This window comes from Arachis ipaensis, chromosome B7, assembly GCF_059453495.1.
Source record: "Arachis ipaensis isolate K30076 ecotype BB chromosome B7, ASM5945349v1, whole genome shotgun sequence".
NCBI classification, from domain to species: domain Eukaryota; kingdom Viridiplantae; phylum Streptophyta; class Magnoliopsida; order Fabales; family Fabaceae; genus Arachis; species Arachis ipaensis.
The window spans coordinates 28,192,732-28,264,820 of record NC_142442.1 but is presented as its reverse complement, the minus strand read 5'-3'; the positions used below and the strand labels follow the sequence as shown (position 1 = coordinate 28,264,820).

Sequence of the window (72,089 nt, the reverse complement as noted above, 5' to 3'; positions counted from 1 at the left end):
CCAGAGATTGGAGGAATCAAAGAAGAACGCATCATACATCCACAATACATAATTTTAGGTTTTAGATGTAGTTTTTAGAGAGAGAGGTTCTCTCCTCTCTCTTAGGATTAGGATTAGGATTAGGATTTATATTAGGATTAGGATTTCATCTTCTTCAATCACAGGTTCAATGTTCCTTTTATTTATTTTATCAATTTAGTTTATGAACTCTTTTTGTTTAGATTGATTCTCCTTTATTAATGCAATTGAGGTATTTCAGATTTATGATTTTTATTTAGCTTTTTATATTCTTGGCTTTAATTGATTAATTGGAGACTCTTGAGTTATCAAACTCATCGTGATTAATAATTGTTATTTTTGCTAATTGATTTAAATTCTAATAACTCTAGTCCTTTCTTAGGAATTGGCTAGGACCTGAGGATCAAATTAATTAGTCCACTTGACTCTCCTTTGTTGAGCAAGGGTTAATTAAAGTGGGATTAAAATCCAATTCTCATCACAATTGATAAGGATAATTAGGATAGGACTTCTAATTTTCATACCTTGCCAAGAGTTTTTCTTAGTTACTGATTTATTAATTCCTGCAATTTAATTCCTTGTTCAAACCTTTTAAAAACCCCAAAATATACCTTTGCATAACCAATAATAAGAACACCTCCCTGCAATTCCTTGAGAAAATGACCCGAGGTTTAAATACTTCGATTATCAATTTTAAAGGGGTTTGTTACTTGTGACAACCAAAACTTTTGTATGAAAGGACTCTTGTTGGTTTAGAAACTATACTTACAACAAGGATTTATCTGTGAATTTCTAGACCACGCAAAAGTCTTCTCGTCAGGGTCCATTCGAACCTCTTTCCTTTCCTTAGTGTTGCGTAGAAAGAGAGAGATCTTAATGCCGATCCAGCTAGGAATTTAGACAGAGCCGCCAGTCTTCCGTTGAGCTGCTGGACCTCCTTAATACAGGTTGAGCTTTTCATGTTAAGTATGGCCTGGCATTTGTCCAGGTTTGCTTTGATCCCCCTTTGAGTGAGCATGAAGCCTAAGAATTTGCCATCTTCTACCGCAAAGGTGCATTTCACGGGATTAAGTCTCATCCCATGCTTTCTTATGATGTCGAACACTTTAGTGAGGTCGGATAACAACGTTTTCTCTCTTTGTGTCTTTACCAGCATGTCGTCTACGTAAACCTCCATCAGCTTTTCGATGTGATTGGCAAACACTTTGTTCATCAATCTTTAATATGTAGCCCCTACGTTTTTAAGTCCGAAGGGCATGACTACGTAGCAATAGTTTGCTCTTGGGGTTAAGAATGAGGTTTTCTCCTGATCGGGTTAATAAATCAGGATTTGATTATATCCTGAGTAAGCATCCATGAAGAAGAGGTATTAATATCCTGATGAAGCGTCGACTAGTGTGTCTATGTTCGGGAGTGGGTAGGGATCCTTTGGGCAGGCTTTGTTGAGGTCGGTGTAATCGGTGCACATCCGCCACTTCCCATTTGACTTCTTGACCAATACTACATTAGATAGCCATTGTGGGTACTTTACCTCCCTTATGAACCCTGCTTCCAACAAGGTCTGTACCTGTTCCTCTACAGCTTGCAATCTCTCTGCGCCAAGCTTTCTTCGTTTCTGTTGTACTGGCCGAGATCCAGAGTGTACTGCTAGTTTATGGCACATTAGTCTGGGATTGATGCCAAGCATGTCCACGGCCTTCCATGCAAAGAGGTCAGAATTATCTTTTAGGAGTTTTGTTAACAGCTCCTTCAGGTCTACTTTTAGATTTGTCCCTATATTTGTTGTTTTGTCTTGAGTTTCACTGATTTGAACTTCTTCGGTCTCACCTTCCGATTGAGGGCGGAGTTCTTCGCGAGCCCGGATTCCCCCAAGTTCTATAGCATTGGTTTCCTTTCCTCTGGGGTCCCCTTTAAGGTTCATACTTTTGTTATAACAGCGTCGCGCGAGTTTTTGGTCTCCCTTTATGGTAGCGATCCCTTCTGGAGTTGGGAACTTCATGCATACGTGCGGAGTGAAGACCACTGCGGCGAGCTGGTTCAATGTTGTCCGACCTATTAGGGCGTTGTAGGCTGAACTCACGTCGACTATAATGTAATCTATGCTTAATGTCCTAGACCGAGTTCCTTTTCCAAAGGTTGTGTGTAGTGGGATGTACCCTAGTGGCTGAATTGGGGCGTTTCCTAGCCCGAACAGGCTATTTAGATATGCTCTGAGTTCTTTTTCTTGTAGGCCGAGCTTATCGAAGGTGGATTTGAATAGTATATCCACAAAGCTTCCTTGGTCGACCAATGTTCGGTGAAGGTTGGCATTGGCTAGTCTGACAGTAATGACCACGGGGTCATCATGTCCCAGGATGATGCTCACGGCGTCTTCTTGAGTGAAGGTAATAGTGGGGAGATCGGCCGACCTGTCCCCTCCTCTGACATGGTGCACCTCTTTTGCGGGAGGACTTAGAGATCCATCCTCCTGCGAATCCTCCGTTTATCATGTGAACATGTCTCTCAGGGGTGTGAGGGGGACATTCAGCTCGTCCGACCTCTTCACCCCTTCTTCTCTTTTTTGGTTCATCCGTTCTATTGGCTAAGAACCGATCTAATCTCCCTTCTCGTGCCAATTTTTCTATGACATTCTTTAGGTCATAGCACTCGTTGGTAGAATGCCCGTATATTTGGTGATATTCGCAATACTCTGTCTGACTTCCACCTCTCTTCTGTTTAATCGGGCGAGGCGGTGGGATCTTCTCAGTGTTACATATCTCCCAGTAAACATCCACGAGAGACACCCGAAGAGGGGTGTAGTTGTGGTACTTTCTGGGTTTCTCAGTAGGTTGGTATTCCTTCTTCCTGGACTCTTTATCCTTGTCCCGAGGTGGGTAGGAGAATCCAGTCTTTGAGGTTTCCCCTAATCGGGAGTTCTCCTCTATATATATATATATATATATTAATGTATTTTTCCGCCCGTTCTTGAACCTCGTTGAGAGATGTTGGATGTTTTTTGGATATGGAGTGACTAACAGTCTTTCTCATAGGCCAATGATGAGACACATGATGGCTACTTCTGTTGGAAGATTTTGTATGTCCAGGCATGCTTTGTTGAATAACTGCAGAAGCTTTCCCAATCTCCTTGCTTAATCCCTAGCAGGCTTGGAGCATGCTTGGCTTTATCTTTCTGGATGGAGAATCTAGCTAAGAATTTCTTGGTGAGGTCATCGAAGCTTGTTATCGACCTTGGCGGCAAGCTGTCGAACCACTTTATTGCTATCTTGGTCAACGTGGTCGGGAAGGCTTTACAACGGATTACATCTGAGGCATCCGTAAGATACATCCGACTTCTAAAATTGCTGAGATGATGGCTTGGATCAGACGTACCGTCGTACAGGGTCATGTCGGGGGCTTTGAAGTCCTTTGGAACTTTAGTTTTCATGATCTCTTTTGTGAATGGGTCTTGGTCCTTGTGGGAGCTATTTTCGCAGCTAGATCGAGTCGTTTTAGTTTTGAGGTCGGCTTCGAGCTTTAGGAGCTTGTCCTCCAACTCTCGACGCCGTCTTGTTTCTCTTCGAAGGTCTCTCTTGGCCTCTCGCTGCCGTTCGGCTTCTTGTTCGAGCTGTTTAAGGCGATCCTACTATTCACAGATTGTATCTAAGATCTCTGTATTTGGGGTTGTCTTGTCTCCCTTGGATTGAGGTGTTTCCTTTGATGCAGCATCCGTGTTCTTAAGCCGCATTCTTTCTTCAAAACCAGAGTTATGATCGTTGTCAGAATTGTCTGCCATGATGGTGGGATGACTTCCAGGTTCCCTGACAATGGCGCCAATGTTCCGAGGGTTACCTGAAACTGAATGTCGATCTCAGATGAGATCTTCGGGTGTGATCGGAGCTGTTGGGTCCGACTTACTGAATCTGGAGATGCTGCCGATCTTTGGTCACTGGAGGGTGGTGGTACCTGCAAAAGACTTCGATGCTTAAGTTAGCACGGGTTTTAGGCAGGTTTTTTAGTAGAATTGGAATGAGGTATACCTGGGTGCTCCAGTATATTATAGTAGTGTGGAGTGACCTCCCTTGAGATAAGCTAGTTATCTTATCTTATCTTTTTGTGTGAGTCCACTTATCTTTTGGCCAGCCGCCTTCAGGTGGGCTGTGATCTTCTGCTTTGGGCCTGCTTAGGCCCTTATAGCGATTTGGCCGAGCTCTTTGAGAAGAGGTCGGTGACGACAAACCTTTATAAGAGGTCGGTCATTCTTGTCTTCGTCCAACCCGGATCGCATAGCTCGACCCAGGATATGAACAAGATGAAAATTAAAAAAGAGAATCACTTTACCTTAATTTGATTTTTTAATGCAATAGTTAAGGAAATTACTCTACCTCTCCTATTCATACTCAAATTTCTCAAAAAACTTAAAGAAATTTCATTCATAAATTAGAACAAAAATAAAGTGATTACACAGTTTAGAAATTTTTTTATACCTTTTAGTTTCAAAACACTAACTCATAAGTTCACTAAGACAAAGTATGATAATTGGGGCTAAAGCAGTAAGAAGTAAAAGTGAAATAAATATAAATAAGTCTTAAAAATAAATACTAATAAAATGATGCATATTTATTTTAAGTTACTAGTAAGAGTCTTCAACAGAACTTAAAAATAGTAAGACTTTTGATTTTCTATAATCATTAATCCTTATCTTGACAAATTCTTGATACATACCTTGAACAAATGATTTAGTCAAATTTATAAAACTTTCTTTTATTATTTTTGTTGTTACTTTTATACTTAGAGTAATTGACATATTTCAGTTCTCAATGTGTCCTACATAACTTATATTATTTTAGTTGTCATTGTAGATAATAGGTGCTACTAATTGGGTGATTCTCAATTCATTCAATAGCTGCTTTAGGAAGATGATTTCAGCTTGGACGGCAGTCATTGCTCTATATTGTACTAAGTAAATGGTCAAATTAGTTTCTAAAAGATCACTCGTTCTTTAAATTTTGGTCCATGAAAGATTTTTTTAATCAAATTCGCCCTTCAAAGATTTTAAGTTAGTCATGTTAGTCCTTCCATCACTTTTATTGCTAATAGCATCAGCATTTACTGATGTGGAACATTAAATGATATCATAACACATATCTAGTAGTCCTAATTGGCGACTAACATGATAAGTTTATAAAATTAGATCAAATCAACCTCAAATTGGAAGATTCTAATGTCTCAAGTTCTCTCCTTAATTAGGTTTTGATTTGATTTAATTTCATAAACTTATTATGTTAATAGTCAAATAAAAATCCTAGGTGTGTGTTGTGGTGTCTCTTAACGTGCCACATTAGCAAATTTGACACCACCAACAAATAAAGTAATGGAAGAACTAACGTGATTAACTTAAAATCTTTAAAGGATAAATTTGATTTAAAAAATCTTTTGGGATCAATTTGAAAAATAATTGATCTTTTATGAATGAATTTAATCACTTACTCATATTATGCCTCATTTATGCTCTTGCTCACTTTTGTTTACTTGTTGCTCTTCTAATAAATTAAATTGCTTCTTATATACATAAAGTAGCCATTGATAGATTTTTTTATCATCCAAGTCTTTCCAAATCATCATCTGTAAATGCAACGGAATCAATATATCTAGTAAATATAAGTCTTTATCCACTATACCATGTACATATCAAAGTATCCTTTTGACTGCTTTCCGAGTGAAATGCAACAGGATTGTAAATATATTTTGAGACTCGACTAATTGAATAGAATGAGTTTGACATGCTGATTATGAAGTATATTGAAAAACTCCCATAGTTGACCTGTATTGTTTCAGATTCTTATGGGATTCAAAATCAGTAGCTATTAATTTTGGTGAAGATATCCCTGTGTTGGGATGGAATTAGCAGTATCCATGCCAACTTTACTTAGTAATTCAAATGTATATAACACTAAGGTAGCATTTGTTTTGAGATACTGGAACGGAGACTGGAAAACTAGGACTCAATATCATGTTTGTTGGCCCAGAGATTGATACTAAAAGTTCAGTTTCCGTCTCTAAAATTTCAGTATTTCAGAACCTCCAAAAAGTAGGGATATTGGAGATTGAAATTTTTGAAGACGAGGACTGAAATTTAACTAATAATTTTTTTCCAAAAAACCCTCAATCCAAATTTATAATTCCAAATTCACCTTTAGTACAAATCTAATTAGGGCTCCTTCTCATATACTCCTCTTATCAAATGCTGGACCACCATCGAAGGGACCTTCGTAAAGCCTTTGCCATATCGCCGCCTTCAGGACCACTATTTCCTACTCCTTGTCGTAGCCACCGTGTTCGTATTTGTTTGTGTTCTCATCTTCCATCCTCTCTTTGCTTGTCTTCTCTTCTCTTCTCTTCTTTGTTCGCATTTCTATTGTTGTGAATGGGTTCTATTCTTTTCGGGTTTATGGGAGCACTTTCTTCTCATACTTTCTATGTATGAAGCTTGTCTTCTCTAGGTTTTGTTTTTGTTGTAAAATTCTTTTTACATGAGGTTGTAGAACGTACGTAATTTGTTGTAGAATTTGTTGTTGCTTTTGTTTTGAAGAATTTGTTTTACATGAAGCTTGTCTTCTCTGGGTTCAATTTTTTGTGATTAATTCTATATATTAGCGTGATTAATTATTTGTATGAAGCTTGTATTCTCTGTATTCAATTTTTTGTGATTAATTCTATTCATTGTGAATTTGTTATATCTTCAATTTGTTACTGATTTATTACTAAAGAGTGAGATGCAGTGATGAATTTGTTACTAAAATGAGAGTACTCGTGAAGAAGAAGTTATCTTGATGAATTTCTGTCTATTATAATTTGGTCAGTTTGGTGCATCTAGCTTGTTTGCAATAGTTTTAATTGAACCTTTTATTATATATGCTTGAATCTTTCTCTAATTTTACATGAATCTTCCTTTAGCTTGTTGTTTTTATTTTGAAGAATTTGTTTTACATGAAGCTTGTCTTCTCTAGGTTCAATTTTTTGTGATTAATTCTATATATCAGCGTGATTAATTATTTGTATGAAGCTTGTCTTCTCTGTATTCAATTTTTTGAGATTAATTCTATTCTTTCTAAATTTGTTATATCTTTAAATTGTTACCGATTTGTTAGTTGTTACTAAAGAGTGAGATGCATTGATGAATTTGTTATAAAATGAGGGTACTCATGAAGAACAAGTTATCCGGATGAATATCTACTTATTATAGCTTGGTCAGTTTCTTGCATCTAGCTTGTTTGTAATAGTTTTAATTGAACCTTTATTATATATGCATGAATCTTTCTCTAATTTTACATGAATCTTTCTTTAGCTTGTTATTTTTGTTTTGAAGAAATGAAGCTTGTCTTTTCTGGGTTCAATTTTTTTGTGATTAATGTTATATATCAACGTGATTAATTATTTGTATAAAGCTTGTCTTCTTTGTATTCAATTTTTTTAGATTAATTATATTCTTTCTAAATTTGTTATATTTTCTATTTGTTACCGATTTGTTAGTTGTTAGTAAAGAGTGAGATGCATTGATGAATTTGTTATTAAAATGAGAGTACTCATGAAGAACAAGTTACCTTTATGAATTTTTGCCTATTATATCTTTGTTAGTTTGGTGCATCTAGCTTGTTTGCAATAGTTTTAATTGAACTTTTTTATTATATATGCATGAATATTCCTCTAATTTTAGGTTTACTATAAGAAAAAGTAATATTTGTAACAAAAAAGTTACAAAAAATCAGAATTTTGAAACAAAAGGATTTTGTAACAAAAAAAGGGACTGTTGCAATATGTCCCGTTACAAAAAGTTTTTGTAACAAAAAATAAAATTGTTACAATTCAAAGTAATATTTTGTAATAAATTTTTTTAATACAAAAACCAAAATTTGTTACGAAAGTGGTAACACTTTTTTACCTTTAAAATATTTTTCGTAACAATTTAGATTTTTGTGTCATAATATTTTGTTACAAAATACTACTTACTTTTGTAATATTTTTTATTCTTTTAGTTACAAAAATAGAAAGTTAATTTTAAAACATTTAATTAAATAATATCAATTAATTTTCTAATCCTACTAACTCAACATTTATATGATATATAATCATATAGATAATTAAAATATCTTACATGTCATTAAGATTCTTTTACAATAAAATAAATTCTACAAATTCAACTAAACACAACTTTTTCCTAACATAAAATTGTATCATATCGAATTTATAATTCTTGACTCTTCTAGCATATTTCAGTGAATATAAACAATGAAAACCAAAATTAAAAAATAACACATAACACTATCTTAATCCGAGTAAAAATTTAGAACTTACAAGTTAAAATTAATTAATTCCTTAAGAATATATCTTCAGAGTTCAAAACTAGCCAATCAAGAATGTAAATTATCATGAATTAATAATTCAATATATAAACTTAGGCCAACTAATAACAATTCAATCACAACTTAGTGAACAAATTCATTAAATTTACATAAGTATCAATTGTCAAACCATCATTACAAGACACAATTTTGACCAAAATCTTCATAACAAATATACTTGACTTTTTTTTTATGCTTTTACACTCATAAAATTCCATAATGAGGTTTATGTCAAAACACAAGATAAGAACATAGAGAAACACCTGAACAGAGTTTCTGTTATTGCAGAAGCAATAGTGATGCAGAGAAAGTTTGGAAATAGAGAATGGCGGTTATAGAAAATCAAGCAAGGTTCAGAGCAATCAACAATTAGCAATGCATTCATAAAGAATGGCAGCTGCAGAAAATCAAGCAAGGTTTAGAGCAATTAGCAATTAGAAATGCATTCATAAATTGCCTTGTATTTTTTATTTTGCAGTAAATACAAGGCAATTAGCAATGCATTCATGAAAGATAACACAAGGCAATTAGCTGTCACAAGAAAGATAACACATTCTTTTCTTGATAGTTAAGACTTCTTAAGAAACTGTGAACTAATCTGTCATACAGATTAAAAATACTCTTTTTCCATAACATGAGCTAAACCTCATATCTAGCAAGAAAATTAGTGCAACCATAACATTACACTTAACAATATCAAATTTGATAATCATTTCTTGAATCAAAGATAGCTGGAAGTTTAGAACTCACATTCATGTCATAGAATCAGAACAAATAAGCTATTGCCACCCTTAGTGCTCTCTCAATTCCAGCAGTACAATGCACATAAACTCTTCCTTTTCCCTCTGAGATTGCCCATTCCAATGATAAGACTGCTTTAGGTAGAATATTTCGCAAGAAGTTTGGATCAAAGTCTATTTCCTAATAAAATAGACTTATAAAATATATCAAGCTATGAATTATAATCCAGTCTCAGAAAAGCAAGCAAAGCATTTAACAAACTCACAACTTTTTCAGAAAAAGGTTTTCTAACACATTTAAAGTGCAATACTGCAATGTCAATTGCACCAAAAGTATATGGATCCTTGACTTAGTCATACATTGTATTAACCAGATAGGAAAAATTAAAATTTCTATCTCATGACAATGCCATTAAGCAAGATAAGTTGGCATTGTTGTATATACTTTCATAAAATTCAGAGTGGGAGTTTATTTTCTCAACAAAATTGACTGAAATGCAGGCTTGCGGCTTTCTTACTTACCAGCCTCCTCATATGTCGAACATCGAGTTCGTGACACCTCCTTGTTATCGACTTCAAGTCTATTCCCCAATATTCTAGTGACCATTCAATCTAGTGACCAAAGTTATTGATAATATAACCAAAATTTACACAAATATAACCATTAAATCCTAATTCCACAATTAAATCAAGAAATCAACGTAACTAGGAATTCGAATAATTAGTCACTTTCAAACAATTAAATCATTATTCATAAATCACAGCCTCAAATCAAAATCAGTCTCAATACCACATCAATCACATTTTCACAACCTCAATACAAGCTTAATTCCACCAATTAATCTCTCATAACAATAAAACCAGTCACATTCACATCAATAATCAAAACTTATATATATATATATATATATATATATATATATATATATATATATATATATATATATATATTTGCAATTATCTACTATACTTTTTGGGGATTCTTAAATTAAAATCAATAACTTTATAATAATATCCCCAACCTCAAAGTGTCGAGACCCACATAATTCGAAACTGGAACAACCGCAACGGTGAATCTGGCCCGGTTTAGGTAGTGTTTCTCCAGCGACATGGTGCTCCGGTGAAGGCTGAATAGAGGACATGGACGAGCAGGTACCAGTGTGAGTTGCAACAGAACCAAAACAGCAGTTCCAACAAGCTCAAACGACCTTCTCCAGCAACCGCAGCGACAACGTTGAAGGCTTCCCACGACGGTGCGATGAGCGGCTCTGTGCGTCACGTCTCTTCCTCTCCCCTCTATCCAACGGCTATGGCGACGGTTGTGGCTACAGCGACAAGCCCTGGCAGCGGTGGTCGAAGCTCCAATAGCAGCGAACAGTCCTCCTCGTTCGCGTTCTGCTCTCTCCGTGAGCTCCTCTTCCTTTGAAGTTCAAAGGACGATGGTGATGGCTTCTCGGCAACGACGATGGTGAGACGCGGCAGGATAGCAGCAGCAGCGGCGACGCACGGACGGCGATGAAGGTGGCTGGCGCGAAGCTCCCTCTCTAACCCGCGAGCTCTCTCTTCCCTCTTAGTGACTCGACGGCAACTGCCAGGGCGCAGCGACGGTAAGGGCCACCAGTGGCGGCGCATATCCTTCCTCCCTTCTCTTCTCTTCTCCCGTTCTCTCCTTCCTTTCTTGCTTTGTGTGTGGGTATTTTGCTGGAAAAGGGGAATTAAGGGGTGCACTTAGGGTTTTTTTTTGTCGCTTCCCCTCTTTACTTCCCCTCTTTAATTTTAACATTCAGTAACTTGGTATCTTAGATTTTTTTTATATTTAATTATTGTTCTTTATAAATATAATTTAATTAAATTTTTTTATGTTTTCACAAATTAATTTTTAGTTAACATTAAAAATTTGATTATGAATAAAAATTATATATTAATTTTTTAAAAAAATATAAAATAATATTTATAATTTTTAAAAATTAATGAATACAAACAACATATAAAAAATTTTAATTTTTGAAACAAAATAAAATTATTCTAAAAAATTTATATAAACAAATTTTTTTTACTCTCAAAGTGTTTAACATTTTGAAAAAAAAAATTGTTATAAAATATACTTACATTTTGTGACCAACAAATAACTTATTATAAACAATGTTAAATTTTGTGATAAATTAATTTTTTGTTACAAAATAATTAGAGTTTTTGAAACAAAAAAATATGTTGTTACAAAACAGTTGGAGTTTTTGAAACAAAAAGATATTTTGTTACAAAATATTACGACTTTTCGCAATTTTTTTTGTTACAAAATATTATAATATTTCATAACAAAACAACAGGTCGTTACAAAAACTAACATAATTTGTAACAACAAAAGTTAGGTTGTTATAAAATATTAGCATGTTTTGTAACAACTTGTAATGTTGTTACAAAACATTATTCTTCTGTCACAATCACCAATTATTATTACAAAAAAATTATTTTTTGTAACAATTTTAAATTTGATACAAAATTTTTGTTACAAATGTTTTATTTTCTTGTAGTAATTTGTGTTATATGTTTCTATTTATTTTTGGTGGTGAGACTTGGATAGAATATTTTGGTCTTAATTAGATAGTAAAAATGGTATTACTTGTCTTTTGAATTGGCAATAGGAATCTATGATGAGATGTACTTTATTTCTAAAGTCATACTCCCCTGATTCTGTTTCTTAGCAACAAGAATTTATGATTATTTCTCAAGTCCGACTCCATTGATTTTATTTGTTAACAATAGAATTTAATGTGTTCTGGATGATAAATATTTGCAAGTCTTACTAGGAATAATAAGCTAAGAAATGGAAGTGTGCAGTTGCCGGAACGAAAAATTTCATTCATATATTAAGACATTTACAAGAGATTGACATATCAACGATTACATTAGGAGTAATTAAACATAGTTGTTCCTTACACGTCTCCTATGACTAATACAATACAATCCAAGTATTAGAATTTGAAAAATCACTAGAATTAGAAACATATAAATTACAAAGCATAAATAAACAAATATGCTAATGTTTTCAGCATCATAATATCATTCTCTTTTGTTTGGTCTCAAGCCTGGACAACAAAGCAGTTTAGAGCTTTAGTTCAAATCTGGAAATTTCTAATTACCTGAGCTGAGCCTAATCCAAAGACATATTTTTTCATTGAACGAAGTCTTTCAATAGAGAAATAACACAACAAAGCAGTTCAAAGCTTCAGTTCAAATCTTCTTATTATGGTTGATGGTCAAAGTTAACAAGAATAAGAATTTACACGAAATCTCACCTCCAGACCAATGTTGAATAAAAGGAAAACAACATCAAATGCAACAATTACCTTTGTCCTTAGTTATTTATTCTCTATTCTCATAAAAATACTTCAACCTTTCTATCTATTATTTTTTCACATAAGTTTTCTCTGGCATTTTATATATATATATATATATATATATATATATATATATATATATATATATATATATATATATATATATATATATATTAATGGTGATGTTTAAGTTTAGAGGTTCATACCTAATATATATTATGGAATTGAGATATGTTAAAGAAGAGATACCTTATATACAGAACCAAATCCACCTTGACCAAACTTGTTAGCAGGAGAAAAACTGTGAGTTACAGAAGTGATAGAGGTTAAATCAAATAGTAGTGGCAAATCTGAATGTTTTGTGTTGTCAAAATTTTGTAGATTCTCCTCAACGTGAATACGAAAGGAAGAATGCTTGTGATTCCTTCTTCTACCTATCATCAAATGTGCAAGAAAAATTGAAACAAAAACACGTTTACATATGAATTGTGTTTGCCCATATTACAAGAAATTTGATACGATAAGAATTGACTCACTAACTTGCTTCCTAACCTTGAAAAAGCAATACATGATGATTGTGGCGACCAAAAAAATGAATAATGAAATAGAAAACACTAAAATAAGTGCCATATTTTTCTTGCCAAGAAAAAATAATAACATATTTAGCTGCAAATGTAAATAATAACATAGCATGCTACTAAGATAGAATCAAATAATAACATAGCATGCTAATAAGAAAAAAAAAAGAAGGAGCTAGTATCTTCCAAACGTACGTACTGAATTCTACTTCATTGACATGTAGAAATAAAGTTTGTCCAACTTGGACGAACTTTCTAATATCTTCCATATCTCCATGCCAAGTAATACAACCGGTATTTGAGCTCTGATTAGCACTGGTATAGGCAGCACAAATAGAACTTCACAACTTAGTTACCTCTGGGATGTTTTTGAAATATTGGTACAAATATAACACTTGCAAGTAATATCCGTAGCACATGAAAGAGGGAGGCTTCTTCTTCATTCACCTGACAAAATATCATATAGAGCCATGAAATTTATAAAATTGAACAGTAATGAATGGAAAAGGTTGGAAAGCAAACCTCTTGCTGAGGTAACGATGCAATAATTTTCTTTATTTTCTTACGGAGTTTCTTAAGTTGCTTAACCAATGGGCAGTGGCTTTGCACTATTGGAAGCTTCTTCAACACTGGTCACAATAACTTCAGGCTGTTGAAGCAGCCAAGTAGTCCTTTCTCCTATATTGGCATAGAAGGCAACCCTGCAGTACAAAATCCACCACTTGTTTATTATAATTCATCTTCATACTAAATCTTGCATTTAAAATAACATAACAGGAAGGCACAAGATATTTTCCAATAAAAATACAGTACAACTCAAGCAAAGCTGCCATATACCAGGGCATATATCAAAGTAAAGCTGCCACATATCAGGGCATATATCTGTAACACCCTACCACATAGAACTTTATGCTTAAGTCATAAAGTTGAGGTGGTGAAATATTACGACCTCTAAAATAGAAAATATATATAATAGTAGTTAGAAGAATTTAATACTCGAGGAGCCTTGAAGGATGGTTTAAGCAAATTCGCAAAAAGAAAAATGCAACGCTCACGTAACAGAAACGTGCGTACGAAGAAAGTAAAGACATATACATATAATAAGATCGAAGTGTCAAAGATACAGAATATTGAGCTCTAGGCTCAACCTGCGAAGCCAAGGCCAGTCGGAGAATATTTACATACATATATACATATATACAACCCAAAGTCTCCCCAAAATACTCAAAATAAACACTTAGTTCTCCATAAAACCTCTAGGAGGATTAAACATAACATACAAGTGGAGAAAATTCTAAATATATATATATATATATATACATAGCAAAATATCAGAACTAGCATCCCAACTTCACTTGCAGAGTAAATCCATACACCTAGCAAGGTGCCTCTCGACCTGTATCTGAAAACCACAAATATATGTATGGTATGAGAACCGGAGGTTCTCAGCATGGTAATGGTGCCTACATACATATTATATAAGGTCTCGAAAAAGCTAAAGGCGATCCTAGAACTCCGACACTCAATTCTAAAACTTAGAATTATAATTTAAAACCCTAAGTGAGGTAATTTATATAAGGCTCCTAGATTCTAATTCAATTCTAACCTAATCCCTTGATTACTCACCTTCCTCCAATCCTCCAAAACTCCGGTGGAACTGCCCTCATCACTCCTCCGCTAGACAAGGGGCCTCTCAGTTGCACAGATATACAATACAGACAAGGAAAACATAGATAGAATACAGTTATAGTAGGTAGAACATATAGCAAATAAACATAGACATTCAAATAGACAATCCAAAGCAAAACAAACTCAAACAACACACACAAATGCATATGATGTATGCCTTTCCTACTGGCTGTGAGCTCACGTGTTAGTTACTTTGCCAGAACTCGACACATTTGGTAGCTAACCCGGATATCGACTCTCTGACATGTCTCCACACTCTTGGGATATAGTGCCCATCATACTCTCGGGATATAGTGCCGTCACACTCATGGGATATAGTGCCCATCGCATTTTTTGGGATAAAGTGTTCCCACACTCTCGGGATATAGTGTTCGTCACGCTCTTGGGATATGGTGTCCGCCACACTCATGGGATATAGCGCCCGCCACGCTCTTGGGATATAGTGCCCGTCACACTTTACAAACGAAGAGAAAGTGATGCAACAAGAATGGAACAGAACATAAGTCACAATTCACAGTCATAATCATAATCCTCATAATCACTTTGAATCATCACATAATCATTCACGTTCTCCTCATCATAACACCACCCTTCAACCTTCATTACTCAAGCACATAGTTCTCATCATCGTCATCATCACCATCATATCTCATCACATATTCAGGGTTTTAGCACTTCCCAAACTTAATTAACCACTTCACAATCTCTCTTTACTTCCAACTTACCACCCTCTCAAGGTTCAACCCCCGTACTATGATTAAAACTAAATTTTAGGATCTTAGAGAGTAAAATAGTAGTTTAGAGGTTTGAAATCAGGTTTAAATCACAAAAATGCAATGTTTTTTAAAAAAAAATCCAGCATACGCAAGCCATGTTGTGCGTACCCGGGGGAGTCATTTACCCCAATCGCATACGCGATTATTGTTCGCGTATGTGAGCTCCCATGGACAAAAGAGAAGTCCCGCGTCACATGCCACTCGCTCGCGTACGCAAGCTTGGAAAATCCCTTCTCGCGTGCACACACATATGCCTGTGTATGCGAGACGTCTAGATAGAACAAAACGTCCACGTCGCGTGCGTGTGTCGCGTACGCATGCCCCTTAGGAATGGTATAAAGCTGTTTAAGTTCTGCAAAAGTACCTTTACACACTGAATTTTTGACAAGCATAACTTTTTCGTTGAAAATTATTTTTAGTCTTTTCTGCAAACAACATAAGTTTCACGGACCCAATTTTCATTTAAAACAAGTTTGAAAAAGTTTGGGGGTCCAGAAGCCGAGTTATGACTCGTCGAAGTTCGGTAAAAGATCAAGTATATATAAAGAATTGCCAAACCTCTATTTTAGCAAACTTCTTATACCAAACCAACATTTTATACCTCAAAATAACTCTAAATGCATCCAACATAGCTCCATATCCTATCCATATCTTTCACAACCTACCATACCTTAATTTGGGCAACTTTATTCCAAAAATTCTCAATTTATACAAACACAATTTATCAACTATCAACATTCACAATTTCACACTCATTATCCTCATCTATCATCATCAAAATTATCATTCATCAACCCATTTCAAGATAACTCAATAGTTTCATTAAGATTACTAGCTCTCAACATATATACATGCTTCAACTTATCCTACGGTCGTCTAGTATATGTTTTCACATGACATTATATATTATCTATGAGAAATCAAAACCATACCTTGGCCGATTTCTCCCCAAACTCAAACTTCTCAATTCAAGCCTCCAAGGTTCCAAATCAAGTGCTACAAGGTCCAGCTACCAAAGCTTGATTTTAAGCGCTCCAATTCACTGATTAAATCTCCAATTTAACATAAACTCAATCTAATTCCATGAAATTCACCAAATTAATAACTAGGGCTCACATAATTGGATAAGCAGAAGGGTTTAGAGTTTCTTTACCTTATCCATGGATTATTTAGACAAAACTCATCAATTTTCTCAAGTTAATTCAATCCTAATACATCAAAATATCAAAATTCTCAATACCCATTAACCCAAAAACGAAATCTGAATAGAAGGGAAAGGCTGGGCATGAAAACAAAGTTTCTTACCAAATTGTTTGGTGGGTTTTGTAGAAAATTCCGAGACAAATGCGTGGCCACTAATGGCTCGTCAATCGGAACTCCGGATTGAAAGCTATGTGAGATTGAACTTTTTGGGTGAGGGTTTGAATTTTCTTCCCCCTTTCCGCCTTGTGTCCAGAATGAAATATGATGAATGCAGGTGAAAGGAGCTGAAGTTGACATTTATATGTTGGGCCATGGGCCCAATTTAGGTTCGGTCCAATCGGTTCGATTTGTTCGACTCAATTTTGGGCTAAAACCTCTAAAATTAGTGTCAAAATTTATATTTTAATTATTTCTACTTCATTAAACTATAAAATTTAATTTTTTAATTTCTTTGATTAATAACTTATTAGCTAATTATTCACTAATTACGTGGAATTTACAATATTCCTTTTCAAACACCAGTGTAAGCTTTAAAATCAATTTCAAACATAGATAATCTTAAGAAAAATTATCAACTTTGATCTTCAGAAAAATTATCTAACAAATAAGGAAAAATAACAAGGTTTTGTACCTACTTGAGTATAACGGCGACGATCGAGAGAGAATGAGAGGAGAGCAGAGGCACAGCTCCAAGGGAAAGCACAGAGCGGAACGGCGACGACGGTGGCAAGGCAGACGTAGAGGCGGGGAACGGCACAACAACCCAACTCTCACGAGTAACTGGCGGCGCGATTAACAAACGTCAGAGACACTGTGGCGCACCTTACTCCACGAGATTGTTGGCGTTGCTTCCAGCGGCGAGATTGACCGGATGATTCCTTCACTTTTCGGCTGGAGCTCAGGGAAATGATAAAGGGGCTGAAAATTGAAACAGGATTTGGGTTAGGGTTTTATTTTAAAATTAGGAGTATTTTTGTAATTTGAAACATTTTAGTCTCAATTTCTATATCAAACCAAACAGACATAACTCATTCCTGTATACTTTTACACCAAACAAAATAATGAGACTTATTTAAATTATTTCAATCTCTGTCTTTTAGTTTCTGTCTCTCAATCTCTGTCTCTCTTTCAAATACTATCTAATAGATTTCCTTAAAGCAAGTAATTAACTTCCAAATCTAAAAAGAGAAGTTAAATTTTCCCCAAGTCCTTCAAAAGAAAGATATTGCTCAAAAGTCTATTTTTTAAGTACCGACATATAATTAACGGTCTGATCTAGGTCAAGACGTGTACACGTTATTTGCCTTTTTTTAAGAAAAACTCAAATTTCCTCAAGCACCTTTTCCCCTAACCTAATCCAAGCACAACTCATTACTAAGTTATTTTTCGTCATTAGTTAATTATTAATATTTAAAAATATAAAATAAAATATATTATTAGATTATTACATTAAAAAATTAGACTAAAAAATTAAATTAATAATTAAATAATAACTAAAAACAATAATTTTGATACCCCTAATATTTCTCAACTTAAAAATGTATTTTCTGCAATTGGTTAAATTAAAAAAGATTATAATTTTAATAGATTTAAAAAAATATATATTTTATATTCATATATTTTGCTATTCCATAAATTTTGTTATTTTTATTTTTTTAAATTTAAAATTTAATCAGGTATTTAATTACTTGAACCAATTCAACTCGAAATTAGTCAAGTTTGATTGAATTGGGATCCATCTCAAAAAATTCTAACCAGATTCGAATTGATCTGCATTTAATCGATTCGGTTTTTGTTTTTACACTCGACTCAATCCGACCTGATGACATATCTATATTTTATGAGCGAACGCCTAGATTAATTCGTAAAGAATTTTGAATTAGACAATTTAGTCGATATATTTTTATTATCTAAAAATTCTTGAAATTTATTTTTATTAGACAGATTGGTTTTTTTGTCATTTTTTATCAATTTTTTAATATACATATTTTACAAATAAATCTCTAACAAATTTTATTATAGATCTATTATATCTTTAAAAAATACATTTTAAGACAAATTAGTTTCATTTAAAATAATGTAAAATTAATCTGCCCAACTATAATAACTCAAAAACTTTTAGAAAATAAAAAATTACTAAAAATTATAGTGTCTAATTTAAAATTTTTTAAAAATTAATTTAGATATTTATTCTATATTCAATGTGAAAGATCCAGAAGTATTGATTGGAGACAGGTAAACTCAGCTCGGCGTTGGGGTAACCAGTTAAACACTTGATGAAACGGATCAACAAGTTACTTCTATGGTTACATACTTACATGATCATTCTTTAATTTGTCTTGATTTTTCTCATTTTATTTTTATCTTTTAAAATTTAAGCAATATTTGAAGCAGCTAGAACTTGGATTTAATATGAAAAAACAGTCATCTAATATATAATTAAAGAAAAATATCAAATTGAAACTTGAAAAATTCAGATGCTAATAAAAAAATTTTAAAAAATATTAACGACAAAATAATTTTTAAAAAATTTTAAAATTTAACAAAAGTAATCGAACGTCAATTTTTCTTATTTCCATTAACATAAAATGCTAAAGTGACAAATAAAAAAGTGACATGATAAACTAAAAAATTCGTGACATCATTAATTATTTTAAAATTAAAAAATTCTAATTTTCAATAATTATGATCTCCTCTCTTTTATTTCTATCTCTCTTTAATCCAAATTTATTCCTTCACAATCTTTTTAGATTCAATTTTCTTTTTCAAATCAAAATTTTAAGAGATTTCAAAATTAGAGGAGTGCTACATATACAAGTCATTTTTGTTTACAAGTCTTACAAGTTGGGCCTAACACGCGCGTTACTGAACCATCTTCGTGTGTTTCATCTTCGTTTCCTTTTTTACGAAGAAAAAGGCGTGAATATAAATGACTTGTATGATTTGTATGGAAAAGCGTTATCTCTTTGCCTTCGATCTCCTGTTTTTTTCGATTTTCATGGTTTATGAAATCAAGTTTTGAAATTATTTTGAAGATGATGGAACTTCAGAAATACACCCGAACGATTACAAAAATACACCCAAACGATTACAGAAATACATCCAAAGGATTACAGAAATACACCCAAACAGTTATAGAAATAAACCAAACGATTACAGAAATACACCAAAAGGATTTAAGAAATACACCCAAAGGATTTAAGAAATACACCAAATATAAGGAGAGACAGTATATTTCTTCTTGAAATCAATACACCCAAAGGATTACAGAAATACACCCAAAGGATTACAAAAATACACCCAAAGGATTTAAGAAATACACCCAAAATTCATTGAAGTATACCTTATGCATAATTCAGAACTCTTTCTCTTTTTCCTCCTCATCTTCTGTTGCTTCTTCTTCTTCAAAAACAATTTCAGAGCTTCACGTCAAAAAATAATGGAAATCGAGAATAACAAAGAAAGAAAACAAAGAGAAAAGCACGTAAATGAAGAAGAAGAACAGGAAGAGGAAGAAGAACATGCAGCAAGAAGAAGAAGAAGGAGAAAGAGAAGGCAAGAAACGTACCTTGAATAATGTTTCTTCGTTTTTTCTGGTGATTTTGATGAAGGAGAAAGAGAAAACGAAAAGAGGAGAAGAAATTTCAATAAAAAAAGAAGGATGAAGAGAAGAAGAAGAGACACGGAGAAAGAAGAAGAAGAAGAAGAAGAAGAAGAGGTACAAAAAAAACGTGAAACGGCGTGAATATAAATGACTTGTATGACTTGTATGAAAAATCACTTGTATGTGGAGAATTACTCTCAAAATTAATATGTTTTATGTGATTATCTCGATGCATCCCAACAATTTCCTCTTTTTTTGCATTATCTGCGTCACATATCCCTCTTTTCAGTAACCTCCTCCAACGACATCAACAACGACTAGCAAAAGGCATAAAGAAGAAGAAGTGTTTGCTGAGCGAACCGAGACGATAATAGCAGCATGAACAACGGCAGCAACAATGTTGTGATGGCAACCGAGGAGCTTCATCTTCTACCTCCTTTCACGACTCTCGTTCTCAGCGGCGATAACTACCTCCACCAGTGTTGGCATTATCTTCCAACTCCTTTGCTACTCTCTCTCTCTCTCTCTCATGCCCTTCTATTTTGTCTCCCTCCTTCTTTTTTGTTCCAGTAAGCCTGAGTCAGGAGCGGCAATACCATCCTTCTTTGTCATCGCCTCCTCCTTTTTTTTTATTTTTCTTTTCCTCCTTTGTTTTTGTTCTCTTTTATAATTTTTTTATAAGTTGTGGTTTATCTGTTTTTGTTCTATTTTTTAGATTTTTTTATTGTATCATGTAGTTTTAATGCTAAGATTTTAGGCATGATTAAATTTGAATTTGAATTTTGATATTTTTGTGTTCGTGTTTATTGATATAATTCTAAAAATTAAAAAATTGTTGTGTTTTTGAAATATTGCATTAGGTGTTAGAGAAACAAAGAGAGAAGGAGGAGAATGGAGGAGAAAGAGACACAAAAAAGAGAGAGAAAATTGTTGGTAGTAAAAAATAAGGAAGAATTTGTTATGTAACTTATTTTATTTGCCACCTCAGTAGTATTTTCCGTTAATAGAAATGAGAGAAATTAACGTTTGGTTATTTTCGTCAAATTTTATAATTTTTTTAAAGTTACTTTATCGTTAACATCTTTTAAGAGTCTTTTTTGTTAATGTTTAAATTTTTCGGATATCAATTTAGTAGTTATCTCTACATAATTATACAATACATTTAGAGAATTAAATCATAATCATATTTATGTGAAAGATCAAATGAAGTGTAGGACTTATTTAAATAAAATTTGTTCATGTAATAACATAATGTTCAAATTAATTACTGTGGAAACTTCTTAAATATAACAACCCACATAATAAGTTCTATTTTCACAGCAACCGTATAATAAGATTACCATATTAATTACTGTGGAAACTTCTTGTTTCGTATATCTATCTATTTATATAACATCACTCGTGTTATTTTATCAAAACACCTTTCCCTTCTCTTCCTCCTTTTTATTTTAATTAAATTTTTCATAATTTTAATATATTGACAAAAAAGCAAGATAGAGACAGATGAGAGAGGTTGCCTTGTGTTCAATCAGATTTTAATTACAGCCAAGTTTGGAACTTTGAGGTCAGGCTAGGAATTAGAATACTGAATATCTATCTTTGGATTATGTTTAGATTTTTCATTTTGTGATAGAAGATTTATGCTCTGCTTTTCTGATACAATGTTGTATGTTTCTACTAATATTTTTCACTATTGGTGTATGGGAATGGTATGTTTTATTGAATGTGTTATTATGCCTTAGCAATATTATAGCTGTTGTGATGTTTTTTTTTTTTTTTTTTGGATCATGGGAAATGGTTAATTATATGAATTTGAAATCATGCACAAATGTTGTTTGCTGCAATATCTGTCAATTGTGTTTTGATTGTTGCTACATCACATGGAGAATTAAGGATCTCTTCCATTGTGTTTTCTTTTTCAGTTATTATTGTTATTATAAACAAAATTAATTGGTCAACAGTGTATTGGACTTTTGTTTTGGTTCCTCCTCCTCCGTTGAGCGCTCAATTTATTTATTAACTAAAAAATAAGAGGAAAAAAAAAAAACAAGGGAATAGGTAATACCGTAATAGTGTACCTTTAAAAAAAATGAAAATTTTATTAAAGGATTTTTAGAATATAACTACTAGGCTATACTATGAATAAATAAAAGCTAGCAAGAATTAATTGTGGTGGCTAAAATAATTTAGGAAGCTTACGTATATTTAATGTTTTTATTTTTTTTTCTTTATTTTTCTTTTAAGAATCACATTTTTTTTATTGGATACGATTCTACTCAAATTAAGTATGATGATTTTAGTGGCAAGACTTACCAGTAGATAAAAATTAAGATAGCACTTATAATTATATACTTGTTGGTTACATATTTTTTCATTTTGAAACCAATATTATTATTATTATTATTATTATTATTATTATTATTATTATTATTATTATTATATGAGATTAATTATTTGCAAAAATAATTAGCAAATTCTGCATTCCGTTTGATTATTTTCAATAAAATCTTCTTAAGATTAAGAATTAATTTTATGCAAGAGTAATCAAGGACAACTTCATGCAAAGCAAAATTTTATACATAGATTTAGTCCATATAATTTTACTACCAAATTTTGCATGTCATCAAAACACATACTAAGAGAAAGTTCAAAATTTTAGTACAAATTTTAGTACTTAGTACTTTCGGTGGGAAAGTTCAACTTTCAAGCAACGGTGGTTTCCTTTTTTGAGTTTTCTGTCACTTATTTGGGCGTATTACTATTTAGTATTTACTATTTGGTTATATTTTTTTTTTCATTTATCTTTATTTATTTATTGCTGGAATGATATCTTCTTTTTTTCATATTTTTCTTTTCAGAAAAAGCTTTTTACCTCTCACAACTTTTTTATTTCTTTAAAAAATAATAAATAAAAAATTGAACCTATCTGCAGATTATCTTTCTAAAAATCTATTATGTTATACTTTTTTTTATTTAGATAAATTGGACAATTTCCAATTGTAAACATTACAACATCACAAACTTAACTATACTACACACTTGCTGGTATAATACTTAACGGTTCACAACCATTACATAATTTTGCCAAATTCTGAATTCAGGTGTAGCAAATTTAAGAGACACAGTAAATTTTTTTTATTAGATTGGATTAGACAACCCCCTTACACATCAGAATACTGAATAGTACACACAACATTAAAAATTTTTATTTGCTATGCCTTAGCCAAATTTTAAATACGGGTGCATCTATTACAAAGTAAGAAATTTCATCACTAAACTAAGGTCTTGTGTGCTATGATTTATCCTTTCAATAAAGCCTCGGTTGCTATTATGTTGTATTGTTTTTTTTTTTTTTTTTTGTCATTATACTAATCATGTACCCATTTACTCGCACTATGAAATTCTTTAACCTCATCCCAGATTTAGCTAAGATTTAAATCTGGTGCAACTTTTTAAGAAGTAGCCATATCTGTCATGTGATCTAAGCTTCGGCTGCTATCATGTTATATTTTTTGGTTTTTGGTAAAGAAACATGGATAAAATAATTTAGGCCCATAACAATATCCCATTGACCAAAATAGAGACAAAAATTGCATAAACTTTTCAGTTTTCTCGCAGCAGTTAATTGCATTGCTTTCGTGTACCGAAAAAAAAAAAATGTAGGAACCAACAATTTTATTAAAATTTAGTGTTAACCAGCAAAAAAAATCAATAATTTTACAATACAATGTCACACTATTAAAAATATTAATAATAACTAATTGATAATTATAAATTACAAAATTTGTGAATCCTAACACTCCTCAAAAGAAAATTGCATTGCTTTCTCAATTTCTCTAAGGTGTTTACTACGATACAATGATAAATTCATACGTATCGATACGTTTAAAATATAGACAAATAACAATAAGACATGTGAAATTTATTTTCCACGTCAGCATTTAATTTTTTCTTTTTTAGATATATAGTATATCACCACTTTTACTAAAACACTCTTTTAATTAAATAAAAATAAAAAACATTTATTTATTTAATTTTATAAAAAGACTTAAACATCCTTCCTTTATTTGATTAAACAAAAATACCCTTTTAAATTAATAAAATTTTAGAATTCAATTAATCCTAATTTTATAATTTCAAATAACTGAAACAACAAAACAAAAACACATTAAAAAAACAAAAAATTAAAATTATTCTTCATCTATGTTAAACATATTAAAAAAACAAAAAACTAAAATTGTTTTTCATCTGGGTTCAGAAGTCCCACTCAGTGAACTCGCTCCATGACTCGTCGCACGCGATCATCGTCTTCTTCCGCAGCTTCAAGCAGCAAATTCGATGTGTTCGAGTTCGGCAGAGATGACGAGCACATTGAGAATGCTTTTAGCCGCATCCTCAGCAAGTTCTCGAACCCTAGAGACACTCGTTCTCACGATCGTACTTCCCCCGTTACCAAATACAATTTCCTCCAAGCATGTGAGTCTCACTCACTCTTCCTCGTTTCACTGTCCAGTGTTATTCTTAACCTTCTTGTTCTGTGATTTCCGGTTCCATGCAGTTGCGCGTGGTTCCAAAGTTCCGCCATCTAGAGACGTCGCCGTTGATCCTATTGTGTTGTCTGAATCTGACGATGAAGCCAAATTCTCCACGGAGAAGCCTTGCCTCAAGCCGTTACAGGAGGTTGATGATGATCGACGCACGTGCGCTAATTCGTGTTCAAGCGACGTGGCGTTGCGAGACTCTGCAGATGATGAAGTTATCCTTGGCTTTGCTAGCGTTGTGAATTATTGCATGAGAAGGTTTTTGAACCCAGATAAAGAATAATTTTGATTTTTTGTTTTTTAATATGTTTAATACAGATGAAGAACAATTTTAATTTTTTGTTTTTTTAATGTGTTTTTGTTTTGTTGTTTCAATTATTTAAAACTATAAAATTAGGATTAATTGAATTCTAAAAGTTGATTAATTTAAAAGGGTATTTTTGTCTAATCAAATAAAGGAAGGATGTTTAAGTCTTTTTATAAAATTAAATAAATAAATATTTTTTATTTTTATTTAATTAAAAGGGTGTTTTAGTAAAAGTGGTGATATACTATATATTTAAAAAAGAAAAAATTAAATGCTGACGTAGAAAATAAATTCCACATGTCTTATTATTATTTGTCTATATTTTAAACATATCGGTACATATGAATTTATCATCGTACCGTAGCAAACACCTTTCTCTAATCTGTACTACATCTAGTCTACATGTCTACGTGTATATATCTTTGAACAATCCTTGAAAGCGCAAAACCGTTTTGACATTAATATTCTTTTAAATAATTAACAAACATTTCTTTTATATTTTGTTAATTAAAAATAATTCAAAAATAGTTTAACTATACTATAAACTAATAATAATAAATTTTTACTCAAGTGTTAAAAATATTTAGTATATTAATTAAATGTCAAACAATTAAATGCATAGATTTGCTTTAATAATTAATTGAATTTGATTTAGGGAGATTCTATGACTAATGGAAAAAATTTCAGCACCTACATAAGTTATGTGCCAATACTCAGATAATTAGGAGGAATGCGTGTTTTTTTTTTTAATTATCTTTTGCAGTACTATGAATTCCTTATTATGTCATTGATGACATATAATTTGTCTTCTTATTGGAATTAAACCCGTAAGCTATAATTAATTTGAAAAAAATAGTAAAAAGTGAACAATTTTTCTAACAATATTTAATAAAAGAAGAAAAAAAAAACAAAATTGATATTATCTATAAATTTGTTGTACAATATAATTGTTTATTTCATTTTTTCTCTTTTGAAAAATTTAGATAGTTGAAAAAATGAATCAAAATTTTAATTTGAAAAACTCAAATATTTTTCAAAAAAAATGTCAGTCAAAATATAAGTTTAAAAATATATAATTTAAAGCGCATAACAATTAATAAAAAATGCATAACAATTTACTTAAATCATTATAAGTTCTGTTTTATGATTGGTATTTTAAAATTAATTTTTAATATAATAATATAAGGTATTTATTTTATTTATTAGATTATGAAAATAATCCGCTACGTTACCAATAATATTTTTGTCAACTTCTATCAATTCTTGTTTATAACTATATTTAATGGAAGTGTCTTTGTGGATGTGTTTAATAAAAATGTCTTTTTTATGCCTGTGTCTAATAAAAATATTTTTACAAATATATTTTCTGGATGTGTCTCTTTATACATGTGTTTAAAATATAATAATTAATTATTATTAGCAATAAGTTGGTAGATAATCTATTAGTACTGTTACGATGGGTAACCGGAGAATATTGGACTGGACTCGTTAGGTTGGCCCAATCGTCTAAGGAGGGAAGCCTTAGAACGGGTTCGCGTCTTTGGGGCCTCCGTCCGACTTGTGAATACGAGCGAGTGGGGGTGGTACCTACAAAGACACTCCGATGCCTAAGTCAGCAAGGGTGTAAGCATGTCTAGAGAGTATTGGGACTTAGAGATACCTGAGGGGTGTCAGTGTATTTATAGTGGTGAACCAATAACCACCGTTGAAGTAGTTCTACCTTTTAAGGTGGATAACCATCCCTTTATCTTAGGGAAGTTGAGATATGGCTCCTGGAAGTGGGTTGAGAGATTTTAGGGCAGTTACTCATTTGAATGAGTGTTTATCTGCCAGTTAATCTTTGTTCCTGACTTCTTTAGAGCGAGTCGTGGTAAGAACCGAATTCTCAGGGGAAGGTCGGTGTGGGATGAGGCTAAATCTGTTGGATTGGGCCTTTCATTTGGACCGGGGCCCTAGCGTTGGGTCAGGGTATGAACAGTGCCCCTACTCGAGCCTAATTTCTTTTAAGAGTTGGGGTCGAGTATTTTAACTCGGGAACGTAGCCGACTTGATAAGGAACCGACGTGTTTTAAAAATTCTCAACAGTCGCGTCTAATCAAAGCGTCGTGTCCATTAGGAATTTGCGTATTCATACGCGGGGATCAGTTACCTTGGGAACGGTGCCTCTCTTTAAATGACAGTCTCCGTTTTTACCATTATGCCCCTAACGTTTTTATAAATACTTTCCCTCTCTTTCCTTGCTTCGTTTCTGAAAACTTTCGTACTTCCTCTCCTCTGTTCGAAAGAAGCTCTTGTTCGAAGGAATTTCTCTTTCTCTGAACTCTCTACTGCCCCTATCCTTTTTCAAGCAAAGGTTAGTTTTTCTCTACTCTCCTTTTACGAATTGCTTTTGTTTGCATGTTTTTATTTTAAAGAGGAGGGTTGGCTCGTAGGCTCCTAGTGACTCTATTTTGTTTGATTCTAGGCCCCTTAGAGATCCTGTATTTGATCTTTTTCTTTTTCCTTTGTAGGTTTCGCTATCCCTTTCTAGGAAAAAATGTCTTCTATAGAAACCCTTGCTCAATGGGTGGATGTCATGGTTCTGGGAAAAGAACCTTTTGTAGATACTGACTTCCTCACCAACCTTCGCACTCATCATAGAATTTGTGCTTCTGATGAGAGTGAGCTGAAGTATGAGTTGGTTGCCCCGGGTCCGGAAGACCGGGTTTGCTTCGGGAGGGCTTCTGATGAGGACCCTCCTTTCTTTTTTATGTATGAAAGTTTTTTCACTTGACTGGGGGTGCTTATGCCCTTTTCTGCTTTTGAGATTTCTGTTTTGCATCACTGCCGAGTTGCTCCTACTCAGCTTCACCCCAATTCTTGGGGTTTTTTGAAAGTTTATCAGTTTATCAGTCAGGCCTTAGAGTTTTCGACTTCTCTGAGAATTTTCTTTCATCTATTTCACATGACCAAGCCCTTTAGTGGGCAAAATAATAAACAACAGTGGGTGTCTTTCCGAGCTATTCAAGGTCAGAGAGTCTTCAATCTTTTTGACGAGTCCTTCCATGACTTCAAAAATTTCTTTTTCAAAGTTCAAGCTGTAGAGGGTCACCACCCCTTTTTCCTGGATGAGAATTCTTCCCCTCGCTTCCCTCAGTATTGGCTAGAGGCCTCCCCTTGTGAAAAATATGCTTTGGATGACTTGGATGAGGTGGAGACGGCCATTGTGGGGTTCCTCCGAGAAGTATAGGGGAGAGCCCCCTACCTGGATACCAAAAAGTTTCTCCAGGGGTCCCCAACCTTTGTCCAGGCTCAGCTAGGTAGCTTTTGTTTGTTTACCATATTCTCCGACTTGTTTCTTCCGACTTGTTTTACTGACTTTAGCTTCATAATTGCTTTTACAGAGATGGCGAAGAAGAATTCCAGGGAGTCTTACCAGAGAGTTCAGGAGGCCAAGGCGAGGTCCCGCGCCAGAGTCGGCGGCATCAGGGCAGCTGGTCCTTCTCTTCCTTCCGCCCTCCCCCTTCTCACAACTTGGGGACCCCCACCCAACCTATTGTCATCTCTTCCTCAGCTTTTTCTCTGTCGTCCCCTCCTCCCCGATCTTCCCCTGAGCCAGAAAAGAAGAAGCGCAAGACTTTAGAGTCTAGCTCTTCTTTTGAAGGTGAGGCCAAGGCGGATGCGCCTCAGTTTGTTCGGAAGCATATCTATCCCCATACTCGTATAAATATGGATGATGCTTCCGTTCAGAATCACCTTAATGTTCTGTTTCAGGGGAGTGTCAGGGCGGCGGGGGTATGCACAAAGCTTCTGGATATTTTTGAGAAGACTCCCCTTAGCTCTTTGGGTTCATCCCTGAGGGTTGAGGAGCTGGAGGGGAGGATTCTCTTATACCAGGAGGGGGAGAAGATGCTGAAGGAGGAGGTCGCCAAGTTGAAGGAGGAGAAGGATGGCCTCCAGGAGAGGGAGAAGAAGTTACAGGCCCAGTGCTCCATGGCGGAGGGCCTAAGGTTGAAGGCGGAGGAAAGTTATACGAGCTTGTTGAGGACCTCGTGAAAGTGAAGAAGGATTTGGTGAGATCTCGGGATGCCTATGCGGAGCTGGAGGACTCCATTGCTGACGGGGCCGAAGAAGCATGGAGGATCTTCAAAGAGCAGGTCGGGGTTCTTGCTCCCGACCTAGATCTCTCTCCTTTGGATCCGGATAAGATAGTGGTCGACGGGGCTATCGTTTCTCCTCCCCGACCTGTTTCTGAATCCGAGCTGAAGACTCAAGGGCAGAGGATCATGGAGTCCCCTCCCCGACCAGAAGATGCCCCGAGTTCTTCGAAGGCTCCTGGGACTCCCGCTCCATCTTCCATGAATATGGCTCTGACTTCTCTTCCTGGTCCTGATGGTACTCCGGCTACTCTCCCTGACTCTGGTGGTGCTCCGACTACTCTTCCTGGCTCTGGTGGTGACGTCCTTCCTAACTAAAAAATTATTGTGGCTATATGGGGGCCCGGCCTGTGGGTCTCCCCTTTTTTAAACTATTTATTTTTATGTTGTGGTGGTGGTATTTTGATGACATTTCCTTGGCCTTTTATGGCCGTTAACAAAATATTATAAATACCCTTTTTTGGATAAGGGTTTATATTACCTTTCTCTATCTGTTGTGTGCATGCTTTTCTGTTCCGAAAAAACTTTTTGATCTTTTGAAAAACCTTTTTCTTGGCTAACTTGTCCCTTCTTCTGAGTTTCTCTGAGATTTTCTCAAGGACTTGGGACAGTCTTTGGCGATTTCAATAGGTTTTCTTATTTCTTTTTTGGTATCCCTGGTGCTCAATTTTTGATTTATTGAGTTCTTATGACTTAGGTTATTTTTGTGATGCATTTTCTTGTTTCTCGGTTTTTCCAACTTATAGGTAAGATAATTCCCGAGTTTATCATGATCCACCTCTATAACCTCTTTACACCGACTTGTACCTCGTCGTTTCATCCTGACGACCATCTAGGTCGGTTCATGGGATTTTCACGTTTTGTCGAGCTTAAGTCGGCGCGTTTCGTAGAAAAGTGAGAAGGAATTTATAAGAGATATTGTAAAAAGATCTTTATTTATTTGCAAAGGTACTTGGCTGCTACTAAGAGTTTTTTGACTACTTATGGCCCCTTAGCCTCTACTATGATGCCTCGTTAAAAACCCCCTTCATGAAAAATCCTTTTCTTTTGGGAAAAAACAACGAAGTTGGAAAAAGAGTACATCAGGGAGTGGAGTTCGCTTTTAACTGTAGTACCTTTTCATATTACAAGCATGCCACGACCTAGGTAACTCGGTGCCGTTTAAGTCGGTCACCTTGTAATAACCTTTTCCTAAGACCTCACTGATCTTGTATGGTCCTTTCCAATTAGCAGTGAGCTTCCCGTCCCCAGATTTGTTGACTCCAATGTCGTTTCTGATTAAGACCAAGTCGTCTGGGGTAAAGCTCCTTCGAATGACTCTTTTGTTGTATCTGGTAGTCATCCTTTGCTTCAATGCCGCTTCCCTTATCTGGGCTCTCGGACTTCGGGGAGCAATTCAAGTTCCTCTTTGTGCCCCTGTATGTTCCCGACCTCATCATGGAAGATCACCCTTGGACTTTGCTCGTCAATTTCTATTGGTATCATGGCTTCCACGCTATAGACAAGTCAGAAGGGTGTTTCCCCTGTAGCAGATTGAGGTGTCGTCCGGTAAGCCTATAATACTTGGGGGAGCTCCTCAGCCCAAGCTCCTTTTACGTCTTGTAGCCTTTTCTTCAATCCTGCCAGTATGACCTTGTTAGCTGCCTCGACTTGTCCATTTGCTTGTGGATGCTCCACCGAGGTGAACTGATGTTTGATCTTCATACTGGCTACCAGGCTTCTGAAGGTAGAGTCGGTGAACTGAGTTCCATTATCCGTGGTGATGGAATGAGGTATCCCATACCTTGTGATAATATTTTTGTAGAGGAACCTCCGACTTCTTTGGGCCGTGATGGTGGCTAATGGTTCTGCTTCTATCCACTTTGTGAAGTAGTCTATTCCCACGATTAAGTATTTGACTTATCCTGGGGCTTGGGAAAAAAGTCCTAACAGATCCATCCCCCATTATGTAAAAGGCCATGGAGAAGTTATACTGATGAGCTCCTCGGGGGGAGCCACGTGAAAATTTGCGTGCATTTGGCATGGTTGGCACTTCTTCACAAATTCTGTGGCATCCTTCTGCAAGGTCGGCCAATAGAACCCAACTCGGATTATCTTTCTGGCTAGCGGCATTGCTCCGAGATGGTTTACACAAATTCTATTATGAACCTCCTCTAACACCTCAGTTGTCCTTGAGGTTGGGACACATTTTAGCAATGGTGTTGATATTCCTCTTTTATAGAGGATATTTTTCACCAGAGTGTAGTGTTGTGCTTCCCTCCAGATTTTCTTGGCCTCTTTTTCCTCTTTGGGGAGGATGTCGAATTTTAGGTATTCGACTAAGGGATCCATCCATCCAAGGTTTAACCCGGTTACTTTAAGGACATCTTGTTTGGCCTCTGTTTTAACTACAGAGGGTTCTTGTAGAGTTTCCTATATTAAGCTTCTATTGTTCCCTCCTGGTTTGGTACTTGCTAACTTGGAGAGGGCATCTGCTCTGTTGTTGAGATCTCGAGTTATGCCTGACCTCGGTTTCTGCAAAGCGCCCGAGATGTTCCAAGGTTTTGTCCAAGTATCTCCTCATATTTGGGTCTTTGGCTTGATACTCTCCATTCATTTGGGAGGTTACTACTTGAGAGTCGCTAAATATCACGATTTTTGTTGCACCGACTTCTTCTGCTAACTTCAGTCCCGCGATCAAAGCTTCATATTCCGCCTGATTATTGGAAGCTGGGAATTCAAATTTGAGGGAAACCTCTATTTGTGTTCCCCCTTTATTGGCCAGTATTATGCCTGCGCCGCTTCCTGTTTTGTTTGAGGATCCATCTACGTATAGTTCCCATGTAGTTGGCTTTTCCTCTTGACCTCCTGCATATTATGCTATGAAGTCGGTGAAGCATCGGGCTTTTATTGCCGTCCGGGTTTCGTACTTTAAGTCGAACTCGGAGAGCTCTATTGCCCACTGAACCATTCTCCCGGCAACATCCGTCTTTTGGAGAATTTGCTTCATGGGTTGGTTCGTTCAAACTCTTATTGTGTGAGTTTGGAAGTAAGGCCGTAACCTTCGTGAGGCTATTACTAGGGAGTAAGCGAACTTCTCTAGTTTGTGGTACCTTAGTTCAGGGCCTTGTAGAACTTTGCTGGTGAAGTACACGAGATGCTGCCCGACCTCATCTTCTCGTATCAGAGCTAATGCTACAACTTTGTTGGCTACAGACAAATGTAGAACGAGTTCTTCTCCAACTAGAGGTCGGGTCAGGATTGGAGGTTGGCTCAAGAACCTTTTGAACTCCTGGAATGCTTCTTCGCACTCTAGAGTCCATTCGAAATGGCATCCCTTTCTTAATAGAGAGAACAGTGGAAGGGATCTTAATGCTGATCCTGCCAAGAACCTGGAGAGGGCTGCAAGTCGACCATTCAATTGTTGAACCTCTCTTAAGCAAGTCGGGCTTGTCATCTCTAGGATGGCTTTGCACTTGTCGGGATTTGCTTCGATCTCCCTTTGTGTTAGCATAAATCCTAGAAACTTTTCAGCCTCCACCGCGAAGGTGCATTTTGCGGGATTTAGTCTCATTCCATGCGACCTTATGGTGTCGAAAACTTGCGAGAGGTCTGTCAAGAGATTGGTTTCTTCCCTGGTTTTCACCAGCATGTCATCTACGTAGACTTCCATTAAGTTCCTGAGGTGTGGAGTGAACACCTTATTCATCAGCCTTTGGTATGTGGCCCCTGCATTTTTTAATCCAAAAGGCATGACCACATAGCAGTAATTCGCCCTAGGCGTGATGAATGATGTTTTTTCTTGGTCTGGCTTGTACATCGGGATTTGGTTGTATCCCAAGTAGACATCCATGAACGACAAGTATTGATACCCCGAGCTAGAGTCTACTAGGGTATCAATGCTTGGGAGGGGATATGGGTTGATGCACGAAATTGTGATGTCCAGGCTCGAACAATCCCTGGTAATGGCTCCAAAGCTTGGTGCTTTGATCTTAATTCATAATTGTCACAACTTCGATACAACTAACCAGCAAGTGCACTGGGTCGTCCAAGTAATACCTTACGTGAGTAAGGGTCGAATCCCACGGAGATTGTTGGTATGAAGCAAGCTATGGTCACCTTGTAAATCTCAGTCAGGCAGATATAAAGTGATAATGGTGTTTTCGAATATTAATTAATAAAATAGGGATAGAGATACTTATGTAAATCATTGGTAGGAATTTCAGATAAGCGAATGGAGATGCTTTTCGTTCCTCTGAACCTCTGCTTTCCTGCTATCTTCATCCAATCAGTCTTACTCCTTTCCATGGCTGGCTTTATGCAAGGGCATCACCGTTGTCAGTGGCTACATCCCCTCCTCTCAGTGAATAATATGCTCACGCACCCTGTCATGGCACGGCTATTCATCTGTCGGTTTCCGATCATGCTGGAATAGGATTCACCCTCCTTTTGCGTCTGTCACTAACGCCCAACAATCGCGAGTTTGAAGCTCGTCACAGTCATTCAATCATTGAATCCTACTCGGAATACCACAGACAAGGTTTAGACTTTCCGGATTCTCTTGAATGCCGCCATCATTCTAGCTTACGCCACGAAGATTCTGGTTAGGAGATCTAAGAGATACTCATTCTAGCTTAATTCATATAGAACAGAAGTGTTTGTCAGGCACGCGTTCATAAGGGGGAAGGATGATGAGCGTCACACATAATCATCACCTTCATCACGTTCTTGGGTGCGAATGGATATCTTAGAAGCGAAATAAGATGAATTGAATAGAAAACAGTAGTACTTTGCATTAATCTTTGAGGAACAGCAGAGCTCCACACCTTAATCTATGGAGTGTAGAAACTCTACCGTTGAAAATACATAAGTGGAAGGTCCAGGCATGGCCGAGATGGCCAGCCCCCTAAACGAGATCACAGGATCAAAATACAATCCAGGATCCAAAGATGGTCAAAAAGACGTCTAATACAATAGTGAAAGGTCCTATTTATAATAAACTAGTCACTAGGGTTTACATGAGTAAGTAATTGATGCATAAATCCACTTCCTGGGCCCACTTGGTGTGTGTTTGGGCTGAGCCTGAGTGTTTCACGTGCAGAGGCCATTTGTGGAGTTGAACGCCAGTTTCTGTGCCAGTTTAGGCGTTCAACTCTGGTTTTGGATCCTTTTCTGGCGCTGGACGCCAGATTTGGGCAGAAGGCTGGCGTTGAATGCCAGTTTACGTCGTCTATTCTTGGCCAAAGTATGGACTATTATATATTGCTGGAAAGCCCTGGATGTCTACTTTCCAACGCAATTGGAAGCGCACCATTTCGAGTTCTGTAGCTCCAGAAAATCCACTTTGAGTGCAGGGAGGTCAGAATCCAACAACATCAGCAGTCCTTTTTCAACCTCTGAATCTGATTTCTGCTCAAGTCCCTCAATTTCAGCCAGAAAATACCTGAAATCACAGAAAAACACACAAACTCATAGTAAAGTCCAGAAATGTGAATTTAACATAAAAACTAAGGAAAACATCCCTAAAAGTAACTAGATCCTACTAAAAACATACTAAAAACAATGTCAAAAAGCGTATAAATTATCCGCTCATCACAACACCAAACTTAAATTGTTGCTTGTCCCCAAGCAAGTAAAAATCAAATAGGATAAAAAGAAGAGAATATACTATAAATTCCAAACTATCAATGAAACATAGCTCCAATCAAATGAGCGGGACTTATAGCTTTTTGCCTCTTGAATAGTTTTGGCATCTCACTTTATCCATTGAGGTTTAGAATGATTGGCATCTATACGAACTTCAGATTTCGAATAGTGTTATTGACTCTCCTAGTTCAGTATGATGATTCTTGAACACAGCTTCTTTATGAGTCTTGGCCGTGGCCCTAAGCACTTTGTTTTCCAGTATTACCACCGGATACATAAATGCCACAGACACATAATTGGGTGAACCTTTTCAGATTGTGACTCAGCTTTGCTAAAGTCCCCAATTAGAGGTGTCCAGGGTTCTTAAGCACACTCTTCTTTTGCTTTGGACCTTGACTTTAACCGCTCAGTCTCAAGTTTTCACTTGACACCTACACGCCACAAGCACATGGTTAGGGACAGCTTGGTTTAGCCGCTTAGACCAGGATTTTATTCCTTTAGGCCCTCCTATCCACTGATGCTCAAAGCCTTGGGATCCTTTTTATTTGCCCTTGCCTTTTGGTTTTAAGGGTTATTGGCTTTTTCTGCTTGCTTTTTCTTTTTCTTTCTATTTTTTTTTCGCCTTTTTTTTTCTGCAAGCTTTGTTCTTTGCTGCTTTTTCTTGCTTCAAGAATCATTTTTATGATTTTTCAGATTATCAAATAACATGTCTCCTAGTCATCATTCTTTCAAGAGCCAACATATTTAACATTCTTAAACAACAACTTCAAAAGACATATGCACTATTCAAGCATACATTCAGAAAACAAGAAGCATTGTCACCACATCAATATAATTAAGCTAAGTTCAAGGATAAATTCGAAACTTATGTACTTCTTGTTCTTTTGAATTAAAACATTTTTCATTTAAGAGAGGTGATGGATTCATAGGACATTCATATCTTTAAGACAAAGTTACTAACTACTAATGATCATGTAATGAAGACACAAACATAGATAGGCACATAACATAGAAAACGAAAAACAGAAGAAATAAGAACAAGGAATGAATCCACCTTAGTGATGGTGGCGTTTCCTTCTTGAGGAACCAATGATGTCCTTGAGCTCTTCTATGTCTCTTCCTTGTCTTTGTTGCTCCTCCCTCATTGCTTTTTGATCTTCTCTTATTTCATGAAGCATGATGGAGTGCTCTTGATGTTCCACCCTTAGTTGTCCCATATTGGAACTCAATTCTCCTAGGGAGGTGTTGATTTGCTCCCAATAGTTTTGTGGAGGAAAGTGCATTTGAGGCATCTCAGGGATCTCATGGAAGTGAGCTTCTTGCGCCTCTTGAGCTCCATGACTGGGCTCTCTTGCTTGCTCCATCTTTTTCTTAGTGATGGGCTTGTCCTCTTTAATGAGGATATCTCCCTCTATGTCAATCCCAGCCGAATTGCATAGGTGGCAAATGAGGTGAGGAAAGGCTAACCTTGCCATGGTGGAGGACTTGTCAGCCACCTTGTAGAGTTCTTGAGGTATAATCTCATGAACTTCCACCTCTTCTCCAATCATGATGCTATGGATCATGATGGCCCGGTCTATAGTAACTTCAGACCGGTTGCTAGTGGGAATGATTGAGCATTGAATAAACTCCAACCATCCTCTAGCTATAGGCTTGAGGTCCAATCTTCTTAGTTGAACCGGCTTGCCTTTGGAGTCAATCTTCCATTGAGCTCCTTCTACACATATGTCCATAAGGACTTGGTCCAACCTTTGATCAAAGTTGACTCTCCTTGTGTAGGGGCGTGCGTTCTCTTCCATGTATGGCAAGTTGAACGCCAACCTCACATTTTCCGGACTAAAATCTAAGTATTTCCCCCGAACCATTGTAACATAGTTCTTTGGATCCGGGTTCTTACTTTGATCATGGTTCTTGGTGATCCATGCATTGGCATAGAACTCTTGAACCATTAGGATGCCGACTTGTTGGATGGGATTTGTTAGAACTTCCCAACCTCTTCTTTGAATTTCATGTCGGATCTCCGGATACTCATTTCTTTTGAGTTTGAAGGGGACCTCAGGGATCACCTTCTTCTTGGCCACAACATCATAGAAGTGGTCTTGATGGGCTTTGGAGATGAATCTTTCCATCTCCCATGACTCGGATGTGGAAGCTTTTGTCTTCCCTTTCCCTCTTCTAGAGGATTCTCCGGTCTTAGATGCCATCAATGGTAATGGAAAAACAAAAAAGCTATGCTTTTACCACACCAAACTTAGAATATTGCTCGCCCTCGAGCAATAAACAAAAGAATAGAAGAAGAAGAAGAAGAAATATGGAGAGGGAGAGGGAGATGTGGTTTCGGCCAAGAGGGGTGTAGAGGGGTGTGTTGTGTGAATTTGATGGAGAATGGAGGTCTTTATATAGGGAAGGAAGGGGGGTTAAAGTTCGGCCATATGGGTGGGTTTGGGTGGGAAATTGGTTTTGAATTTTGAAGGTAGGTGGAGTTTATGAGGTAGGTTTATGGGGAAGAGTGGATGGATGTGAGTGGTGGAGAGATGATGGGGAAGAGAGATTGAGGTGATTGGTGAAGGGTTTTTGGAGAAGAGTGTTTATGGGGTTGTGTGAAAGAGAGTGGTGAGAATAAGTGAGTGGAAGTAGTTGGGGATCCTGTGGGGTCCACAGATCCTGAGGTGTTCAAGGATTTACATCCCTGCACCCATTAGGCATGTAAAAATGCCTTTGTACCCAACTCTGGGCGTTCAGCGCCAGGTTGGTGGCCATTTTGGGCGTTCAACGCCCATTTGTGTGCCATTTCTGGCGTTGAACGCCAGAACCATGCCTGTTCTGGCGTTCAGCGCCCAGAAGCTGCCCATTTTGGGCGTTCAGCGCCAAAACCATGCTCTGTTCTGGCGCTGAACGCCAGACAGATGCTCCTCCAGGGTGTGATTTTTCTTCTGCTGTTTTTGATTCCGTTTTCAATTTTTATATTTATTTTGTGACTCCACATGATCATGAACCTAAGAAAATATGAAAAACAATAAAAATAAGAATTAGATAAGCATTGGGTTGCCTCCCAACAAGCGCTTCTTTAATGTCAATAGCTTGACAGTGGGCTCTCATGGAGCCTCACAGATGTGCAGAGCTTTGTTGAGACTCTCCAACACCAAACTTAGAGTTTGGATATGGGAGTTCAACACCAAACTTAGAGTTTGGTTGTGGCCTCCCAACACCAAACTTAGAGTTTGACTGTGGGGGCTCTGGTTGACTCTGCTTTGAGAGAAGCTTTTCATGCTTCCTCTTCATGGTTGCAGAGGGGGATCCTTGAGTTTTAAACACAAGGGAGTCCTCATTCCATTGAAGGACTATTTCACCTCTGTCAACATCAATTACAGCTCTTGCAGTGGCCAGGAAAGGTCTTCCTAGGATGATGGATTCATCCTCTTCCTTTCCAGTATCCAGGACTATGAAATCAGTAGGTATGTAAAGGCCCTCAACCTTTACTAATACATCTTCTACTTGTCCATAAGCCTGTTTTCTTGAGCTGTCTGCCATCTCCAGTGAGATTTTAGCAGCTTGCACCCCATAGATTCCCAGTTTCTCTATTACAGAGAGGGGCATGAGGTTTATCCCTGAACCAAGGTCACACAGAGCCTTAAAGATCATGGTGCCTATGGTACAAGCGATTATGAACTTTCCAGGATCCTGTCTCTTCTGAGGCAATGTCAGTTGATCCAGATCACTTAGTTCATTGATGAACAAGGGAGGTTCAACTTCCCAAGTATCAATGCCAAACAATTTGGCATTCAGCTTCATGATTGCACCAAGAAACTTGGCAGTTTTCTCTTCAGTAACATCCTCATTCTCTTCAGAAGAGGAATACTCATCAGAGCTCATGAAGGGCATAAGGAGGTTCAATGGAATCTCTATGGTCTCTAGATGAGTCTCAGATTCCTTTGGTTCCTCAGAGGGAAGCTCCTTATTGACCACTGGACGTCCCAGGAGGTCTTCCTCCTTGGGATTCACGTCCTCTCCTCTCCTCACAGGTTCAGCCATGGCGCTTATGTCAATGGCCTTGCACTCTCCTTTTGGGTTCTCTTCTGTATTGCTTGGGAGAGTACTAGGAGGGATTTCAGTGATCCTTTTACTCAGCTGGCCCACTTGTGCTTCCAAATTTCTAATGGAAGACCTTGTTTCATTCATGAAACTTACAGTGGCTTTAGATAGATCAGAGACTAGATTTGCTAAATTAGAAGCATTTTGTTCAGAGTTCTCTGTCTGTTGCTGAGTTGATGATGGAAAAGGTTTATTATTGTTAAACCTGTTTCTTCCACCATTATTAAAGCCTTGTTGGGGCTTTTGATCCTTCCATGAGAAATTTGGATGATTTCTCCATGTTGAGTTATAGGTGTTTCCATAAGGTTCACCTAAGTAATTTACCTCTGCTATTGCAGGGTTCTCAGGATCATAAGCTTCTTCTTCAGAAGATGCCTCTTGAGTACTGTTGGATGCAGCTTGCATTCCATGCAGACTCTGAGAGATCATATTGACTTGCTGAGTCAATATTTTATTCTGAGCCAATATGGCATTCAGAGTATCAACTTCAAGAACTCCCTTCTTCATAGGCGTCCCATTATTCACAGGATTCCTTTTAGAAGTGTACATGAACTGGTTATTAGCAACCATGTCAATGAGTTCTTGAGCTTCTGCAGGCGTTTTCTTTAGGTGAATGGATCCACCTGCAGAAGTGTCCAGTGACATCTTTGATAGCTCAGATAAACCATCATAGAATATATCCAGGATGGTCCATTCTGAAAGCATGTCAGAGGGACACTTTTTGGTCAACTGTTTGTATCTTTCCCAAGCTTCATAGAGGGATTCACCTTCTTTCTGTCTGAAGGTTTGAACATCAGCTCTAAGCTTGCTCAGCTTTTGAGGAGGGAAGTACTTGGCTAAGAAAGCCGTGACCAGCTTATCCCAAGAGTTCAGGCTGTCTTTGGGTTGAGAATCCAACCATAATCTAGCTCTGTCTCTTACAGCAAAAGGGAAAAGCATGAGCCTGTAGACTTCAGGATCTACTCCATTAGTCTTAACAGTATCACATATCTGCAAGAATTCAGTTAAGAACTGAAAAGGATCTTCAGATGGAAGTCCATGAAACTTGCAGTTCTGCTGCATCAGAGAAACTAATTGAGGTTTCAGCTCAAAATTGTTTGCTCCAATGGCAGGAATGGAGATGCTTCTTCCATGTAAATTGGAATTAGGTGCAGTAAAGTCACCAAGCATTCTCCTTGCATTGTTGTTGGGTTCGGCTGCCATCTCCTTTACTTGTTCGAAATTTTCAATTAAGTTGTCTCTGGATTGTTGTAATTTAGCATCTCTTAATTTTCTCTTCAGAGTCCTTTCAGGTTCTGGATCAGCTTCAACAAGAATGCCTTTTTCTCTGTCCCTGCTCATAAGAAAGAGGAGAGAAAAAGAAAAGAAGAGGAATCCTCTATGTCACAGTAAAGAGGATCCTTATTGTTAGTAGAAGAAAAGAGGAAGAAATTCGAACACAGATAGAAGAGGGGGTTCGAATTTGGTGATGATGTGAGGAAGAGATGTTAGTTAATGAATGAATAAATAGAATAGGATGAGAGAGAAGGAGGGAATTTTCGAAAATTATTTTTGAAAAGGAGTTAGTGATTTTTGAAAATTGGTTTTTGAAAATTGTTAGTATTTTTTTTCGAAAAAATTTTTAAAATCAAAAATAAAAATAATTAGTTAATAAAAAAGAAATTTTTGAAAAAGATGGAAGATATTTTCGAAAATTAGAGAGAGAGAAAGTTAGTTAGGTAGTTTTGAAACAAAAAGTTAGTTAGTTAGTTGAAACAAATTTTGAAAAGATAAGAGGTTAGGAAGTTAGAGAAGATATTTTGAAAAGATATTTTTGAAAAAGATAAGATAAGAAGATATTTTAGAAAGTAGTTTTGAAAAAGATTTGATTTTTAAAATCACAATTAATGACTTGATTCACAAGAAATCACAAGATATGATTCTAGAACTTAAAGTTTGAATCTTTCTTAACAAGCAAGTAACAAACTTGAAATTTTTGAATCAAAACATTAATTAGTGATGTTATTTTCGAAAATTTGATGTAAAAATAAGAAAAAGATTTTTTGAAAAATATTTTTGGAATTTTCGAAAATAACTAAGTCTTTTGAAAAAGATTTGATTTTTGAAAAAGATTTTGAAAAAGATAAGATTTTCAAATTGAAAATTTGATTTGACTCACTGGTAACAACTTGATTTTTTAAAAATTTTTGAAAAAGTCAACTCAATTTTCGAATTTGATGAGAGAAAAAGGGAAAGATATTTTTTTTATTTTTGAATTTTTATGATGCAAGAGAGAAACACTAAAAAGATGCAATGCATGAAATTTTTGAATCAAAACAATGAATGCATGTATGAATGATATGAATGTCAAGATGAACACCAAGAACACTTTGAATGTCAAGATGAACATCAAAGACACAATTTTGAAAAATTTTTAATGCAAAGAAAACATGCAAGACACCAAACTTAGAATTCTTTAATGCTTACGCACTACGAATTCAAGAATGCACATGAAAAACATGAAAAGATACAAAACAAAAAATCATCAAGATCAAACAAGAAGACTTACCAAGAACAACTTGAAGATCATGAAGAACACTGTGAATGCATGATATTTTCGAAAAAAATTGCAAGATGCATATGCAAGTGACACCAAACTTATAATGTGACTCAAGACTCAAACAAGAAACAGAAAAATATTTTTGATTTTTATGATTTTCTAATTTTTTTGTATAATTTTTTTTTTCGAAAATTATATGAAAAAGAAAAATAAGGATTCCAAAATTTTTAATATGAATTCCAGGAATCTTGCATTCTTAGTCTGAAGCTTCAGTCCAGGAATTAGACATGGCTCACTAGCCAGCCAAGCTTTCAAAGAAAGCTCCAGTCCAAAACACTAGACATGGCCAATGGCCAGCCAAGCTTCAGCAGGTGATCATGGATCAGCAGCAGGTGGATGAGCAACAACTAAATTGCTCTTGATAACAAATTGCAAGCCTCAGTCCAAATGAATTTAGACATGGCTTTACAACCAGCCAGGCTTCAACATGCTTCATGAAACACTAAAATTCATTCTTAAAAATTCTGAAGCCATAGACTAATTTATTTTTGAAAACATTTTTATTTTTTTCGAAAACAGATGAGAGATTTTTGAAATTATTTTTGAAAAAGAAAAGAAAACAAAAAGAAAATTACCTAATCTGAGCAACAAGATGAACCGTCAGTTGTCCAAACTCGAACAATCCCCGGCAACGGCGCCAAAAACTTGGTGTTGTTGCCGGGATTGGGATCTCAGACGATTCTTGGCGCCAAACAGGAACAATTAAGTCCCCGGCAACGGCGCCAAAAACTTGGTGCACGAAATTGTGATGTCCAGGCTCGAACTATTCCTGGCACGTGAGCAACTTGGTATGCGTAATCATGATTACACATTCATAATTTGTCACAACTTCGATACAACTAACCAGCAAGTGCACTGGGTCGTCCAAGTAATACCTTACATGAGTAAGGGTCGAATCCCACGGAGATTGTTGGTATGAAGCAAGCTATGGTCACCTTGTAAATCTCAGTCAGGCAGATATAAAGTGATAATGGTGTTTTCGAATATTAATTAATAAAATAGGGATAGAGATACTTATGTAAATCATTGGTAGGAATTTCAGATAAGCGAATGGAGATGCTTTTCGTTCCTCTGAACCTCTGCTTTCCTGCTATCTTCATCCAATCAGTCTTACTCCTTTCCATGGCTGGCTTTATGCAAGGGCATCACCGTTGTCAGTGGCTACATCCCCTCCTCTCAGTGAATAATATGCTCACGCACCCTGTCATGGCACGGCTATTCATCTGTCGGTTTCCGATCATGCTGGAATAGGATTCACCCTCCTTTTGCGTCTGTCACTAACGCCCAACAATCGCGAGTTTGAAGCTCGTCACAGTCATTCAATCATTGAATCCTACTCGGAATACCACAGACAAGGTTTAGACTTTCCGGATTCTCTTGAATGCCGCCATCATTCTAGCTTACGCCACGAAGATTCTGGTTAGGAGATCTAAGAGATACTCATTCTAGCTTAATTCATGTAGAACAGAAGTGTTTGTCAGGCACGCGTTCATAAGGGGGAAGGATGATGAGCGTCACACATAATCATCACCTTCATCACGTTCTTGGGTGCGAATGGATATCTTAGAAGCGAAATAAGATGAATTGAATAGAAAACAGTAGTACTTTGCATTAATCTTTGAGGAACAGCAGAGCTCCACACCTTAATCTATGGAGTGTAGAAACTCTACCGTTGAAAATACATAAGTGGAAGGTCCAGGCATGGCCGAGATGGCCAGCCCCCTAAACGAGATCACAGGATCAAAATACAATCCAGGATCCAAAGATGGTCAAAAAGACGTCTAATACAATAGTGAAAGGTCCTATTTATAATAAACTAGTCACTAGGGTTTACATGAGTAAGTAATTGATGCATAAATCCACTTCCTGGGCCCACTTGGTGTGTTTTTGGGCTGAGACTGAGTGTTGCACGTGAAGAGGCCATTTGTGGAGTTGAACGCCAGTTTCTGTGCCAGTTTGGGCGTTCAACTCTGGTTTTGGATCCTTTTCTGGCGCTGGACGCCAGATTTGGGCAGAAGGCTGGAGTTGAACGCCAGTTTACGTCGTTTATTCTTGGCCAAAGTATGGACTATTATATATTGCTGGAAAGCCCTGGATGTCTACTTTCCAACCCAATTGGAAGCGCGCCATTTCGAGTTCTGTAGCTCCAGAAAATCCACTTTGAGTGCAGGGAGGTCAGAATCCAACAGCATCAGCAGTCCTTTTTCAACTTCTGAATCTGATTTCTACTCAAGTCCCTCAATTTCAGCCAGAAAATACCTGAAATCATAGAAAAACACACAAACTCATAGTAAAGTCCAGAAATGTGAATTTAACATAAAAACTAAGGAAAACATCCCTAAAAGTAACTAGATCCTACTAAAAACATACTAAAAACAATGTCAAAAAGCGTATAAATTATCCGCTCATCATGGGTCTTTGGGGAACGCCTTATTCAGGTCGGTATAGTCAACGCACATCCTCCACTTGCCATTTTACTTCTTGACTAGTACTATGTTTGCTAGCCACGTCGGATATTTGACTTCCCTGATGAAGCCGGCCTCTAGGAGTGCTTGTACTTGCTCTTCCACCGCTTGAGCCCTTTCTGGACTGAGTTTACGCCTTCATTGCTGTACAGGTCGTGACCCCGGATATACTGAGAGCCTGTGGGACATGAGCTCGGGGTCTATCCCTGGCATGTTGGAAGCTTTCCAGGCAAAGAGGTCAGAATTGTCTCTTAAGAGCTTTGTCAACCTTTGTTTTAAGTTTTCCTCTAGGTTGGCTCCTATGTTGGTATTTTTTCCTTCCTCTTCGCCGACCTGTACTTCTTCAGTTTTTCCTCCTGGTTGTGGCCGCAGCTCTTCTTTGGCTCTCGCGCCGCCGAGCTCTATGGTGTGGACTTCCTTGCTTTTTCCTCTCAGGTTCAGGCTTTCATTGTAGCATTTTCTTGCCAATCTCTGGTCTTCCCGTACCGTTGCTATCCCCGCATATGTTGGGAATTTCATGCAAAGGTGAGGGGTAGACACCACTACTCCGAGTCGATTTAGGGTAATTTTGCCAATCAAGACATTATATGCTGACCCTACGTCGATGACTATAAAGTCTATGCTCAGAGTTTTGGATTTTTCCCCTTTCCCAAAGGTCGTATGAAGGGGCAGGAATCCTAGTGGTTTTATTGGCGTATCGCCCAAACCGTACAGGGTATCAGGGTAAGCTCTTAACTCCTTTTCATCCAACCCTAGTTTTTCAAACGCGGGCTTGAAAAGGATGTCTGCTGAACTTCCCTGGTCTACTAGAGTTCTGTGGAGATGGGCATTTGCCAGGATCATGGTAATTACCACTGGATCATCATGTCCAGGGATTACTCCCTGCCCATCTTCTTTTGTAAATGAGATAGTTAGGAGGTCGGGAGCTTCACTCCCGACCTGATAAACTCGCTTAAGGTGTCTCTTGCGAGAGGACTTGGTGAGTTCCCCTCCCGCAAATCCGCCTGAGATCATATGAATATGTCTCTTCGGAGTTTGTGGTGGTGGGTCTCTTCTGTCCCCGTCATCTCGCTTTCTTTTCCCATGATTTTTCGACCTTTCCATGAGATATCTATCAAGTCGGCCCTCTTTGGCCAACCTTTCTATCACATTTTTGAGGTCGTAAAAATCATTTGTTGAGTGACCATACATCTTATGGTACTCACAGTAGTCGCCGCGGCTTCCTCCCTTTTTGTTTTTGATGGGCCTGGGAGGCGGTAGTCTTTCAGTATTGCAGATTTCTCTGTATACATCCACTATCGAGGCTTTTAGAGGAGTATAAGAGTGATATCTCCTCGGCCTGTCGGGACCGACCTCGTCTTTTTTCTTGGGCTCCCTTTCCCTCTCTTTTATCGAGGGGGTGCCCAGGTCGCCAACTTTGCTCTTGTAATCTGACATTCTCTTCCATGTTGATGTACTTTTCAACTCTCTCTTGTACATCGCTCAAGGAGGTGGGGTGCCTTTTTGATATGGACTGCGAAAAGGGACCTTCTCTAAGTCCATTTACTAGCCCCATGATGACTGCCTCTGTGGGCAGGTCTTAAATCTCCAAGCACGCTTTGTTGAACTTTTCCATATAATCTCGTAAAGGTTCTCCGACCTCCTGCTTTACTCCCAGGAGGCTTGGTGCATGCTTTACTTTATCCTTCTGAATGGAGAACCTCATTAAAAACTTTCGCGAGAGGTCCTCAAAACTGGTGACCGACCTTGGAGGGAGGCTGTCGAACCACTTCATTGCTGCTTTTGACAAGGTGGTTGGGAAGGCTTTGCAACGAGTAGCATCAGAAGCATCAGCCAAATACATCCGACTTTTAAAGTTGCTTAAGTGATGTTTCAGGTCGGTGGTTCCATCATAGAGGTTCATATCAGGGCTTTTGAAATTCCTTGGAACTTTTGCCCTCATTATGTCCTCGCTGAACGGATCTTCTCCTCCCAGGGGCGACTCTTCTCGGTCGCCTCGGGAGTTCTGACCTCTAAGGGAGGATTCCAATTTTAAGAGTTTTTCTTCTAACTCTTTTCGTCGCGCCATTTCCTCCCTTAGATTCCGCTCTGCTTCCCTTTGTCGTTCTAGCTCCTGTTCCAGTTGTTCCAAACGACCTTGGTGGCCATGGACTAGTCCTATTATTTCGGTCGCATGAGGCGGTCCTTCTTTTCCCGATTCGCGTCCCTCCGAGGAGTTCATCTTTGGGTTTTTTAACCCGGAGGTGCCTTCTCTGTGTTGGTCGTTGGCCCCCTGGTGAAGGGTCAGATCTGCGTCATTGTTTTCGGTGTCTAGATTTTCTTGTTCGAAATCTAACGCTGTATGACCATCCTCAGGTGATTTATCCGCCATTACTGGTTGATCTCTCGGGTCCCCGGCAACGGCGCCAGTGTTACGATGGGTAACCGGAGATTACTGGACTGGACTCGTTAGGTTGGCCCAATCGTCTGAGGAGGGAAGCCTTAGAATAGGTTCGCGTCTTTGGAGCCTCCGTCCGACTTGTGAATACGAGCGAGTGGGGGTGGTACCTGCAAAGACACTCCAATGCCTAAGTCAGCAAGGGTGTAAGCAGGTCTAGAGAGTATTAGGACTTAGAGATACCTGAGGGGTGTCAGTGTATTTATAGTGGTAAACCAATAACCACCGTTGAAGTAGTTCCACCTTTTAAGGTGGATAACCGTCCCTTTATGTTAGGGAAGTTGAGATATGGCTCCTGGAAGTGGGTTGAGAGATTTTATGGCAGTTACTCATTTGAATGAGTGTTTATCGGCCAGCTAATCTTCGTTCCTGACTTCTTTAGAGCGAGTCGTGGCAAGAACCGACTTCTTAGGAGAAGGTCGGTGTGGGATGAGGCTCAATCCTTTGGATTGAGCCTTTCATTTGGATCGGGGACTTAGCGTTGGGTCAGGGTACGAACAAGTACCCTATATTTTTTCATAATTTAATATAACAATTTAATTATTTTTAGTAAAAGAGAAAAAGATGACATTATTGAATTTATCATTAGTCGTATAATGTAAAAAACACAAACTGATAACATTATAGGCTTTATTAAAATAGTCTTGTGTCTCGTAAAATTCTGCCCTCTATAGAAATTTTCTTTGATTTATTGAACACTTTGTTTAAAACTTGGCATATATTATGACAGATCATTCTAGTTGGGGGAACTTTCCTTCGAATTTAACTTATCCCAATGAATGAACAGAAAAATAGATTCATAAAGTCACACACAATAAAAAGGAACATGCAAAGAATCCATCTCATTTTTAGAAAAGAGCAACCAGTAGAATCGCATTCCAGAAATATATATTCGCTCCTTTCCAAAGGGTACGGTTGATATAGAGTTACATTTTTTAACTTGGACCTCCCAAAAATATATATCTTTACGTGTTAATATGTCATGGTTACATTATAAATACTAAATAGAATAATCAACAAAGCTAACTGAAAACGTAATTGAAAAGGGAGAAACCACCTCTCTTTGAAGCCGCATAGGTATTAAAAATAAAGATTGATCGTTGAGGTTCCATTTATTTGTTGTCTTAGGAAGGAGTGAATATAGACATAAAGGCACAACACCATCTAAATATATGAAAAAAAAAACACACAAATTTTAGATTTTATTTGATAACAAAATAAACATTAAATTTATCCGTGTGAGTATTATTACTGTTCGGTTATTCGTTAAACCGAATGAGGAAAGATCGTTGTAGGGGAGGATCAGGACATGAATGAGAATGTAGCAGGAGGGATCAAGCCTGCAAATCGTCGTTTGGTCGGCGAGTGGAGTCATCTGGAAGGACACTCCGATGCCAAAGTAAGAGTCCGTATGATGAGACGGCTAATTAGGGTTGTAGCGACGTACCTAGGGAGAGGGGTAGGTCCCTCCCTTCTATTCCTTCTTATCGGGTGGGCCCTTTCATTTGGGCCTAGTTGTCTGGAAGCTTCTGCCAGTTGTCCAGACCTCTGCTGAGGAGGTTGTGTCATGTGAGGGACGCTTGTCGTTTAAGCGGGTCGGGGACCCGTCAGGTTGCGGGTTCGTTGGGTGGACCCCCAGTTCTTGATGAGTTGGGTCAGAATAGTGCCCCCAATGTGTCAAGTCGTAGAACTGACGGTTGGCGCATTAGCTTAGCTCGTGTCTTCGTGTAAAGTAGTCTTCCTCTAATCACAACTTCAACGGCAAGGCTTACGTTTGTAGTGCTCTCTTAGTGTACATGAGTTGCCCCCAACCATTGCTTTGAGATGTCGCTTGGTTTCCCATGCCCAGAGCATTAAATATTCTTTAAGGGTGATTTGAAAGCGCGTGGAAAGGTCTATTCTACCCTTGACCTTTCGCGCCTCTCCCTCTTCAATTACAGTTACCATCCCCATTCATTTCTTTTTCTTTCTTGTAACTGTTACCATCATCTCCTTCGTTGAAACCACCATTTCTTTTGTTGCTACCCTCTTCTCTGTTGTGAATCTGCTCCAACGATCGTTGTCCTCCTCTTGCAATCTTCTATACTCGTTTTTACTAGTAAGTGACCTTTCATTTGCATTATTTGCTTTACTTTTTTGCCATTTTCATGCTGGTTTTCTTGTTTTCTGTTACCTCTAGGATCCAAACTAGTTTTTCTTTTGCTAGATAACTTTCAGAGGGTGCCATAGGTGCCTTTTTCATGGTTTAGGCAAGAATGGTTTAGTATAGGATAAATTAGTTTTGGCCTAGGACCTACCCTCGGCCTCACGATTTAACTTAAGTGGCACCCCACTGTAGGTATGGCGTAGTAACCTTGTAACACCCTAATATTCAAATCCTTATGCTCGAGTCATAAGTTAATGATATTACGGTGGTACGACTCTCAGGTGGATCTTTAATACATAAATATAAGTATAATTGAAAGGAGTATTAATCGAGAAGCCTGAAAAGAGTAAAAATAAAATCGCGAAGTCGTAACACTCACGTATCGATAGATAAAAGATAAAGCGTGAAGCCGAAAGCGATATACAGATAAAGGCACGAAGAAGAATAAGAAAAAGACAATATATAGATGTATACGACATAAGTAAATAGCCACTAGTCGCGTCCCGCGAAGTTTAGGCTGGCTAGGGTACAGTATAACAGTAGTTGACAACAGTATCTCCTAATCTCTCCCAAAGAAACATAAGATCCTCTATAGGCAAGTTCAAAAGAGTTCAATACATATTATAAGCTTTTCAAAATAAAGGTGGAGAGATTCTAAGCAAAATATAAAGTAGAGAAAATAAGGATCTTCACCATCTCTCAGATGAACCACCGCTCACTTCTGAGCACTTGGACCTGTATCTGAAAAACAAGAGATATATACAGAATGAGAACCCCTGACCCATGGGTTCCCAGTACGGTAAAAGTGCCAAATAGATACAATGCATTGTAATAAAAACTCACTAAGCATCCTAGACTTCCTTTCACAAAATATTCATCCTATATTCTCGCTAATCCATAAATAGGCAACTGTTATAAGGGAATGCTAAATCTGATTCATCTTTCTCATGTTTCCTAACTTTCTAACTCTCCAACAAATCAGAATCAAGATCATAAGACAAACCATCACCAGTTATTTTATCTCAACAATTCTATATCAATACTTCATATCCTCACCTGGAGCAAGTGAAATCACTTCACTGCGTCTACCCAGGGAGCTCAAATTATCTCATTCAATAATCGTCATTTTAAATAGATCAGATCATTATTCCATTTCAATAAGAACAGCCCTCAGCGTCAACCGACACCAGCATGAGGGACCTCTCAGTTGTACAAACACAAACAATACAGACAAGTAATACACAATTAAGGTACAAGAAGAACAGGTAGCATATAGTCAGGTAACATAGCATATATGATATAGCAATCCAAAACAAATAGGCAAACCCAAATAATTCAAACATATGCAAATGATGTATGCCTGCCCTATGGCTGATGAGTCTCATCTGTCGGTTATAAAGCCAACCCGATAAGTCTTGGTAGCTAACCATTAGACTGTCCCTCTGTCGTGCATCCCCAACTCGAGTTATTCACAATCATAATCATAGTCACACAATACTCACACTGGTGTTTATTCACGGGGGCGAGCTCATCTGGAACTTTCACAGTGTCCGGCCACACTTACGACATAGGTCAACAGAATCTTAGATCTCAACCTGGAGCAAGTAGAGTCGACCCACTGCATCTACCCAAGGAAATCCGAGACTCAGATAGTTTCAATCTCAAATCATACTCGACTGGGAACAAGTGAAGGATAACCACTACATCTACCCAAGGAGTTGCAAACCAAACCCGGAGCAAGTGGATCAATGCCACTGCATCTATCCGGGCAGGTATATCTCACCACATCCTGGAGCAAGTGGACCAAAGCCACTGCATCTACCCAGGCAGGTGTTTAAAAGCTCAACCTGGAGCGAGTGGAGTAACCATTACTATCGCTACTACCCAAGCATCACAATCTCTGACCTGGAGCAAGTGGGACGAACCATAACCCTTGCATCTACCTGGGGAGCCTCTATACTAACCAACCTAGAGCAAGTGGGACGCAACCACAACCCTTGCATCTACCTAGGAGGTACGTTCTCATATTTCCAGGAGGAATCAAGGAGGGGATCCTAACCTCCCACCATCTCGCTGGGGGCAATTTTACAATACCAGGAAGAACAAGGAAGGGAATCCTCACCTTCCTTCATTTCCCTAGGGTCGCACTTTCGAGAAATGGAACTCAAGATAAAACAATCATTCAAAACTATATTTTCATTTTCAGCCATAAATCAATATTCATCATAGCCATCTGGCTCACAACATAACCCATAACCAGCCAATAATCATTATTAAATACAGCCCTTCGGCTCACGGCATACACCGCACTTCCATCATCACCCTCAGTAGCTCATACAATCATCAATACTCATCATTCATCATTGATTCTCACTTTACTTCGTCCATAAGTTATCACATATCCTAACTTCTTTTCATTACTAGGCATACTATAAAGATTTAAGACTTAGAGGATGAGAATGGAGGCTTAGAAGTCTAAAATTTGGCTTTAAAGACTCAAAAATCAACTTTTGCTGAAAAAAGGGTCACGCATGCGTGTCGCCCATGCGCACGCATGGAAGGTTGAAAAGCAGAGTGACGCGTGAGCGTCGCCCATACGCACGTGTGGGAGTCAGAAAAGCAGAATGACGCGTCTCGCACAAAACCAGCACAGTACCCGCACAACTCTCTGGATTTTCTACGAAGCATTCGCATCCGTGCATCGACGCGTACGCGTCGGCCAGGCGCACGTGTGGGTGATTAAGAATCGAGACTGACGCGTGCATGTCAGCCATGCGTGCGTGTGGAGGCACAATTTTCCAAAATTTTTACTAAGTTAAAAAGCTGTAGAATTACATTTTCAAACCCCAAACTTTCAACACACATAACTTCTTCTACAAAACTCCTTTTTCAACCATTTCTGAACCGTTGGAAAGATCGTTGAATAAACTTTCATAAAAATCCAATTTTGAAGAATTCCAAACTTTGTGGTCCGAGTTACGGGCTGCTAAATTTGGTCAAAAATTAGTTTTTATCCAAGAATAGAAATCACCAATTTTTCTAATGTTCACAAGGCAAATTCATTTCCACTCATCCAAATGACCACAACCCAACTACATTCACATAATTACACTCAACCAAACCAAACCTACCTCCTCTACACAATTTTACCCAAAAACTATCAAATTCCGCACCTCAATTCCTCAAACCTTATTATTCAATAACCAAACCAATTATTCACACATTCAATATCTAAATCCATCCAATCACTTATATCATCACATAATACACATATCAACTTACCTTCCTTACCTCTTTCCGGCCTCTGGCCCAAAATTCACGGCCTCCGGCCCAAATTTACAATTTTAAATACATAGTCCACAAACCAATATTCATCATTCAATTCATCAAATTCTCAACACACTATACATAAAAATTCACACAATTCTCAGCCCAATCATTAATTTACATTACATATCAACTATGCATATTAATACCAACCATTCACATAATCCAAACTTAATCCTAGGAGCATCTAGCCTAGGAATTCTCATCACACCACATGGTACTTAAATGAAACTTAAACCGTACCTCTTGTAGCCAAAACAATTGAGATTCTTCTTGTAAGTCAACACCAACCTCCTAATTGTGCACCAAAATCACCAAATACACTAACATAACCAATTTCACATATATACATCAACCTAGGTTTCATGAAAATGATAAATCACAAGGGTTTGAGGGTTTCTTACCTTAACCCGCAAAATTTTGTGATGAATATCACCAATGGCTCATACTAGAGCACTCCTAAACAACCAAAATCACAACATTTCCTCAAAACCCAAACCAAATTCGAAATATAAGAGAAAAATCGAAATTGGGCAGAGGAGAATTAGATACTCACCACAAAACTTAGATATACTCGGAGAGGAAGAGAAGAGCGACGCGTGGCAGCAAACGACTCGTCAATCGGAGTTCTGTAGAGAAAGTTATGATGAATTGAAGATCAAAGAGAGTTAGAGTTTCTCTCTTCTCACCTCTCTCCTTTCATTACAGCAACAACCACACTAAATGAGGGTTGTGGTGGCTGAATGGCTTTAAGTTAAAGCTTATATATGCTGGGCTTGGATCCACTTGGGCCCAATTCACTTGATTTAGTCCGTTGGCCCAACTTTGGGCCAAAACCTTTAAGATTAGCGTTGTAAATCGCATTTTAAAAATTTCTATCTTCCCTAATTATAAATCCTAATTTCTTAACCTTATTTACTTATAATCACTTTTCTCAGCTGCAGTAGCATATAGATCTTAGCCGGTACTTCCGGTCAAATTTTCAGTGCGCGTTTTTACGCAGAAAACTATGTTTTCCAACTCTGAAAAATTCACTGAATCCAAATATCACTTTTAAATTATCAAATTCCGATTGCTAAATTTTCTAACAATATTCGCTCCTATTTAATTTATTATTTAATTTATTACGGTTTGACCGGGTTTTACAAATCACCTATAAATCATTACACGTGGTGCAGTACCGACATCACGAGCACGTTCTCCAGGGTAACCACGAACTCATGGAGGACTTACAAGAGCTCTGCGACTCAGGAGCATTGTGTGGAGGTGGTCCCGAGGAGGCGAATTACGAACTCCTAGTACCGGCTCGAGGTCATCAAGAAAACTTTCTTCAAGGTGAGACTGATTCGAGGTCATCACCCCTTCTGTCTCACACTTGAAGGAAAAAGGCGCATTCCGACCTACTGGAGCTTTAGCGCCAGCTCCAATTACATGATCAAGGTTACTTACGAGGGTATAGGTCGGCAGAACTGGCAGATTGTCAATGTCTTACCGACAATATTTAGTTCTAATTACAAGAACAAGAAGTGGCTTAATTGAGATTGTAGTAGGAACCAAAACAAGCAAGAATGGCAATGTTCTATTAGAGTATTAAGTGAAAATAATTAACATCTATTTTTTACCTTATACCGTAATTATGCCACTGTAAAATGAGTTTCACTTTAAATTTTTCACAAAATAAATTGTCACTGTGAACTAGTATGCGATGAGGTGTAGTATGGGAATGGATCCTCTCCATTGTTAAAAAAAATTGAGGTGTAAAGTGTGATCTCTAGCCCTTTATTGTTCTCTCTCTCATATTTATTATTGATCCCACTTATAAAATTAATGGTGAGAGATTACACTTTACTCTCTCAATTGTTAAAAAAATTGAGAAGATCCATTTCCGGTGTAGTATTCTCCTCAAACCTGAATGATGCGACCACGAGGGAGGGCGGGAGAAGAGCGGGAGAAGAGCGACGGAACAGGATTATGGGTTATAGAACGCGAGACTCCACCACTTCGGTGACGACGCTCGCAATGGAGGCACGTGGTTGGAGCTCCCGTGCAACTAACGGCGACAATGAGAATCCCGAAAGCGGAGGTTGCGGTGGAGGAACCTAGGGTTTCCTTACAAGGAGATGTTTCTCCTTCGGTTGGCAACTGAACATGGTGCGAGAATGAAAGATTGCTGAAGACTCAACCCAATTGTTTCATCCATTTTTTTTAAGAAGTACTCCACCCGACCTAAAAAACCCAACCCATGAAGCTGTTGTGCAACCCCAACAAACTCAGCTAACCATTCCCATGAGCGCCTACCTTCTCCTGATCCCTGCACCATTTTGCAAAAGATAGTAACACGTGTCAAGAAGAGATGCAGCAAAAAAGAATATCCGTAAATCTATATAAAATTTGATCTGTACACTAGATGGCCTCTTAAAAAAATACTTTTATTTTTGTCCAATTTCCATCACGTGTTTTCATTTAATTCTCCTCATAGAAAAAGCGAATCATGAGTATCTATAAATATTAATTTTTTAAATTAACACAACTATAATATAATCTAATATAATTCAATTAATTATATTAAAATATAGAAAAAAATTTAAGTGTACTAAGAATACCGGTGTTTCAGTTGTTTTAACCGTTGATATATATATATATATATATATATATATATATATATATATATATATATAATTCAAATCAACGGTTAAAATAATTAAAATACCGGTATTCTTGATACACTTAAAACTCTTTTTAAAATATAATCTAAACACAAATTTAACATAATTCACATACACATAAAATTTTTAATATAAATATAAAAAAAATAAAATAAAAATAATTTCAACAAAATAATATAATATAACTTTTATATATAAGTAATGATATTTTAGTAATTTCACTATTTGTAGGTAAGACATGCAGATGCCCATTAAATTTTGTAGGAATTTTATGAGTTTCGTTAATCCTCCGCCGCGGGTAATACCCAACTGCACCCGCTTTCACGGCTATTTTGGTCATTCACAAATATAATATATATAAGAATTTAATTTTGATATATTATTAGTGTAAAATAATTTTATTTTAATTACATAATATCATATTAGTAAAAATAAATACTTTTAATATTTACTCTTGTAAATGGTCATTCAACAAAACGAATACTATTGTACTACTGAATAAAATATTTTACACAATCAGTACATCAAAATTTAACTCTATATATAAATATATTAAATATATAATTAATTTATTTGAAAACTAATTAATATTTAGTATTCCCGCACCATTTTAACTTTTCATATCCTCAGTCTTTATCATGTTTACCAGTTACCACTGTCGACATGCATCAACTAAGCTGATGATCCCATGATTTGATCCATTTTAGTGGCCGATAATAATAATAAAAAAAAAAAAAAAAACCAAAGAAAACAATATAAAAGAGGAGGGAGAGACATACCAAAATTCTGGGCGCCTTGCTGTTGAAAGTAGAAAGGAAGGAAGGCAGGAAGGCAGCAACTAACTAGGTATTGACACCCAAATCACATTTGTGGCGCGCGTCGTCTTCTTCCTCTCCCACCACACCATTCATTCACTCTCTTCATTTTCTTCTTCTTCTATAACAATAATAATGGACTCTCAGAACTCTTGAAACCCCTTCTCATTCTCACCCATGATCCCTTCTCTCCCTCATCACAATGGTTATCCACTCTCCCACCCAACCCCGTTCCCCCACCGCCCCCACCACTGCCGATGGAGGCCTTGTCGTCGGAAACTACTGCCATGACGTCCTCATCCGCGACCACCACGTAACTGCCCACGCCCTCGGCGGCGCCCCCTCCTTCATCTCCCCCGTCCTCCACTCCCTTTCCCTCCCCTTCCTCCTCCTCTCCAAGGTCGGCTCCGACTTCTCCTATTCCTCCGCCACCACCACCACCACCCTCCACCCCCCAATCGTCGTCTCAACCTCCCAAACTACCGTCTTCCACGCTCACTTCCTCTCCGCTACCCCCGACACCACCTCCCTTCCCCCCTCCGGCCACCCCGACCGAATCCTCAAACGTGTCGGATCATGCGATCCCATAACCCCCTCCGACCTCCCCTCCAATTCCCTCTTCCTCTTCGGCTTGGCTGTCGGCGTCGCCGGCGAGATCCTCCCTGAGACGCTCCAATCAATGCTCGACCTATGCAGCGTCGTTTTCGTCGACGCGCAGGCCATAATCCGAACATTCGACCCCGAAGATGGAACGGTGAGCCTCGTGAATTTGAATGAAACGGGATTCTTCCACCTTCTCCCTAGGATCGCGTTCTTGAAGTGTTCGGCAGAAGAGGCGATTTTCGTCGATATTGAGGAGGCGAGGAAGTGGTGCTGCGTGGTGGTCACGTGCGGAAGGCATGGGTGTGAGGTGTTCTGGAAGGACGGGGAGTTGAAGGTGCCGCCTTTTGCTGCGGATCAGGTTGATCCGACGGGGGCAGGGGACAGTTTCTTGGGCGGGTTCGCGGCGGGTATCGTGATGGGTTTGGGTGTTTGGGATGCGGCGTTGTTGGGGAATTTCTTTGGTTCCTTGGCTGTGGCCCAGGTTGGTCCCCCAAAGCTTGATGCCAAGTTGTTTCAGGTTTGTTGCTTTTTTTTAATTCTCTTTGTTCTTATCTTTTGGCCTTGGTGGTTATAATTGAAATAGTAGTGAATAGAAATCATAGGATGATGGTCATAATAGGTGAACGAACTCATTAGAAAATGTTTAACTTGTTTCACATTCAAACGTGTGCGTCATTTTTATGGAGTTGACGAACCTTCTTTCACCGTTAGATTAGATACCGAGGAGGGTTTTTGGGAAGAAGAGGAAAGAAGGCTAGAGCACATTCGATGTAGTTGCTTGCTGTATACGGTGGTCGCATATTGATTAATGGTAGTGTTGGTGTCACTTTGATTTTAGTAACGATAGCTGTTCCGAAACAAAGTTGTGTACAAGAGCAATGTTATGTAATCAAAATGCTTATTGTGGACATTGGACAACTTATCATTTAAGAGTTTAGAAGTCTGCAGGATCCGTCTTGCGGATACATTCTCCCAAAAAAGAGGGTTCCTTTGTGCATTTTTCTAGTACAGAAATAGTATGAAAAACTTGAAATATAAAAAGATCATTCGTTGATTTGAAATTGATTGCGGAGGTCGTTTGGAGAGTGCTGTCATGTTAGTGATGTCAGTTTGAATTTTGGCAGAGATTGATGTTCTGTATTAAAGCTTCTGCATATCCAACTTAATAATACATCCCTATCTTCGAGTGTTAAGAAACCACATATTTAGGTCCACATATAAGTGCGGAGGAAACTTGGGAAAGTTGAATGGGAAATTTATATTCTTGGAGTATGGAATTTTGCTTTGTTTATGTACCATTCTATGTGGGCTACTTTTGCTTTATTCTTTTGCTTTAAAAATGTTAAAATGGGAGACAAATGGTGATCACTCAGCACAGCTTGTATTCTTAGAAATACCTAAGAATGTATTCTTAGAATCTTCAGAGGTGGACATTAGCAGTGGAAACAGGGAATTGTTCTTCATGTAGAAACGGGTTCAATTGTAGAATGATGCTGTCAGAGTTCCCCGTATGAATTTTAACCTTTTGAGTTATGGGGGCTGGCCAAGCATATTAGTGGAATTTTCATTTACAGATATCTATAGTTTGTGAACCATGCTTTGATGCATGGAGATAATCCAGTGTTATAGATCTAGCATACTTTGACAGATAATTTCTGTTAGATCTATACTATTGTATTATCTTTGATGCATCGTGCACCGAGTTATAGTAGGTCATTTAAGACATCCATTTAGTAACAAAAATACATGCTGATTAACTGATATCAGGAATTGGTTTTCATTGATTTGGTTTTGCATATAATACTGGAGTTGCTTTCATTTCCTTGATATCATTATATTGGGAATAAAAAGCGCTGTGCCGTGGATCATAATGTGCAATTTATACTAAGATAACAGTTATTTGGTTATCATTTCGACGTTTGGTTAACATGGTTATAGAAATTCACAATACCACGCAATTAATTTAAATGAATTCAGAACCAGATTTATCAAGGCACGGCTATGCATTTTTTTTCTAACTCTTAACTCCGAATAGTTGAAGAAAATCTTGTTGCATGAAACAAGAGTTTTGTCATGTTGCCCTGGCCCTCACTTATATTTGCATAATACTAATTTCAGGTAGTTAAGGATGAGATGCAGAAAAGGAAGATACAAGACTTCCCCTGCTTAGAAAGAAGAGGTGATTGGTTGGGGTTTCGGGAATCACCTGATCAAGATCAATTCTATGAGTCTCTTGCTGCTACTAAAACCGTAGTTATGTCCCAGATTCAAGAACCAGATTGGAATTTAGTGAGCTCACCAAAGGCGGCGGCAGAGCAGAATAACTCAAAGGCAAAACTGCCACTGAATTACGTTCAAGAGGAACCGATTCCAAGTTGCGATGGCAAACCTTGATCTCATTGATGTTGGAGCTCAAAATGTCACATTCAATTTTCTTGCACTCTTTCATTTTAAGGAACGCTGCATTTTGTACACCTAATTCCACATGTAGCCTAATTGTAGTTATAACTTGTAGTTTTACTAATCACTAATAAGAAATAAAAAGGGAAAGAAAAATATATATCAAATTCAACGGATTGAAATTCCAGTCATTGTGAAATTCCAGTCATTGTGAAATTCCATTTGGACTGGTTGCTGAATTGTGCCTCGATCATGAAATTTGATGATTAGCAACACAATTCCGTTACGCATACACTCCACCACAAGCCATTTGTATAAAATTATTTAGGAGGCATAAAGTAAATAATTTTTATGATAATCGTTAACTGATGAATTGCTTTATTGGTGAAGGCCGTTTTCTTTTTTAATTTTGGCCCAATGTTGGTGTTTTTTTTTTCTAGAAATGGCTCATTTGCTGTGTAACCCGGGTTTATGGGAAAAATAATTTCTGAGATCGAAATTGCGGGATCCAATCAATAAGCCCAAATAGTAGGGGTGAATTGGTAGTTTACCAAAAGAACGTGAGGGCCAACCAAGTTGGGTTGGTCTAGTGGTTAGCTCACTAGTCCGCTTAAGCAAGTGTCGGGGGTTCGAATCCCGCCTTGTGCATGCAGCAACTCATTGGCCAGCGGCAAACCCTTAAATGGAGCTCAGTACTGCGACGGATTAGTCCTTGACCTGCCGGGTTGGGGGATACCGTGGGAAACCAAAAAAAAAAAAAAAAGAACGTGAGGGCCATGTTGGAAATGGAGGTAGAATTAGGGATGTTCATGGGTTAGGTCGGGCCGAGTTTAAATGGAGGTAGAATTAGGGATGTTCATGGGTTAGGTCGGGCCGAGTTTAATTAGACTCCGACTCAGTCCTAAAAAGTTACTGGATCTATTGTGACCCGATTCGAAAGCGATCCGAAACAAACCGAGTTGAGTCAATATAAAAATTTTTTTGAAACAAAGAAGTTCAACAAGAAAGTGGAGCGAACAACTCTGTAAAACAATAAGATAACACCTATTTTAGACATCTAATAAATTATCCTAAGGTTATCTTCGGCATTGCCATCAACAACTAAAGGGATCCTGACTTCTCCACTCCTTGTAGTTGAGAAGAGTCATATTGTTGATTTCCTCTACACATTTTGCTGTATTCTAAAACAACCTCCTATTCCTTTCCAACCATATATTCCAATCTATCGCAAAGAAAATTATGAACCACTTCTTACGCTCCTCCTTTCTAAAGGTTACACCTGTCCAGCTTAGAAAGTGTTCCTTCACCATACCTGGGAAGGACCAATGTCTGCCAAGATCAAATAACTAAGCGCACCACATCTGCCAAGTAAAGTCACAGTCAAGAAACAAGTGGTGAACATATTCAACATCCGTATTACACAAAAGACACACATTATTACTCGGATTTATAATTCCAAGACGACCTAATCTTTCCTTTGTATGTACCCTGCCTATCAAGACAAACCATGCAAACAGCTCAACTCTTGGAGGGACTAACCCTCTCCAAATAGTCTTAGTGAAACTATAACTTGTTACGTTATCTGGAAGTATTTCTGCCTGCAACACCTGCACAAAATTGTTAGTAGAAAATACACATTGTTTATCAAACTTCCAGACCACTCTATCTTCTCTGTCAACAGCTAGTTTAACTGGCCTTAGAGTGTCGTGTAACTGATTTACAAGTTCCAACTCTTATTGGAAAAGCTCATGTCTCCATTGGAAGTTCCAAATCCACTCTAACTCATCCCAAAAGCCACACACCGGTGTGACTAATCCTTTTTGGATTGAAACCAAGAAGAGTCTTGAAAACCTATCCTTCAAAGGGCCACCACTTATCCAAATATCTTCCCAAAAATAAGTTCTTCTTCCATCACCAATCTCCACGGATAGGCCAGTTATCAACTTGTTTCTTATATGTTGGTCCTTTATCTGTAGTTGACATATGTCCTTCCATGGACCCCTTCTAGTAGGTAGCATATGGGTTGATAATAGCGCATTAGGAGAAAGGTTGTTACAAGAGTATACCACCTTCTTCCATAATGGACACTCCTCCTTTGAGAACCTTCACCACCACTTAAACAGTAGTGCTGTGTTACGAACCATCGCATCTCCGACCCCTAATCCACCGAGCTTTTCTGGGGCTTGGACCACTTCCCAACTAACCAAAGCCATACCGTTCCTGCCATCCTCCTTGCTCCACAAGAACCTTCTCTGTAATGAAATAAGCTTCTCTGCAACAGCCTTCGGCATCTTATATAAGCTTAAGTAATATACCGGCAAGCTATTTAGTACTGCTTTGATGAGCACCAACTTTCCAGCTTTGTTCAGTACCTTAGATTTCCACAAGTTGAGCTTCTCCTCCACTTTGTTTATAATTGGCTTCCAGGTCTTAACCAACCTCAGGTTAGCTCCTAGAAGGACACCAAGGTATCTAACCGGTAGAGTAGCTTCCTTGCACCCCAGCAGGCTACACATACTTCGAATCCACTACTGTTCACAATTGATTGGGATCAAACTGGACTTGTCAAAATTGATACTTAAGCCCAACATTAACTCAAAGCATCGTAGAAGCCTCTTGTAATTCTTAATGGTCTCCTCCTCTGGCAGATAGAACAACACAGTATCGTCAGCAAATTGAAGATGTGACAATTCAATGTTGTCTCTCCCAACAAGTAATGGGGTTATCCGGCCATTTCTAACTGCCTCTCCAATCATTCTGTATAAGACATCAACAACAAGTACAAACAAGAATAGAGATAGAGGATCACCTTGTCTTAGACCTCTTTCCATCCTGAACGGCTTTGTTGGTGACATAGAGGTTGTGCCGACGCACTCCATAACCCATTCCCTCCACTTGCGGCCAAAACCCATCTTCTGCAGGACAATGTCTATAAAACTCCACTTGACCCTATCATATGCCTTTTGAAAGTCTAGTTTGATTGTTACCGCTTGCTTTTTCCTCATTTTAAGCTAATGTACAGTTTCACATGCAATAAGTGCCCCGTCATGTATTTTTCAACCCTTGACAAAGGCACTCTAAGTCTCTCCAACTAGGTCTGGCATAACTGATTTCATCCTCCTAACCAACACCTTAGAAATCACCTTATACACACAACCCACCATGCTAATTGGTCAGAGGTCATTGATCTCTTTGGTCCCAAGTTATATTAGTATCGGGCGGTAGCCTAGAAGTATGAAAGAACCCCACCACAGCTGCTGTGAACTCAGCCCCAATCTCGTCCTAGCACTTCTTAATAAAATTGAAGTTGTACCCGTCACTCCCTGGTGCCCTAGAAGATTCACAGTTCCACACTGCATCTTTAATCTCCTCAGCTGATGGCAGCACCTCTAAGGTCGCGGCATCCTCTTCAGATATCATACCCACCAGACCGTCTCTAAAACCCACCATAGGAGACTCCTCCTGATGATATAAATTCTTGTAGAACTCTCTGATAGCAATTTTTATTCTTGCTTGATTTCTTACCAATCTTCCATTAATTACCAGTGCATCAATCATGTTGTTCCTCCTTCTTGTTGAAGCTATGTTATGGAAGTACCTAGTATTTTTGTCCATGTCCTTTGCGAGGTGGGAACGCAACATCTGTTTCCAGTGTAATTCTTTTCTCACAAACCACTTCTCACAGCAAGTCACTAACGCCTTTCTTCTTGCCTCCACTGTTCCATCATATACCCCATTACTTACCATGTCATCTATCTTCTTGATCTCTTCCTCAAATTTCATGATTTTGCTATCCATATCCCCAAGATTGTCTCTGTACCATCTCCCAAACGGAATCGTCAAGGCCTTCAATTTATCTGTGAATTGTACCTCTCCTAGCCCCCCACCATTCCTCTTTTACCATTCTGAGAAAACCTTCGTCTGTAAACCATGAGTCTAGGCTCCTGAACGGTCTAGGTCCATATCTCAACCTTGAGTCTTCTACTATCATCGGGCAGTGATCTGACAAGCCCCTTGGTCCTCCTCTTAAGCAAATCTCTCAAAACTCCTCAATCCATTCCAGGCTAACCAGAACTCTATTAATCTGACTGCAGGACTGTCCTCTGAACTATGTAAACTTACGGTCATTAAGCGATAAGTCCAACAAGTGCATATCTTGTATCCAATCCTTGAAGTCCTCAGCAGACACTGTTAGGCTAGTAGTACCTTTTCTTTCCTCAATGTTTACAATCTCATTAAAGTCTCCCATGAAGCAACAAGGGACGTGGCACAAACCAACAGTATAGCTCAACTCCTCCCACACAACAAGTTTTTCCTCTCTAGTATGAGCACCAAAAACCAAGAAAAACGTACAGTTGAAAATTATTCTTTAATATGTCCCTTCTACAAACAACCATCTCTCCCCTTTATAACAGTTATTCATTTTAAAATCAGTTTCATCCCACATTAACAATAACCCACCTGATGCACCGTCAGCCTCTACATATGCCCACCCAGCACTATCACACCCCCCACAAACGAGCCACATCAAACTTTGTCACTATAGGCCTTTTAGTCTCAGTCAGACCTAACATGTTCAGTCTTTATTTTTTCTTAAGGTCCTTTATCATTCTCACCTTACTATCCCCCCTCAACCCCCTAACATTCTATGAATTAAAGATCATCTTAAAAGATTATTACACACCTTGTTTTTATTTTTGGGTCTGCAACGCCTTGTTTTTGCCTTTTGTTTTGCCATTCTTCTTTTCTAAGCAATTTCTTCCCTTTGAGCTTGGAGAATAGCCATGATATCTTCTTCTTCGTTGTACAACATAGTACCAGATTCCGCCGCTAATTTTCAAGTCCTCTTGTTTTCCAACATCTGCTCCTCCAATGTTGAGCTCTGATTGTCACCAATTTTCGCATCATTTTCAGCTCCGTCATCTCCCCTTTGGGCATCTTCAATCCCCTCCCTACCCTGCACCAATACCTTCTGATCTTCATTCGATCCTCTTCTTCCATTTACAACAATAAATACAACACCTTCTTTATTTGTCCTGCCTTTATTTACCGTTTCACCTTCTTTATTCAACCCACTTCAATCTCCATTTGTGTCATTTTCATCATCAATATCCCCAAAATTCTCATCATCACTAACTTCGCCAAGACCGCCACTCTTGCCTCGGACAGCTCCTTCATCCCCATCGCCTCTAACTGTAAAACCCGTAAAAATTAGTAAATAATTAGCCAAAAAATTAATTATTATTTTAAGAAATTATAAAATTAAATTTTATGGTTTAATAAAGAAAAAATAATTAAAATAAGAATTTTGACACTAATTTCAAAGAATTTGACCCAAGATTGGGCCGAACCAAGCGAATCAGACCCGTATTGGGCTCAAGGCCCAACCCAATCCAACCCGCACTTAAGTGAATTCAGGATTTCTCTTCCCCATTCATGAGAAACATGCTGAAAATGGTGAAGGGAGCACCAAACCCTCACTACGATTCATCTCCTCCTTCTTTGGACCGTAACTTTTAATCCGGAGCTCTGATTGACGAGTCGTTTGCAGCCACGCGTCAGGCTCATCAAGATCTTCAATTTCATCCAAACAAAACTGTAAGTAACTCGCATTTTCCTAGCTCTATTTCTGCCGGTATAATAAATTTGGGTCTAGAGTTTGAGGAATTCAATTCCTTGATGATTTTCATGTTTAGGGGTTCACTAGCCTTGATTCCTTGTAAGTATTGCTCAAGGATCTATGAGTGAAGGTAAGAATCTCAATCCCTTGTTGGTTTGTGGGTTAGCAAGCTTGAATGTTGATTATAGTGATATGTTGTGGGATTAGATTGAATATTCTTGATTTGGAGAACATTGATGATGCTGGGAGCTTAATTGTTGGACCTTGGTGGCGGAAATTTGGTTTAAAGAGGCTTTGGGGCTGTGGATTCTTGAGGAATATTAACCTTGAGGTGTCTTTGGACTTTACGAGAAATCGGCTAAGGTACGGTTTAAGTTTCATTTAAGTACCGTGTGGTGTGATGTGAATCCTTAGGGTAGATGCCCTTAGAATTAAGCTTGAATGATATGTTTGGATGGATTGATGTGTGTAGAGAATGCATGAAGGAAATTGATCATGTATATGAAATTGATATTAGTGTTGGATAATTATTGTGTGTTTATGAGTTGTGTTGAATTGAATGGATGTTGGGTCGGAGGCCGTGAAATTTTGGGCCAGAGGCCGGAAAAAAGGTAAGGAAGGTAAGCGGTATTTGTATTGTGTGACGATTAATGAGGATACTGAATGTTAATGTTGATCCATGACGAGTTTTGGTAATAATTGTTAATAAAGATAATACTTGATTGTTGGTTTATGAATAATGTTAGTTGATTATAGGTTTGTTGGGAGGAAAGTGATAGAAGTAGACATTGATATGTTGAGAGGGGGTGATAAGGGTATGACAGAATTTTGGTTAGAATTTGGGTTGTTTTGGGTTAAGGAACTTTGGTCGAAGATGAGATTTTGAAGAATAGAGATTTTGGTAACTTTTGTGAAAAGTTGATTTTTGACCGAAATTTGGCGCACCATAACTTGGCTTCCAAACCCCCAAATGGTTTCAAACTTATTTAATATGAAAATTAGGTCCGTGAAGTTTATGCCATTTCAAGAACGGATGAAAAATTATTTAAAATAAAAAAATTATGCGCGTCGGAAGTTTTGGGGTTCAAAATTAAAATTCTGCAGACTTAGCCAAATTTTTTTATAAAACCTCCTTGCATGCGTATGCATACCCTTTGTACGTGAAGGGTCGTTTCTATTTAGCAGGTATGCGTACGCATACCTTGAACGCATACCTTGACATGCGTACGTATCTTGGGCCAGAAGAGACCTATGCGTACGCATACACATGACATGCGTACGCATAGCCCTGTTTTCAGCAAATAAATATTTTATGTCTTAAACCCCATTTTAAAACTCTAAGCCTCTATTTTCATCCTTTTAACTCTAGATCTTAGTAATAGGCCTAGTAATGAGATGAAGTTAGGAAATGGAGATTTCTTGGAAGTGAAGAAAGGTTTAGAAGGATAAATTAGGGTTTGGGAATAGGAGTGTGAGTTTGAAGGTTATGCTCAAGATTGAAAGTGATTGTGATGATGAATGGTAATTAAATATGATGATGAAGGATGATGATGGGCGAGTTTAAATACTATTGAATATGAGATTGAGAATAAGATTGAATACCAGATTGAGGATGAGATCGATGACGAGATTGATTATGATTATGAAATGATATCGAATATGATTCTGATTGTGATACCTAGGTAGTAGCAAGGATGGTGGTTTGTCCCGCTTGCTCCAGGTTAATATTTGAGATTTGATAACGATGATGCTTGATTTAAACTGAATGAATGTATGTTTGAGACCCTGGGTAGTAGCAAGAATGGTGGTTTGTTCCGCTTGCTCTAGGTCAGTGATTGTGATGCCTGGGTAGTAGCAGCAGTAGTAGATATTCCACTTGCTTTAGGTTGAGCTTTTAAACACCCGCTTGGGTAGTAGCCACAGTAGTGGTTATTCCACTGGCTCTAGGTTAAACGGGTAGTAGTAAGAGGGTTGTAGCTCAAATCCACTTGCTCCGCATGGGTGTTTCAGTCCATGGTTAGCTACCAAGACGTGTCGGGTTGGCTATATAACCAACAGATGAGACTCATCGACCATAGGACAGACATTCATTATATGCATTTGGCTGTTTGCTTTGGTTTGCTTTCTTGGGGTTGCCTACTTGTTATTTCATGCTTAACTGCTATATGTTCTGTTGGCTGTACCTGTATTCTACCTGTGCTTGCTTTGCCTGTTTGTTTGTCTGTGTAACTCTATTGGTATTTTGGAGGATTGTGGAGGAAAAGAAATAGTTGAGGATTCGGCTCTTGTTTTATTAGGTTCAAAGGTAGTGAAGGTATGAAAGGAATCGGGTTAGAATAGAATCCCCTATGATAGTGGCCAAGTTATGGATTAGTGAGAACTTAGGTTGGATATGACGAGATAAGAAGTTTAAGATGCTTAGTGAATTTATATTATAGTGCATTGTATTTATTTGACATTTTTACCGTACTAGGAACCCATTGGTCGGGGTTCTCATTCCGTATATATTTTCTGTTTTTCAGATGCAGGTCCTGGTGCTCAACAATGAACTGGATTTGTCTGAATGACGGCAGAGTTTATCTGATTCTGTTTTCTGCTTTTAGATCTCTCCCCTTATTTTGTAAAACCAATTATGTTGTATGTATGTATTCTTTTAAAAATTGCCTATAGAGGCTTTGATGTATTTTGGGAGAAATAGGAATTTCTGTTGTCAACTATTTTAACTCTGTAACCCTAGTCGACCTAAACTTCGCGAGTCGCGACTAGTGGCTAGTATACTTATATTTATGTCTATTCTATTTCTTCCTTATATGCTTTAGTTATTTCATCCGTTAGCCGAAAGCATGAAATTTTCTTATGCTTCGATACGTGAGTGTTACGACTTCGCGATTTTATTTTCACTCTTTCAGGATTCTCGATTAATAATTCTTTCAATTATACCTATATTTATGTATTAAAAATCCACCTTGAGAGTCATACCACCTTATTATCATTGATTTATGACTCGAGCATAAGGATTTGAATATTAGGGTGTTACACTAACCGCCTGGATCTCTGCCCCATCATCCCCTTGGATCACTCTAATTCTTCCATCATCCAACTCCCCTGGTTCCGTCACTAGTTGCCCATACCCGATAGCATCATCTTCACCGTTTCTAGCATTCCCCACCTTCTCGATCTCAGCCCCATCGTTCACCAGTACCAGACGGTTCTCACACTCATGGCTTCACCGGTCGAACTCTCGGCACTCCCCAGCTCCTCATGATCGTCGGATCTGGGTCCAGCCAGTGCCTACAAAGTCGCTCCTGCTTCCCTCGGCTTCTACGCTGCGTACGTGATGGCTGCTCCTAGCAAGAATGCGTTGCACCCAACCAGGCTCTAGCAGAACAGGCCCACCCGGACTACCTGCAGTAGTGCCTATCCAGTTTGGAGTTGCTGGATGATTTGGGCCCAGAAGCATTGCACAGCCCATATTGTTGCTAGCCTTATTTTTGGGCCTATTATTGCATCTGTTGTTGTGTTTTGTTGTCCCCCTTATGGCACCCCTTTGTAGTCCACCCTTTAGATTGCCAAAATCCCAAGATAAAGTTTTTTCCGAATCATCTTTATTGCTCATAAAAGCACCCTCCACAAAATCAGAACTCTTTTCAATAGCCTCATTATTTGTATTGTATGTTACCAAATAAAAATGATCCTCTTTTGAATTTTCAAATTTTCACTCATTTAAAATACTCGTTGAATTTACTATTTTATCCTCAACTTCTTCATCCTCCCGCATCACTGCCATTAGCAGTTCAGCCGCTTGGTCTAGCATTCTAGTGGATTTGTATGCCTTACAGACCTATCTATCACATCTGTACAGTTACCTATAGCACTTTTCTTCTGTTCTTCACAACTTGTGTCACCGACTGCAGCACTGTCCAACTTACAACCTATACCATATGTCTTGTGTCCCACCTCCTTTACTAACACATCAAAACTGCTGATGCCTGTTGTAATATGTATCCATTTGTTGATCACGTCCATTACACAGGTATCAATTTGCACTCGTCCAACACTGAAGAAATTGCACGATTCTGTCATCGAATCGCACCTAACTACTTCGTCCCACTGACCTCCTATAGTTTTAAAAGTTTCCACAGACCAGGCATGTAATGGAACTCCAAAACATTCTAGCCACACTCTTCTAGTTTCACTTCATTCCAACTCCCCCCATCGCCAAACACTATGGAAAACTTGTAAAAGACTATCCATGTTAAAAGTGTATGTCTCTTCTGCGCTCAACACACTATCAAAGGTCAGTAAGGCTTTGTAAGCACCCAGTTCTCATACTTCGGTGACTTAAGGCAAGTTCTTCGCAATCTGATCTTTCAGCGAGTTGAAGTTAATGGCTGTTGTTGTTCCACCCACAAGGCTTCTTTGTAACCAATCCAGATTTTCTTTTAACATATTAACTTTCACCTTTTTGTCCACCCATTTCCATGTGGATCTAGTACCTTCATCTCCTTACTTGGTTCTGTTATTTTCTTCCGGTGCTCTATCTGAACTTCGCGTTGTGACCGGCGTTGAGTAGAGTTTTGATCATCTTCTCTTCTCTGAGTTCTCCTCGTGTCGTTCATGTCCGGCCTTCTCCTGTACTTTGCTTCCCCCACAAAACAACCTTACCTCTCAACCTCATTCGATTCGTCTCCCTTATAGCCTTCAAGGCCCCTCCTTTCATGGTGTATCGTATAAACGCAAAAATATATATATGATCACTTTTTTATTTTCGTGATAAATATATGTCGTTTATGCGTCCCATCCAGTTGAATAACTGAAATATCTCTCTCTTCGATATGTCTTCGGGAAGGTTGTCCATAAAGATTGAGAAAGACTCATTCTCAAGTCTTCCAAACTCTTGTATCTTTGTCATGTTCCCTCTCTCTCTCTCTCTCTCTCTCTCTCTCTCTCTCTCTCTCTCTCTCTCTCTAATAAAAAATGAATAATCAAATTAGTATATACAAATTCGTAAATTTAATATACTAAAGTAATAAAATTTTACTTTTAAAAATTAAATTTAACAAATATTATATCATATTTATACCGGGTTAAGTACTGAAATCGTCCCTAAGGTCTGGGGTGAAAATCAAAATCGTCCCCGACCTTTTTTTGTTATTAAAATCATCCCCAACGTTATAAAACGTTATAAAATCGTCCTTTTGTCCATAAATAAAATTTTTCGGACAATTTTGCCCTTAAACAAAAATTAAAAAGTCTCTCCACCTTCACCACTACCCTCTGCATTATCATCACCATCACCATCTACATCACCATCGCTGCACCATCACCACCAACAATCCAGCAACACCAACAGCAACAATCAAAAACAAATCAATACCAACAATCCAGCAACACCAACAGCAACAATAAAAAACAAATCAACAAAAATCCATCGCTACACCATCACCACCAACAATCCAGCAATACCAACAGCAACAATCAAAAACAAATCAACACCAACAATCCAGCAACACCAACAGCAACAATAAAAAACAAATCAACAAAAATCCATCGCTACACCATCACCACCAAAAATCCAGCAACACCAACAGTAACAATCAAAAACAAATCAACAAAAATTTTAAATTTTAAATTAAACAATTCAGCAATCATCAACTATAATTTCAGATCCAAAATTGACAACAACATAAATTAAAAAATTTAAAAAAGAAGAACTCATATGTTCTTCAGAAAAAAAAAAAAACAAGAGAGAAAGAGAACAACGCAAAATTGGGAACAAGAACTCAAAATTGCAGTAACAATTAAAATTCAGAAATTTCACTAAAAATTCAGAAATTCTACAACAAAAATCCAGTTTAAAGAAGAAGAAGAAGAACGGCGGTGCGGCGGGGCGGCGGTGCGACGGGGCGGCGGTGCGGCTTCCCTTCCCTCCTCCTCCCCCCAGCCCCCTCAACGGCGGCCCTGGCGGTGGTGACGCTCCCCTCGGTGGCTCACTCCCTCTCTCGCGCTGTCTCTCTTCTCGGCTCAACTCTGATTCACGACGGCACTCTCTCTCCCTCTTCCCTTTGATGGCGACGATGACAAGCAAGGCATCTGGGCACGGCAGCGGCGGCGCTGGACACGACCTCCCTCTCTTCCCTTCTCAGCTCTCCGTCAGTCACTCTCTCCCTCAAGCCCTCTCACCGTTTCGTTCTTTCTTTTTTTTTGTTTCCTGAAGCCGTTTTTCTCTTTTCTTTCTTTTTAATTTATTTTATTTTATAATTATATTTATTTTATTTTATAATTTTTTAATGAGGGGTAGTTTGGTAATAAAAAATAAAATTGGTAAAAAGGACGATTTTATAACGTTTTGTAACGTTGAGGATGATTTTAATAACAAAAAAAGGTCGGGACGATTTTGATTTTCACCCCTTACCTTAGGGACGATTTCAATACTTAACCCTATTTATACCAAAATAAATTATTTTAAAGAAAAAATAATACTGTATAACATAAAAAATATTGATTGAAGTATAAAAATACAATATGACATTACTAGTTTTACTCTGAAATATATATATATTTTTATTATAAAAAATAACTTCTGACCAGACGAGTGATATAAAACATAAATTGAACCGGACCCAAAATAACACCGGATAAAAATAACGAACCCAAACCTGGAAAAATATGCATTGGATCCGGACTGGACTGGATCTTGAACAACGCTAGGTAGAATATAATGAAAATTTTCGTCTCTCAAGAGGATAAGGCGCTAAGAACACTTTGAGTCTTTGACCTCCTATTGGGGTGAATTGTTGGGTAAATGCCAAGTGTACAACATGCAGTTGCATTAGAGGAGGGAGGCATTCATAGAACATTGCTTTCTCTCTTTTTCTATACTAGGAGCTTTCTAAGGTGAGGGAAGTATATTTAGGACTTTGGTAGTCTATATGAAAAAAATTAAAAAATAAAATAGTAAATTATATAAATATCTTTATTTTCTACCTCTTGTCTTTGTTTTACGCTTATGAGTAAATTCAAAGTTGCAGAGCGAACAAGTGTGCATGACTCTCAAATCTTACTCACATTGTCATAATTCTTTTCATGCTGACCTCCTTATCAAGCGTTTCAACCATAATTTTTATAACTCTTTTCACTAGTAAATTCTCATCTTTTTTTTCACCACCTTCACTCACCTCTTCACACCCTCAAAATCCAACTCATTCTTCTTCCTGAAACTCTATAACCTCATTCATTACAGCAACTCCTACAATCTCTCATGATATTCTATCAACTCTGACGAATTAAAGCCACTGTTTACTTTGGTTTTTGATTTTTTATGTTTTAATGGTCGGTGTGAAAATTGAATTATACATACCTTTTTATCTGTACATGTGAAAGCTACCTTGTTTTTAATATTTGTGAGTTTTAAAATATAGACAAAAAATTATTTTTATATCTAAAGTAGTTTTTGAAGAGATTAACTAGCTTTAGTTCTCTCCTACAAAGATAAAGAACAAATTGGTTTTATTCTATTATCCAATTACATTATACAGAAGAGAGAGTAAAAGTGGGTAATAAGATAAAAATAAAAACTCTTGACAAAAAATATCAGGCTAAAAAAGTAAAATTAAAGTTTTATAAATGATAAACAGTTAATATATATTATTATGATTTGTTAAGAAAAATTCAAATTATGGATACGAAATTAATCTCAACCACTAAAATAGAATATTTTTATTTGGTCCTTTAAGATCTTCTAACTATTAGTTTTTTCACCATAGACAAATCCTCTATACTATATTGAGTAAAACTAAAATCAAAGAAAAAAAAATGTCATTTTTTAATTTTTATATTCATCTTTACTCACCAAATTTTAATAGAGATGGAGAAAGTTTTACTGTGAGTGTGATTAACAAAGTTAACAGAGTGAAGTAAAAATAGTAGTTTATGATCTCACTAAATTTTAAAAAAATATTATTCAATTTTTAGATCATTTTACAT

At 37.6% G+C, this 72,089-nt stretch overlaps 1 protein-coding gene, 1 long non-coding RNA gene and 1 other non-coding gene across 4 annotated transcripts; 2 read left to right on the top strand and 1 right to left on the bottom strand.

Annotated features, from left to right (window-relative positions):
• Positions 1–39,724: 39,724 nt before the first annotated feature.
• Positions 39,725–39,832, top strand: LOC148550673 (small nucleolar RNA R71). The gene has a single exon (XR_015893559.1). It is a non-coding gene; the product is annotated as a small nucleolar RNA R71 (small nucleolar RNA).
• A 9,285-nt stretch (positions 39,833–49,117) lies between these two features.
• Positions 49,118–55,585, bottom strand: LOC148550672 (uncharacterized). 2 transcript variants are annotated; one of them, XR_015892341.1, is made up of 3 exons: positions 55,445–55,585; positions 53,908–54,310; positions 49,118–49,413 (listed from the first exon to the last, which is right to left on the bottom strand). It is a non-coding gene; the product is annotated as an uncharacterized LOC148550672 (long non-coding RNA). The 2 variants fall into 2 exon arrangements; XR_015892340.1 differs by lacking the exon at positions 49,118–49,413 and having other exon boundaries at positions 53,561–54,310.
• A 48-nt stretch (positions 55,586–55,633) lies between these two features.
• MIK (pfkB-like carbohydrate kinase family protein) lies at positions 55,634–58,650 on the top strand. The gene is made up of 2 exons (XM_016311762.3): positions 55,634–56,600; positions 58,202–58,650. The coding sequence occupies exons 1-2, from the start codon at positions 55,683–55,685 to the stop codon at positions 58,475–58,477; spliced, it is 1,194 nt and encodes a 397-aa protein (XP_016167248.2). The 5' UTR covers positions 55,634–55,682; the 3' UTR covers positions 58,478–58,650.
• The last annotated feature ends 13,439 nt before the right edge of the window (positions 58,651–72,089 follow it).

Bases quoted from the DNA above. Each gene is read 5' to 3' on its own strand.
- MIK (XM_016311762.3), top strand. From the start codon at position 55,683: ATGGTTATCCACTCTCCCACCCAACCCCGTTCCCCCACCGCCCCCACC. The intron at 56,601-58,201 runs GTTTGTTGCTTT...TACTAATTTCAG, and splicing joins TTGATGCCAAGTTGTTTCAG to GTAGTTAAGGATGAGATGCA.